We start from the raw sequence: 72,089 nt of genomic DNA, 5'->3' as shown, positions 1-72,089 counted from the left end.
CCCCGATATCAACTCCACCATCAGTCATCATACACCCTGGGGTGGTTCTGTTGTAGTAGTGTCCTTCATCTCCACGATTTCAACTCCACCATCAGTCATCATACACCCTGGGTGGTTCTGTTGTAGTAGTGTCCTTCATCTCCACGATATAAACTCCTCCATCAGTCATCATACACCCTGGGTTGGTTCTGTTGTAGTAGTGTCCTTCATCTCCACGATTTCAACTCCACCATCAGTCATCATACACCCTGGGGTGGTTCTGTTGTAGTAGTGTTCTTCATCTCCACGATTTCAACTCCACCATCAGTCATCATACACCCTGGGTGGTTCTGTTGTAGTAGTGTCCTTCATCTCCACGATTTCAACTCCACCATCAGTCATCATACACCCTGGGGTGGTTCTGTTGTAGTAGTGTCCTTCATCTCCACGATTTCAACTCCACCATCAGTCATCATACACCCTTGGGTGGTTCTGTTGGAGTAGTGTCCTTCATCTCCATGATCTCAACTCCCCCATCAGTCATCATACACCCTGAGGTGGTTCTGTTGTAATAGAGTTCTTCATCTCCACGATTTCAACACCACCATCAGTCATCATACTCCCTGGTTGGTTCTGTTGTAATAATGTCCTTCATCTCCATGATTTCAACTCCACCATGAGTCATCATACACCCTGGGTGGTTCTGTTGTAGTAGTGTCCTTCATCTCCACGATATCAACTTTCACATCAGTCATCATACACCCTGGGGTGTTTCTGTTGTAGTAGTGTCCTTTATCTCCATGATTTCAACTCCACCCTAGTCATCATGCACCCTGGGGAGTTCTGTTGTAGTATTGTCCTTCATCTCCACGATTTTAACTCCCCCATTAGCCATCATTCACCCTAGGGTGTTCTGTTGCAGTAGTTTCCTTCAACTCCACGATATCAACTCCACCAACAGTCATCATACACCTTGGGGTAGTTCTGTTGTTGTAGTGTCCTTCTTCTCCACGATATCCACTCCGCCATGAGTCATCATACACCCTCGGGTGGTTCTGTTGCAGTACTGTAATTCATCTCCACGATATAAATACTTCCATCAGTCATCATACACCCTGGGATGGTTCTGATGTAGTAGTGTCCCTCTTCTCCACCATTTCAACTCCACCATCAGTCATCATACACCCTGGTGTGGTTCTGTTGTAGTAGTGACCTTCATCTCCATGATATCAACTCCACCAACAGTCATCATACACCCTGGGGTGGTTCTGTTGTAGTAGTGTCCTTCCTCTCCATGATTTCAACTCCACCGTCAGTCATCATACACCCTGGATGGTTCTGTTGTAGTAGTGTCCTTCATCTCCATGATATCAACTCCAGCATCAGTTATCATACACCCTGGGGTGGTTCTGTTGGAGTACTGTCCTTCATCTCCATGATTTCAACTCCACCATGAGTCACCATACACCCTGGGGTGGTTCTGTAGTAGGAGTGTCCTTCATCTCCATGATTCCAACTCCACCATCAGTCATCATACACCCTGGGGTCGTTCTGTTGTAGTAGTGTCCTTCATCTCCACGATATCAACTCCACCATCAGTCATCATACACCCTGGGTGGTTCTGTTGTAGTAGTGTCCTTCATCTCCATGATTTCAACTCCACCATCAGTCATCATACACCCTGGGGTGGTTCTGTTGTAGTAGTGTCCTTCATCTCCACGATTTCAACTCCACCATCAGTCATCATACACCCTGGGGTGGTTCTGTTGTAGTAGTGTCCTTCATCTCCATGATTTCAACTCCACCATCAGTCATCATACACCCTGGGGTGGTTCTGTTGTAGTAGTGTCCTTCATCTCCACGATTTCAACTCCACCATCAGTCATCATACACCCTGGGGTGGTTCTGTTGTAGTAGTGTCCTTCATCTCCACGATATCAACTCCACCATCAGTCATCATACACCCTGGGGTGATTCTGTTGTAGTAGTGTCCTTCATCTCCATGATTTCAACTCCACCGTCAGTCATCATACACCCTTGGGTGGTACTGTTGTAGTAGTGTTCTTCATCTCCACGATTTCAACTCCAACATCAGTCATCATACACCCTGGGGTGGTTCTGTTGGAGTGGAGTCTTTCATCTCCATGATTTCAACTGCACCATCAGTCATCATACATCCTGGGGTGGTTCTCTTGCAGTAGTGTCCTTCATCTAGACGATATCAACTCCGCATCAGTCATCTTACACCCTTGGGTGGTTCTGTTGTAGTAGTGTTCTTCATCTCCACGATATCAACTCCACCATCTGTCATCATACACCCTGCATGGTTTTGTTGTAGTAATGTCCTTCATCTCCACGATTTCAACTCCATCATCAGTCATCATACAACCTGGGTGGTTCTGTTGTAGTAGTGTCCTTCATCTCCACCATGTCAACTCCACCATCAGTCATCATACACCCTGGGGTGTTTCTGTTGTAGTAGTCTCCTTCATCTCCACTATTTCAACTCTACCGTCAGTCAGCACACACCCTGGGTGCTTCTGTTGTAGTAGTGTCCTTTATCTCCTCGATATCAATTCCTCAATCAGTCATCGTCCCCCTGGGGTGGTTCTGTTGGGGTAGTGTCCTTCTTCTCCACAGTTTCAACTCCACAATTAGTCATCATACACCCTGAGGTGGTTCTTTTGTAGTAGTGTCCTTCATCTCCATGATTTCAACTCCCACATCAGTCATCATACACCCTGGGGTGTTTCTGTTGTAATAGTGTTCTTCATCTCCACGATTTCAACACCATCATCAGTCATCATACACCCTGGGTGGTTCTGTTGTAGTAGTGTCCTTCATCTCCATGAAATCAACTTCCCATCAGTCATCATACTCCCTGGGGTGTTTCTGTTGGAGTATTGTCCTTCATCTCCATGATTTCAACTCCACCATAGTCATCATACATCCTGGGGTGGTTCTGTTGTTGTAGTGTCCTTCATGTCCATGATTTCAACTCCACCATCAGTCATCATACACCCTTGGGTGGTACTGTTGTAGTAGTGTTCTTCATCTCCACGATTTCCACTCCAACATCAGTCATCATACACCCTGGTTTGGTTTTGTTGGAGTGGTGTCCTTCATCTCCACGATATCAACTCCACTATCAGTCATCATACACCCTGGGTGGTTCTGTTGTAGTAGTGTCCTTCATCTCCACCATATCAACTCCACCAACAGTCATCATACACATTGGGGTGGTTCTGTTATAGTACTGTCCTTCTTCTCCACCATCAGTCATCATACACCCTGGGGTGGTTCTGTTGTAGTAGTGTCCTTCATCTCCACCATCAGTCATCATACACCCTGGGGTGCTTCTGTTGTAGTAGTGTCCTTCACCTCCATTATTTCAACCCCCCCATCACTCATCATACACCTCTGAGTGGCTCTGTTGTAGTAGTGTCCTTCATCTCCATGATATCAACTCCACCAACAGTCATCATACACATTGGGGTGGTTCTGTTGTAGTCCTGTCCTTCTTCTCCACCATCAGTCATCATACACCCTGGGTGGTTCTGTTGGAGTAGTGTCCTTCATCTCCACGATATCAACTCCACCATCAGTCATCATACACCCTGGGGTGGTTCTGTGGAGTAGTGTTCTTCATCTCCACGATATCAACTCCACCATCAGTCATCATCACCCTGCATGGTTCTGTTGTAGTAATGTCCTTCATCTCCACGATTTCAACTCCACCATCAGTCATCTTACAACCTGTGTGGTTCTGTTGTAGTAGTCTTCTTCATCTCCACCATGTCAACTCCACCATCAGTCATCATACACCCTGGGGTGTTTCTGTTGTAGTAGTTTCCTTCATCTCCACGATATCAACTCCACCAACAGTCATCATACACATTGGGGTGGTTCTGTTGTAGTACTGACCTTCATCTCCACCATCAGTCATCATACACCCTGGGTGGTTCTGTTGTGGTAGTGTCCTTCATCTCCACCATCACTCATCATACACCCTGGGGTGGTTCTGTTGTAGTAGTGTCCTTCAACTCCATTATTTCAACCCCCCCATCACTCATCATACACCTCTGGGTGGTTCTGTTGTAGTAGTGTTCTTCATCTCCATGATTTCAACTCCACCATCAGTCATCATACACCCTGGGTGGTTCTGTTGTAGTAATGTCCTTCATCTCCACGATTTCAACTCCACCATCAGTCATCATACACCCTGGTTGGTTCTGTTGTAGTAGTGTCCTTCATCTCCACGATATCAACTCCACCATCAGTCATCATACACCCTGGGGTGGTTCTGTTGGAGTGGAGTCTTTCATCTCCATGATTTCAACTGCACCATCAGTCATCATACATCCTGGGGTGGTTCTCTTGCAGTAGTGTCCTTCATCTCGACGATATCAACTCCGCATCAGTCATCATACACCCTTGGGTGGTTCTGTTGTAGTAGCGTTCTTCATCTCCACGATATCAACTCCACCATCTGTCATCATACACCCTGCATGGTTTTGTTGTAGTAATGTCCTTCATCTCCACGATTTCAACTCCATCATCAGTCATCATACAACCTGGGTGGTTCTGTTGTAGTAGTGTCCTTCATCTCCACCATGTCAACTCCACCATCAGTCATCATACACCCTGGGGTGTTTCTGTTGTAGTAGTCTCCTTCATCTCCACTATTTCAACTCTACCGTCAGTCAGCACACACCCTGGGTGCTTCTGTTGTAGTAGTGTCCTTTATCTCCTCGATATCAATTCCTCAATCAGTCATCGTCACCCTGGGGTGGTTCTGTTGGGGTAGTGTCCTTCTTCTCCACAGTTTCAACTCCACAATCAGTCATCATACACCCTGAGGTGGTTCTTTTGTAGTAGTGTCCTTCATCTCCATGATTTCAACTCCCACATCAGTCATCATACACCCTGGGGTGTTTCTGTTGTAATAGTGTTCTTCATCTCCACGATTTCAACACCATCATCAGTCATCATACACCCTGGGTGGTTCTGTTGTAGTAGTGTCCTTCATCTCCATGAAATCAACTTCCCATCAGTCATCATACACCCTGGGGTGTTTCTGTTGGAGTATTGTCCTTCATCTCCATGATTTCAACTCCACCATAGTCATCATACACCCTGGGGTGGTTCTGTTGTTGTAGTGTCCTTCATCTCCATGATTTCAACTCCCCCATTAGTCATCATTCACCCTGGGGTGTTTCTGTTGTAGTAGTTTCCTTCATCTCCATGATATCAACTCCACCAACAGTCATCATACACCTTGGCGTGTTTCTGTTGTAGTAGTGTCCTTCATCTCCACCATCAGTCATCATACACCCTGGGGTGGTTCTGTTGTTGTACTGTCCTTTATCTCCACGGTTTCAACTCCACCATCAGTCATCATACACCCTGGGTTGGTTCTGTTGTAGTAGTGTCCTTCATCTCCATGATATTAATTCCTCCATCTGTCATCATACACCCTGGGGTGGTACTGTTGTAATAGTGTCCTTCATCTCCATGATTTCAACTCCATCATCAGTCATCATACACCCTGGGGTGGTTCTGTTGTAGTAGTGTCCTTCATCACCAGGATTTCAACTCCACCATCAGTCTTCATACACCCTGGTGTGGTTCTGTTGTAGTAGTGTCCTTTATCTACATGATATCAACTCCACCATCAGTCATCATACACCCTGGGGTGGTTCTGTTGTAGTAGTGTCTTTCATCTCCACGATTTCAACTCGACCATCAGTCATCATACGACCCTGGGGTGGTTCTGTTGTAGTAGTGTCCGTCTTCTCCACGATATCAACTCCACCATCAGTCATCATACACCCTGCTGTGATTCTGTTGTAGTAGTGTCCTTCATCTCCATGATTTCAACTCCACCTTCGGTCATCATACACCCTTGGTGGTTCTGTTGTAGTAGTGTCTTTCATCTCCCCGGTTTCAACTCCACCATCTGTCATCATACACCCTGGGGTGGTTCTGTTGGTAGTAGTGTCCTTCATCTCTATGATATCAACCCCACCATCAGTCATCATACACCCTGTGTTGTTTCTCTTGTTGTAGTGTCTTTCCTCTCCAGGATTTCAACTCCGCGATCAGTCATCATACACCCTGGAGTGGTTCTGATGTAGTAGTGTCCTTCTTCTCCACAATATCTACTTGAAAGTCAGTGATCATACACCCTGGGGTGGTTCTGTTGTAGTAGTGTCCTTCATATCCAAGTTTTCAACTACACAATCAGTCATCATACACGCTGGATTCTTTATGTTGTATTTGTGTCCTTCATCTCCACAATATCAACTCCAGAAACAGTCATCATACAACCCGGGGTGGTTCCTTTGTAGTAGTGTCCTTCATCTACACGGATTGAACTCCACCGTCATTCATCATACACCCTGGGTTGGTTCTGTTGTTGTACTGTCCTTCATCTCCATGGTTTGAACTCACCATCCGTCATCATACACCCTGGGGTGATTCTGTTGTAGTAGTGTCCTTCTTCTCCACGATATCAAACCACCATCAGTCATCATACACCCTGGGGTGGTTCTGTTGTAGTAGTGTCCTTCATCTCCATGATGTCAACACCACCAACAGTCATCATACACCCTGGGGTTGTTCTGTTGTAGTAGTGTCCTTCTTCTCCACGATATCAACTCCAACTTCAGTAATCATCCACCCTTGGTTGGTTCTGTTGTAATAGTGTCCTTCATCTCCATGATTTCAACTCCGCCATCAGTCATCATACACCCTGGGATGGTTCTGTTTTAGTAGTGTCCTTCACCTCCACGATTTTAACTCCACCATCAGTTATCATACACTTTGGGGTGGTTCTGTTGTAGTATTGACCTTCATCTCTACGATATCAACTCCACCATCAGTCATCATACAGCCTGGGGTCGTTCTGCTGTTATAGTGTCCTTCATCTCCACGATATTAATTCCTCCATCAGTCATCCTACACCCTGTGGTGGTTCTGATATAGTAGTGTCCTTCATCTCCACGATTTCAACTCCAGGAACAGTCATCATACACCCTGAGGTGGTTCTGTTGTAGTAGTGTCCTTATCTTCACGATATCAATTCCTCCATCAGTCATCATACACCCTGGGGTGGTTCTGTTGGAGTAGTGTCCTTCATGTCCATGATTTCAACTCCACCATCAGTCATCATACACCCTGGGTGGATCTGTTGAACTAATGTCCTTCATCTCCACATTATTAACTCCACCATGAGTCATCATACACCCTGGGGTGATTCTGTTGTTGTAGTGTCCTTCATGTCCATGATTTCAACTCCACTATCAGTCATTATACACCCTGGGTGGTCCTGTTTTACTAGTATCCTTCATCTCCTCGATATCAACTCCACCATCAGTCATCATACACCCTGGGGTGATTCTGTTGTTGTAGTGTCCTTCATGTCCATGATTTCAACTCCACCATCAGTCATCATACACCCAGGTGTGGTTCTGTTGTAGTGGTGTCCTTCATATCCACGATATCAACTCCACTGTCGGTCATCATACACCCTGGGTTGGTTCTGTTGTAGTAGTGTCATTCATCTCCACGATATCAACTCTACCAACAGTCATCATACACCTTGGGGTGGTTCTGTTGTAGTACTCTCCTTCATCTCCACCATCAGTCATCATACACCCTGGGGTGGTTCTGTTGTAGTAGTGTCCTTCATCTCCACCATCAGTCATCATCCACCCCGGGGTGGTTCTGTTGTAGTAGTGTCCTTCTTCTCCATGATATCAACTCCACCATCAGTCATCATACTACCCTGGGGTGGTTCTGTTGTAGTAGTGTCCTTAATATCCTTGATTTCAACTCCACCATCAGTCATCATACACCCTGGGGTGGTTTTTTGTTAGTAGTGACCTTCATCTCCTCGATATCCAATCTACCATGAGTCATCATACACCCTGGGGTGGTTCTGTTGCAGTACTGTCCTTCATCTCCACGATATAAATACTTCCATCAGTCATCATACACCCTGGGGTGGTTCTGATGTAGTAGTGTCCTTCATCTCCCCGATTTCAACTCCACCATCAGTCATCATACAACCTGGGGTGGTTCTGTTGTAGTAGTGACCTTCATCTCCATGATATCAACTCCACCAACAGGCATCATACACCCTGTGGTGGTTCTGTTGTAGTACTGTCCTTTATCTCCATGATATCAATTCTGCCATCAGTCATCATACACCCTGGTGTGGTTCTGATGTAGTAGTGTCCTTCATCTCCACGATTTCAACTCCACCATCAGTCATCATACACCCTGCATGGTTCTATTGTAGTAGTGTCCTTCATGTCCACAATATCAACTCCAGCATCAGTCATCATACACCCTGGGGTGGTTCTGTTGGAGTAGTGTCTTTCATCTCCATGATTTCAACTGCACCATCAGTCATCATGCACCCTGGTGTGGTTCTGTTGTAGTAGTGTCTTTCATCTCCACGATATCAACTCCACCATCAGTCATTATACACCCTTGAGTGGTTCTGTTGTAGTAGTGTCCTTCATATCCAAGATATCAACTCCACTATCAGTCATCATACACCCTGGTTTGGTTTTGTTGTTGTACTTTCTTTCATCTCCAGGATTTCAACTCCGCCATCAGTCATCATACACCCTGGAGTGTTTCTGTTGTAGTAGTGTCCTTCATCTCCACGATATCAACACCACCAACAGTCATCATACAGCCTGGGGTTGTTATGTTGTAGTACTGTCCTTCTTCTCCATGATATCAACTCCAACATCAGTAATCATACACACTTGGGTGGTTCTGTTGAAATAGTGTCCTTCATCTCCATGATTTCAATTCCACCATCAGTCATCATACACCCTTGGATGGTTCTGTTTTAGTAGTGTCCTTCATCTCCACGATATCAACTCCACCATCAGTCATCATACTCCCGGGTGTGGTTCTGTTGTAGTAGTGTCCTTCATCTCCAATATTTGAACTCCACCATCAGTCATCATACACCGTGGTGAGGTCCTTCTGTAGTAGTGTCCTTCATCTCCTTGATTTCAACTCCCCCATCAGTCATCATACACCCTGGGGTGGTTCTATTGTAGTATTGTTTTTCATCTCCGCGATTTCAACACCACCATCAGTCATCATACACCCTGGGTGGTTCTGATGTAATAATGTCCGTCATCTCCACCATTTCAATTCCACCATCAGTCATCATACACCCTGGGTGGTTCTGTTGTAGTAGTGTCCTTCATCTCCACGATATCAACTCCACCATCAGTCATCATACACACTTGCGTGGTTCTGTTGTAGTAATGTCCTTCATCTCCATGACTTCACCCCCCCAACAGTTATCATACACCCTGGGGTGGTTCTGTTGTAGTAGTGTACTTCATTTCCACAATTTCAACTCCACCATCAGTCATCATACACCCTGGGTGGTTGTGTTGTAGTAATGTCCTTCATCTCCACGATTTAAACCCCACCATCACTCATCATACACCCTGGGATGGTTCTGTTGTAGTAATGTCCTTCATCTCCATTACTTCAACCCCCCCATCAGTTATCAGACACCCTGGTCTGGTTCTGTTGTAGTAGTATACTTCATTTCCACGATTTCAACTCCACCATCAGTCATCATGCACCCTGGGTGGCTGTGTTGTAGTAATGTCCTTCATCTCCACGATTTAAACTCCACCATCAGTCATCATACACCCTGAGTGGTTCTGTTGTAGTAGTGTCTTTCATCTCCACGAGTTCAACTAAACCATCCGTCTTCATTTACCCTGGGGTGGTTCTGTTGGAGTAGTGTCCTTGATCTCCTTGATGTCAACTCCACCCTCAGTCATCATACATCCTGGGGTGGTTCTTTTGCAGTAGTGTCCATCATCTCCACGATATCAACTCCCCATCAGTCATCATACACCCTGGGGTGGTTCTGTTTTTAGTAGTGTTCTTCATCTCCACGATTTCAACTCCACCATCACTCATCATACAGCCTGCGTGGTTCTGTTGTAGTAATGTCCTTCATCTCCACGATTTCAACTCCACCATCAGTCATCATACACCCTGGGTGGTTCTGTTGTAGTAGTGTCCTTCATCTCCACCATATCAACTCCAATATCAGTCATCATACACCCTAGGGTGGTTCTATTGCAGTAGTGTCCTTCATCTCCATGATCTCAACTCCCCCATCAGTCATCATACACCCTGGGGTGGTTCTGTTGTAGTAGAGTTGTTCATCTCCACGATTTCAACACCACCATCAGTCATCATACACCCTGGTTGGTTCTGTTGTAATGATGTCCCTCATGCCCACGATTTCAACTCCACCATGAGTCATCATACACCCTGGGTGGTTCTGTTGTAGTAGTGTCCTTCATCTTCACGATATCAACTTCCACATCAGTCATCATACACCCTGGGGTGTTTCTGTTGTAGTAGTGTCCTTCATCTCCATGATTTCAACACCACCATAGTCATCATACACCCTGGGGTGGTTCTGTTGTAGTAGTGTCCTTCATCTCCACGATTGCAACTCCGCCATTTGCCATCATTCACCCTGGGGTGTTTCTGTTGCAGTAGTTTCCTTAATCTCCACGATATCAACTCCACCAACAGTCATCATACACCTTGGGGTAATTCTGTTGTTGTACTGTCCTTCATCTCCACGATATACACTCCACCATGAGTCATCATACACCCTCGGGTGGTTCTGTTGCAGTACTGTCCTTCATCTCCACGATATAAATACTTCCATCAGTCATCATACACCCTGGGATGGTTCTGATGTAGTAGTGTCCTTCATCTCCAAGATATCAACTCCACCATCAGTCATCATACACATTGGGGTGGTTCTGTTGTAGTAGTGACCTTCATCTCGATGATATCAACTCCAGCATCAGTCATCATACACCCTGGGGTGGTTCTGTTGGAGTACTGTCCTTCATCTCCATGATTTCAACTCCACCATCAGTCATCATACACCCTGGGGTGGTTCTGTAGTAGGAGTGCCCTTCATCTCCATGATTCCAACTCCCCCATCAGTCATCATACACCCTGGGGTGGTTCTGTTGGAGTAGTGTCCTTCATCTCCACAATATCAACTCCTCCATCAGTCATCATACACCCTGGGGTGGTTCTGTCATAGTAGTGTCCATCTTCTCCACGATATCAACTGCACCATCAGTCATCATACACCCTAGGGTTGTTCTGTCATAGTAGTGTCCTTCATCTCCACGATATCAACTCCACCATCAGTCATCATACACTCTGGGATGGTTCTGTTGTAGTAGTGTCCTTAATCTCCATGATTTCAAATCCACCATCAGTCATCATACACCCTCGGGTGGTTTTTTGGTAGTAGTGACCTTCATCTCCTCGATATCCACTCCACCATGAGTCATCATACACCCTGGGGTGGTTCTGTTGCAGTACTGTCCTTCATCTCCACGATTTCAACTCCAACATCAGTCATCATACACCCTGGGGTGGTTCTGTTGTAGTAGTGACCTTCATCTCCGTGATATCAACTGCACCAACAGGCATCATACACCCTGGAGTGGTTCTTTTGTAGTAGTGTCCTTCATCTCTACGATTTCCACTCCACCATCAGTCATCATATACCCTGGGCGGTTCTGTTGTAGTAGTGTCCTTTATCTCCATGATATTAATTCTTCCATCAGTCATCATACACCCTGGGTGGTTCTGATGTAGTAGTGTCCTTCATCTCCACGATTTCAACTCCACCATCAGTCATACACCCGGGGGTGGTTCTGTTGTAGTAGTGACATTCATTTCCATGATATCAACTCCACCAACAGGCATCATACACCTGGGGTTGGTTCTGTTGTAGTAGTGTCCTTCCTCTCCATGATTTCAACTCCAGCGTCAGTCATCATACACCCTGGATGGTTCTCTTGTAGTTGTGTACTTCATCTCCACAATATCAACTCCAGCATCAGTCATCATACACCCTGGGGTGGTTCTGTTGGAGTAGTGTCCTTCATCTCCATGATTTCAACTGCACCATCAGTCATCATACACACTGGTGTGGTTCTGTTGTAGTAGTGTCTTGCATCTCCACGATATCAACTCCACCATCAGTCATTATACACCCTTGAGCGGTACTGTTGTAGTAGTGTCCTTCATATCCAAGATATCAACTCCACTATCAGTCATCATACACCCTGGGTTGGTTCTTTTGTTGTACTTTCTTACATCTCCAGGATTTCAACTCCGCCATCAGTCATCATACACCCTGGAGTGGTTCTGTTGTAGTAGTGTCCTTCATCTCCACGATATCAATACCACCAACAGTCATCATACACCCTGGGGTTGTTATGATGTAGTACTGTCCTTCTTCTCCACGATATCAACTCCAACATCAGTAATCATACACACTTGGGTGGTTCTGTTTTAGTAGTGTGTTTCATCTCCACGATTTCAACTCCACCATGAGTCATCATACACCTGGGTGGTTCTGTTGTAGTAGTGTCCTTCATCTCCCCGATTTCAACTCCTCCATTAGCCATCATTCACCCTGGGGTGTTTCTGTTGCAGTAGTTTCCTTCATCTCCACGATATCAACTCCACCAACAGTCATCATACACCTTGGGGTAGTTCTGTTGTTGTAGTGTCCTTCATCTCCACGATATCCACTCCACCATGAGTCATCATACACCCTCGGGTGGTTCTGTTGCAGTACTGTCCTTCACATCCACGATATAAATACTTCCATCAGTCATCATACACCCTTGGATGGTTCTGATGTAGTAGTGTCCTTCATCTCCACGATTTCAACTCCACCATCAGTCATCATACACCTTGGGGTGGTTCTGTTGTAGTAGTGACCTTCATCTCCATGATATCAACTCCACCAACAGGCATCATACACCCTGGGTGGTTCTGTTGTTGTAGTGTAATTCCTCTCCATGATTTCAACTCCACCGTCAGTCATCATACACCCTGGATGGTTCTGTTGTAGTAGTGTCCTTCATTTCCATGATATCAACTCCAGCATCAGTCATCATACACCCTGGGGTGGTTCTGTTGGAGTACTGTCCTTCATCTCCATGATTTCAACTCCACCATCAGTCATCATACACCCTGCGGTGGTTCTGTAGTAGGAGTGTCCTTCATCTCCATGATTCCAACTCGCCCATCAGTCATCATACACCCAGGGGTGGTTCTGTTGGAGTAGTGTCCTTCATCTCCACGATATCCACTCCACCATGAGTCATAATACACCCTCGGGTGGTTCTGTTGCAGTACTGTCCTTCATCTCCACGATATAAATACTTCCATCCGTCATCATACACCCTGGGATTGTTCTGATGTAGTAGTGTCCTTCATCTCCACGATTTCCACTCCACCATCCGTCATCATACAACCTGGGGTGGTTCTGTTGGAGTAGTGTTCTTCTTCTCCACGATTTCAACTCCAACATCAGTCATCATACACCCTGGGTGGTTGTGTTGTAGTAATGTCCTTCATCTCCACGATTTCAACTCCTCCATCAGTCATCATACACCCTGCTTGGTTCTGTTGTAGTAGTGTCCTTCATCTCCATCATACCAACTCCACCATCAGTCATCATACACCCTAGGGTGGTCCTATTGCAGTAGTGTCCTTCATCTCCATGATCTCAACTCCCCCATCAGTCATCATACACCCTGAGATGGTTCTGTTGTAGTAGAGTTCTTCATCTACACGATTTCAACACCACCATCAGTCATCATACACCCTGGGTGGTTCTGTTGTAATAATGTCCTTCATCTCCACGATTTCAACTCCACCATGAGTCATCATACACCCTGGGTGGTTCTGTTGTAGTAGTGTCCTTCATCTCCACGATTTCAACTCCCCCATTAGTCATCATTCACCCTGGGGTGTTTCTGTTGTAGTAGTTTCCTTCATCTCCACGATATCAACTCCACCAACAGTCATCATACACCTTGGCGTGTTTCTGTTGTTGTAGTGTCCTTCATCTCCACGATATCCACTCCACCATGAGTCATCATACACCCTCGGGTGGTTCTGTTGCAGTACTGTCCTTCATATCCACGATATAAATACTTCCGTCAGTCATCATACACCCTTGGATGGTTCTGATGTAGTAGTGTCCTTCATCTCCACGATTTCAACTCCACCATCAGTCATCATACACCTTGGGGTGGTTCTGTTGTAGTAGTGACCTTCATCTCCATGATATCAACTCCACCAACAGGCATCATACACCCTGGGTGGTTCTGTTGTAGTAGTGTAATTCCTCTCCATGATTTCAACTCCACCGTCAGTCATCATACACCCTGGATGGTTCTGTTGTAGTAGTGTCCTTCATTTCCATGATATCAACTCCAGCATCAGTCATCATACACCCTGGGGTGATTCTGTTGGAGTACTGTCCTTCATCTCCATGATTTCAACTCCACCATCAGTCATCATACACCCTGCGGTGGTTCTGTAGTAGGAGTGTCCTTCATCTCCATGATTCCAACTCGCCCATCAGTCATCATACACCCAGGGGTGGTTCTGTTGGAGTAGTGTCCTTCATCTCCACGATATCCACTCCACCATGAGTCATAATACACCCTCGGGTGGTTCTGTTGCAGTACTGTCCTTCATCTCCACGATATAAATACTTCCATCCGTCATCATACACCCTGGGATTGTTCTGATGTAGTAGTGTCCTTCATCTCCACGATTTCCACTCCACCATCCGTCATCATACAACCTGGGGTGGTTCTGTTGGAGTAGTGTTCTTCTTCTCCACGATTTCAACTCCAACATCAGTCATCATACACCCTGGGTGGTTGTGTTGTAGTAATGTCCTTCATCTCCACGATTTCAACTCCTCCATCAGTCATCATACACCCTGCTTGGTTCTGTTGTAGTAGTGTCCTTCATCTCCATCATACCAACTCCACCATCAGTCATCATACACCCTAGGGTGGTCCTATTGCAGTAGTGTCCTTCATCTCCATGATCTCAACTCCCCCATCAGTCATCATACACCCTGAGATGGTTCTGTTGTAGTAGAGTTCTTCATCTACACGATTTCAACACCACCATCAGTCATCATACACCCTGGGTGGTTCTGTTGTAATAATGTCCTTCATCTCCACGATTTCAACTCCACCATGAGTCATCATACACCCTGGTTGGTTCTGTTGTAGTACTGTCTTTCATCTCCACGATATCAACTTCCCCATCAGTCATCATACACCCTGGTGTGTTTCTGTTGGAGTAGTGTCCTTCATCTCCATGATTTCAACTCCACCATAGTCATCATACACCCTGGGGTCGTTCTGTTGTAGTAGTGTCCTTCATCTCCACGATTTCAACTCCCCCATTAGTCATCATTCACCCTGGGGTGTTTCTGTTGCAGTAGTTTCCTTCATCTCCACGATATCAACTCCACCATCAGACATCATACACATTGGGTTGGTTCTGTTGTAGTAGCGCCCTTCATCTCCATGATTTCCACTCCACCATCAGTCATCATACACCCTGGGGTGGTTTTGTTGTAGTATTGTTTTTCATCTCCACGAATTCAACACCACCATCAGTCATCATACACCCTGGGTGGTTGTGTTGTAGTAATGTCCTTCATCTCCACGATTTAAACTCCACCATCAGTCATCATACACCCTGGGTGGTTCTGTTGCAGTAGTGTCCTTCAGCTGCACGATATCAACTCCAACAATAGTCATCATACACCCAGGGCTGGTTCTGTTGTAGTAGTGTCCTTCATCTCCACGATATCAACTCCACCATCAGTCATCATACAACCTGGGGTGGTTCTGTTGTAGTAATGTCCTTCATCTCCATTACTTCAACCCCCCCATCAGTTATCATACACCTTGGGGTGGTTCTGTTGTAGTCGTGTACTTCATTTCCACGATTTCACCTCCACCATCAGTTACCATACACCCTGGGTGGTTGTGTTGTAGTAATGTCCTTCATCTCCACGATTTAAACTCCACCATCAGTCATCATACACCCTGGGATCGTTCTGTTGTAGTAATGTCCTTCATCTCCATTACTTCAAACCCCCCATCAGTTATCATACACCCTGGGGTGGTTCTGTTGTAGTAGTGTACTTCATTTCCACGATTTCAACTCCACCATCAGTCATCATACACCCTGGGTGGTTGTGTTGTAGTAATGTCCTTCATCTCCACGTTTAAAACTCCACCATCAGTCATCATACACCCTGGGTGGTTGTGTTGTAGTAATGTCCTTCATCTCCACGATTTCAACTCCACCATCAGTCATCATACAACCTGTGTTGTTCTGTTGTAGTAGTGTCCTTCATCTCCATCATACCAACTCCACCATCAGTCATCATACACCCTAGGGTGGTTCTTTTGCAGTAGTGTCCATCATCTCCACGATATCAACTCCCCATCACTCATCATACACCCTGGGGTGGTTCTCTTGTAGTAGTGTTCTTCATCTCCACGATTTCAACTCCACCAGCACTCATCATACAGCCTGCGTGGTTCTGTTGTAGAAATGTCATTCATCTCCACGATTTCAACACCACCATCAGTCATCATACACCTTGGGGTGGTTCTGTTGTAGTAGTGACCTTCATCTCCATGATATCAACTCCCCCAACAGGCATCATACACCCTGAGGTGGTTCTGTTGTAGTAGTGTCCTTCCTCTCCATGATTTCAACTCCACCGTCAGTCATCATACACCCTGGATGGTTCTGTTGTAGTAGTGTCCTTCATCTCCATGATATCAACTCCAGCATCAGTCATCATATACCCCGGGGTGGTTTTGTTGGAGTAGTGTCCTTCATCTCCACGATATCCACTCCACCATGAGTCATCATACACCCTGCGGTGGTTCTGTTGTTGTAGTGTAATTCCTCTCCATGATTTCAACTCCACCGTCAGTCATCATACACCCTGGATGGTTCTGTTGTAGTAGTGTCCTTCATTTCCATGATATCAACTCCAGCATCAGTCATCATACACCCTGGGGTGGTTCTGTTGGAGTACTGTCCTTCATCTCCATGATTTCAACTCCACCATCAGTCATCATACACCCTGCGGTGGTTCTGTAGTAGGAGTGTCCTTCATCTCCATGATTCCAACTCGCCCATCAGTCATCATACACCCAGGGGTGGTTCTGTTGGAGTAGTGTCCTTCATCTCCACGATATCCACTCCACCATGAGTCATAATACATCCTCGGGTGGTTCTGTTGCAGTACTGTCCTTCATCTCCACGATATAAATACTTCCATCCGTCATCATACACCCTGGGATTGTTCTGATGTAGTAGTGTCCTTCATCTCCACGATTTCCACTCCACCATCCGTCATCATACAACCTGGGGTGGTTCTGTTGGAGTAGTGTTCTTCTTCTCCACGATTTCAACTCCAACATCAGTCATCATACACCCTGGGTGGTTGTGTTGTAGTAATGTCCTTCATCTCCACGATTTCAACTCCTCCATCAGTCATCATACACCCTGCTTGGTTCTGTTGTAGTAGTGTCCTTCATCTCCATCATACCAACTCCACCATCAGTCATCATACACCCTAGGGTGGTCCTATTGCAGTAGTGTCCTTCATCTCCATGATCTCAACTCCCCCATCAGTCATCATACACCCTGAGATGGTTCTGTTGTAGTAGAGTTCTTCATCTACACGATTTCAACACCACCATCAGTCATCATACACCCTGGGTGGTTCTGTTGTAATAATGTCCTTCATCTCCACGATTTCAACTCCACCATCAGTCATCATACACCCTGGGTGGTTCTGTTGTAGTAGTGTCCTTCATCTCCCCGTTTTCAACTCCCCCATTAGTCATCATTCACCCTGGGGTGTTTCTGTTGTAGTAGTTTCCTTCATCTCCACGATATCAACTCCACCAACAGTCATCATACACCTTGGGGTGGTTCTGTTGTAGTAGTGTCCTTCATCTCCACGATATCAACCCCACCATGAGTCATCATACACCCTCGGGTGGTTCTGTTGCAGTACTGTCCTTCATATCCACGATATAAATACTTCCGTCAGTCATCATACACCCTTGGATGGTTCTGATGTAGTAGTGTCCTTCATCTCCACGATTTCAACTCCACCATCAGTCATCATACACCTTGGGGTGGTTCTGTTGTAGTAGTGACCTTCATCTCCATGATATCAACTCCACCAACAGGCATCATACACCCTGGGTGGTTCTGTTGTAGTAGTGTAATTCCTCTCCATGATTTCAACTCCACCGTCAGTCATCATACACCCTGGATGGTTCTGTTGTAGTAGTGTCCTTCATTTCCATGATATCAACTCCAGCATCAGTCATCATACACCCTGGGGTGATTCTGTTGGAGTACTGTCCTTCATCTCCATGATTTCAACTCCACCATCAGTCATCATACACCCTGCGGTGGTTCTGTAGTAGGAGTGTCCTTCATCTCCATGATTCCAACTCGCCCATCAGTCATCATACACCCAGGGGTGGTTCTGTTGGAGTAGTGTCCTTCATCTCCACGATATCCACTCCACCATGAGTCATAATACACCCTCGGGTGGTTCTGTTGCAGTACTGTCCTTCATCTCCACGATATAAATACTTCCATCCGTCATCATACACCCTGGGATTGTTCTGATGTAGTAGTGTCCTTCATCTCCACGATTTCCACTCCACCATCCGTCATCATACAACCTGGGGTGGTTCTGTTGGAGTAGTGTTCTTCTTCTCCACGATTTCAACTCCAACATCAGTCATCATACACCCTGGGTGGTTGTGTTGTAGTAATGTCCTTCATCTCCACGATTTCAACTCCTCCATCAGTCATCATACACCCTGCTTGGTTCTGTTGTAGTAGTGTCCTTCATCTCCATCATACCAACTCCACCATCAGTCATCATACACCCTAGGGTGGTCCTATTGCAGTAGTGTCCTTCATCTCCATGATCTCAACTCCCCCATCAGTCATCATACACCCTGAGATGGTTCTGTTGTAGTAGAGTTCTTCATCTACACGATTTCAACACCACCATCAGTCATCATACACCCTGGGTGGTTCTGTTGTAATAATGTCCTTCATCTCCACGATTTCAACTCCACCATGAGTCATCATACACCCTGGTTGGTTCTGTTGTAGTACTGTCTTTCATCTCCACGATATCAACTTCCCCATCAGTCATCATACACCCTGGTGTGTTTCTGTTGGAGTAGTGTCCTTCATCTCCATGATTTCAACTCCACCATAGTCATCATACACCCTGGGGTCGTTCTGTTGTAGTAGTGTCCTTCATCTCCACGATTTCAACTCCCCCATTAGTCATCATTCACCCTGGGGTGTTTCTGTTGTAGTAGTTTCCTTCATCTCCACGATATCAACTCCACCATCAGTCATCATACACCCTGGGTTGGTTCTGTTGTAGTAGCGCCCTTCATCTCCATGATTTCCACTCCACCATCAGTCATCATACACCCTGGGGTGGTTTTGTTGTAGTATTGTTTTTCATCTCCACGAATTCAACACCACCATCAGTCATCATACACCCTGGGTGGTTGTGTTGTAGTAATGTCCTTCATCTCCACGATTTAAACTCCACCATCAGTCATCATACACCCTGGGTGGTTCTGTTGCAGTAGTGTCCTTCAGCTGCACGATATCAACTCCAACAATAGTCATCATACACCCAGGGCTGGTTCTGTTGTAGTAGTGTCCTTCATCTCCACGATATCAACTCCACCATCAGTCATCATACAACCTGGGGTGGTTCTGTTGTAGTAATGTCCTTCATCTCCATTACTTCAACCCCCCCATCAGTTATCATACACCTTGGGGTGGTTCTGTTGTAGTCGTGTACTTCATTTCCACGATTTCACCTCCACCATCAGTTACCATACACCCTGGGTGGTTGTGTTGTAGTAATGTCCTTCATCTCCACGATTTAAACTCCACCATCAGTCATCATACACCCTGGGATCGTTCTGTTGTAGTAATGTCCTTCATCTCCATTACTTCAAACCCCCCATCAGTTATCATACACCCTGGGGTGGTTCTGTTGTAGTAGTGTACTTCATTTCCACGATTTCAACTCCACCATCAGTCATCATACACCCTGGGTGGTTGTGTTGTAGTAATGTCCTTCATCTCCACGTTTAAAACTCCACCATCAGTCATCATACACCCTGGGTGGTTGTGTTGTAGTAATGTCCTTCATCTCCACGATTTCAACTCCACCATCAGTCATCATACAACCTGTGTTGTTCTGTTGTAGTAGTGTCCTTCATCTCCATCATACCAACTCCACCATCAGTCATCATACACCCTAGGGTGGTTCTTTTGCAGTAGTGTCCATCATCTCCACGATATCAACTCCCCATCACTCATCATACACCCTGGGGTGGTTCTCTTGTAGTAGTGTTCTTCATCTCCACGATTTCAACTCCACCAGCACTCATCATACAGCCTGCGTGGTTCTGTTGTAGAAATGTCATTCATCTCCACGATTTCAACTCCACCATCAGTCATCATACACCTTGGGGTGGTTCTGTTGTAGTAGTGACCTTCATCTCCATGATATCAACTCCCCCAACAGGCATCATACACCCTGAGGTGGTTCTGTTGTAGTAGTGTCCTTCCTCTCCATGATTTCAACTCCACCGTCAGTCATCATACACCCTGGATGGTTCTGTTGTAGTAGTGTCCTTCATCTCCATGATATCAACTCCAGCATCAGTCATCATATACCCCGGGGTGGTTTTGTTGGAGTAGTGTCCTTCATCTCCACGATATCCACTCCACCATGAGTCATCATACACCCTCGGGTGGTTCTGTTGCAGTACTGTCCTTCATCTCCGCGATATAAATACTTCCATCAGTCATCATACACCCTGGGATGGTTCTGATGTAGTAGTGTCCTTCATCTCCACGATTTCCACTCCACCATCCGTCATCATACAACCTGGGGTGGTTCTGTTGAGTAGTGTTCTTCATCTCCACGATTTCAACTCCACCATCAGTCATCATACACCCTGGGTGGTTGTGTTGTAGTAATGTCCTTCATCTCCACGATTTCAACTCCACCATCAGTCATCATACAACCTGTGTTGTTCTGTTGTAGTAGTGTCCTTCATCTCCATCATACCAACTCCACCATCAGTCATCATACACCCTAGGGTGGTTCTATTGCAGTAGTGTCTTTCATCTCCATGATCTCAACTCCCCCATCAGTCATCATACACCCTGAGGTGGTTCTGTTGTAATAGAGTTCTTCATCTCCACGATTTCAACACCACCATCAGTCATCATACTCCCTGGTTGGTTCTGTTGTAATAATGTCCTTCATCTCCATGATTTCAACTCCACCATGAGTCATCATACACCCTGGGTGGTTCTGTTGTAGTAGTGTCCTTCATCTCCACGATATCAACTTTCACATCAGTCATCATACACCCTGGGGTGTTTCTGTTGTAGTAGTGTCCTTTATCTCCATGATTTCAACTCCACCCTAGTCATCATGCACCCTGGGGAGTTCTGTTGTAGTATTGTCCTTCATCTCCACGATTTTAACTCCCCCATTAGCCATCATTCACCCTAGGGTGTTTCTGTTGCAGTAGTTTCCTTCAACTCCACGATATCAACTCCACCAACAGTCATCATACACCTTGGGGTAGTTCTGTTGTTGTAGTGTCCTTCTTCTCCACGATATCCACTCCGCCATGAGTCATCATACACCCTCGGGTGGTTCTGTTGCAGTACTGTAATTCATCTCCACGATATAAATACTTCCATCAGTCATCATACACCCTGGGATGGTTCTGATGTAGTAGTGTCCTTCATCACGATTTCAACTCCACCATCAGTCATCATACACCTTGGTGTGGTTCTGTTGTAGTAGTGACCTTCATCTCCATGATATCAACTCCACCAACAGGCATCATACACCCTGGGGTGGTTCTGTTGTAGTAGTGTCCTTCCTCTCCATGATTTCAACTCCACCGTCAGTCATCATACACCCTGGATGGTTCTGTTGTAGTAGTGTCCTTCATCTCCATGATATCAACTCCAGCATCAGTTATCATACACCCTGGGGTGGTTCTGTTGGAGTACTGTCCTTCATCTCCATGATTTCAACTCCACCATGAGTCACCATACACCCTGGGGTGGTTCTGTAGTAGGAGTGTCCTTCATCTCCATGATTCCAACTCCCCCATCAGTCATCATATACCCTGGTGTGGATCTGTTGGAGTAGTGTCCTTCATCTCCACGATATCCACTCCACCATGAGTCATCATACACCCTCGGGTGGTTCTGTTGCAGTACTGTCCTTCATCTCCACGATATAAATACTTCCATCAGTCATCATATACCCTGGGATGGTTCTGATGTAGTAGTGTCCTTCATCTCCACGATTTCCACTCCACCATCCGTCATCATACAACCTAGGGTGGTTCTGTTGGAGAAGTGTTCATCATCTCCACGATTTCAACTCCACCATCAGTCATCTCCACGATTTCAACTCCAACAACAGTCATCATACACCTTGGGGTAGTTCTGTTGTTGTAGTGTCCTTCATCTCCACGATATCCACTCCACCATGAGTCATCATACACCCTCGGGAGGTTCTGTTGCAGTAGTGTCCTTCATCTCCATGATATCAACTCCAGCATCAGGCATCATACACAATGCGGTGGTTCTGTTGTAGTAGTGTCCTTCCTCTCCAAGATTTCAACTCCACCGTCAGTCATCATACACCCTTGGGTGGTACTGTTGTAGTAGTGTTCTTCATCTCCACGATTTCAACTCCAACATCAGTCATCATACACCCTGGTGTGGTTCTGTTGGAGTGGTGTCCTTCATCTCCACGATATCAACTCCACTATCAGTCATCATACACCCTGGGGTGGTTCTGTTGTAGTAGTTTCCTTCATCTCCACGATATCAACTCCACCAACAGTCATCATACACATTGGGGTGGTTCTGTTGTAGTACTGTCCTTCTTCTCCACCATCAGTCATCATACACCCTGGGGTGGTTCTGTTGTAGTAGTGTCCTTCATCTCCACCATCAGTCATCATACACCCTGGGGTGCTTCTGTTGTAGTAGTGTCTTTCACCTCCATTATTTCAACCCCCCAATCACTCATCATACACCTCTGAGTGGTTCTGTTGTAGTAGTGTCCTTCATCTCCACGATATCAACTCCACCAACAGTCATCATACACATTGGGGTGGTTCTGTTGTAGTCCTGTCCTTCTTCTCCACCATCAGTCATCATACACCCTGGGTGGTTCTGTTGGAGTAGTGTCCTTCATCTCCACGATATCAACTCCACCATCAGTCATCATACACCCTGGGATGGTTCTGCGCAGTAGTGTTCTTCATCTCCACGATATCAACTCCACCATCAGTCATCATACACCCTGCATGGTTCTGTTGTAGTAATGTCCTTCATCTCCACGATTTCAACTCCACCATCAGTCATCTTACAACCTGTGTGGTTCTGTTGTAGTAGTCTTCTTCATCTCCACCATGTCAACTCCACCATCAGTCATCATACACCCTGGGGTGTTTCTGTTGTAGTAGTTTCCTTCATCTCCACGATATCAACTCCACCAACAGTCATCATACACATTGGGGTGGTTCTGTTGTAGTACTGACCTTCATCTCCACCATCAGTCATCATACACCCTGGGTGGTTCTGTTGTAGTAGTGTCCTTCATCTCCACCATCACTCATCATACACCCTGGGGTGGTTCTGTTGTAGTAGTGTCCTTCAACTCCATTATTTCAACCCCCCCATCACTCATCATACACCTCTGGGTGGTTCTGTTGTAGTAGTGTTCTTCATCTCCATGATTTCATTTCCACCATCAGTCATCATACACCCTGGGTGGTTCTGTTGTAGTAATGTCCTTCATCTCCACGATTTCAACTCGACCATCAGTCATCATACACCCTGGTTGGTTCTGTTGTAGTAGTGTCCTTCATCTCCACGATATCAACTCCACCATCAGTCATCATACACCCTGGGGTGGTTCTGTTGGAGTGGAGTCTTTCATCTCCATGATTTCAACTGCACCATCAGTCATCATACATCCTGGGGTGGTTCTCTTGCAGTAGTGTCCTTCATCTAGACGATATCAACTCCGCATCAGTCATCTTACACCCTTGGGTGGTTCTGTTGTAGTAGTGTTCTTCATCTCCACGATATCAACTCCACCATCTGTCATCATACACCCTGCATGGTTTTGTTGTAGTAATGTCCTTCATCTCCACGATTTCAACTCCATCATCAGTCATCATACAACCTGGGTGGTTCTGTTGTAGTAGTGTCCTTCATCTCCACCATGTCAACTCCACCATCAGTCATCATACACCCTGGGGTGTTTCTGTTGTAGTAGTCTCCTTCATCTCCACTATTTCAACTCTACCGTCAGTCAGCACACACCCTGGGTGCTTCTGTTGTAGTAGTGTCCTTTATCTCCTCGATATCAATTCCTCAATCAGTCATCGTCCCCCTGGGGTGGTTCTGTTGGGGTAGTGTCCTTCTTCTCCACAGTTTCAACTCCACAATTAGTCATCATACACCCTGAGGTGGTTCTTTTGTAGTAGTGTCCTTCATCTCCATGATTTCAACTCCCACATCAGTCATCATACACCCTGGGGTGTTTCTGTTGTAATAGTGTTCTTCATCTCCACGATTTCAACACCATCATCAGTCATCATACACCCTGGGTGGTTCTGTTGTAGTAGTGTCCTTCATCTCCATGAAATCAACTTCCCATCAGTCATCATACTCCCTGGGGTGTTTCTGTTGGAGTATTGTCCTTCATCTCCATGATTTCAACTCTACCATAGTCATCATACACCCTGGGGTGGTTCTGTTGTTGTAGTGTCCTTCATGTCCATGATTTCAACTCCACCATCAGTCATCATACACCCTTGGGTGGTACTGTTGTAGTAGTGTTCTTCATCTCCACGATTTCCACTCCAACATCAGTCATCATACACCCTGGTTTGGTTTTGTTGGAGTGGTGTCCTTCATCTCCACGATATCAACTCCACTATCAGTCATCATACACCCTGGGTGGTTCTGTTGTAGTAGTGTCCTTCATCTCCACCATATCAACTCCACCAACAGTCATCATACACATTGGGGTGGTTCTGTTATAGTACTGTCCTTCTTCTCCACCATCAGTCATCATACACCCTGGGGTGGTTCTGTTGTAGTAGTGTCCTTCATCTCCACCATCAGTCATCATACACCCTGGGGTGCTTCTGTTGTAGTAGTGTCCTTCACCTCCATTATTTCAACCCCCCCATCACTCATCATACACCTCTGAGTGGCTCTGTTGTAGTAGTGTCCTTCATCTCCATGATATCAACTCCACCAACAGTCATCATACACATTGGGGTGGTTCTGTTGTAGTCCTGTCCTTCTTCTCCACCATCAGTCATCATACACCCTGGGTGGTTCTGTTGGAGTAGTGTCCTTCATCTCAACGATATCAACTCCACCATCAGTCATCATACACCCTGGGGTGGTTCTGTGGAGTAGTGTTCTTCATCTCCACGATATCAACTCCACCATCAGTCATCATCACCCTGCATGGTTCTGTTGTAGTAATGTCCTTCATCTCCACGATTTCAACTCCACCATCAGTCATCTTACAACCTGTGTGGTTCTGTTGTAGTAGTCTTCTTCATCTCCACCATGTCAACTCCACCATCAGTCATCATACACCCTGGGGTGTTTCTGTTGTAGTAGTTTCCTTCATCTCCACGATATCAACTCCACCAACAGTCATCATACACCTTGGGGTGGTTCTGTTGTAGTAGTGTCCTTCATCTCCACCATCAGTCATCATACACCCTGGGGTGGTTCTGTTGTTGTAGTGTCCTTCATCTCCACCATAAGTCATCATACACCCTGGGGTGGTTCTGTTGTAGTAGTGTCCTTCAACTCCATTATTTCAACCCCCCCATCACTCATCATATACCTCTGGGTGGTTCTGTTGTAGTAGTGTTCTTCATCTCCATGATTTCATCTCCACCATCAGTCATCATACACCCTGGGTGGTTCTGTTGTAGTAATGTCCTTCATCTCCACGATTTCAACTCCACCATCAGTCATCATACACCCTGGTTGGTTCTGTTGTAGTAGTGTCCTTCATCTCCACGATATCAACTCCACCATCAGTCATCATACACCCTGGGGTGGTTCTGTTGGAGTGGAGTCTTTCATCTCCATGATTTCAACTGCACCATCAGTCATCATACATCCTGGGGTGGTTCTCTTGCAGTAGTGTCCTTCATCTCGACGATATCAACTCCGCATCAGTCATCATACACCCTTGGGTGGTTCTGTTGTAGTAGCGTTCTTCATCTCCACGATATCAACTCCACCATCTGTCATCATACACCCTGCATGGTTTTGTTGTAGTAATGTCCTTCATCTCCACGATTTCAACTCCACCATCAGTCATCATACAACCTGGGTGGTTCTGTTGTAGTAGTGTCCTTCATCTCCACCATGTCAACTCCACCATCAGTCATCATACACCCTGGGGTGTTTCTGTTGTAGTAGTCTCCTTCATCTCCACTATTTCAACTCTACCGTCAGTCAGCACACACCCTGGGTGCTTCTGTTGTAGTAGTGTCCTTTATCTCCTCGATATCAATTCCTCAATCAGTCATCGTCACCCTGGGGTGGTTCTGTTGGGGTAGTGTCCTTCTTCTCCACAGTTTCAACTCCACAATCAGTCATCATACACCCTGAGGTGGTTCTTTTGTAGTAGTGTCCTTCATCTCCATGATTTCAACTCCCACATCAGTCATCATACACCCTGGGGTGTTTCTGTTGTAATAGTGTTCTTCATCTCCACGATTTCAACACCATCATCAGTCATCATACACCCTGGGTGGTTCTGTTGTAGTAGTGTCCTTCATCTCCATGAAATCAACTTCCCATCAGTCATCATACACCCTGGGGTGTTTCTGTTGGAGTATTGTCCTTCATCTCCATGATTTCAACTCCACCATAGTCATCATACACCCTGGGGTGGTTCTGTTGTTGTAGTGTCCTTCATTTCCATGATTTCAACTCCCCCATTAGTCATCATTCACCCTGGGGTGTTTCTGTTGTAGTAGTTTCCTTCATCTCCATGATATCAACTCCACCAACAGTCATCATACACCTTGGCGTGGTACTGTTGTAGTAGTGTCCTTCATCTCCACCATCAGTCATCATACACCCTGGGGTGATTCTGTTGTTGTAGTGTTCTTCATCTCCAGGATTTCAACTCCACCATCAGTCATCATACACCCTAGGTGGTTCTGTTGTAGTAGTGTCCTTCATCTCCATGATATTAATTCCTCCATCTGTCATCATACACCCTGGGGTGGTACTGTTCTAATAGTGTCTTTCATCTCCATAATTTCAACTCCATCATCAGTCATCATACACCCTGGGGTGGTTCTGTTTTAGTAGTGTCCGTCACCTCCATGATTTCAACTCCACCATCAGTCTTGATAAAACCTGGTGTGGTTCTTTTGTAGTAGTGTCTTTCATCTCCACGATTTCAACTCCCCCATTAGTCATCATACACCCTGGAGTGGTTCTGTTGTTGTAGTGTGTTTCATCTCCAGGATTTCAACTCCGCAGTCAGTCATCATACACCCCAGGGTTTTTCTGTTGTAGTAGTGTCCTTCTTTTCCACGATATAAACTCCACCATGAGTCATCATACACCCTGGTATGGTTCTGTTGTAGTAGTGTCCTTCATGTCCATCATTTCAACTGCACATTCAGTCATCATACACCCTTGTGGGGTTCTATTGTAGTAGTGTCTTTCATCACCACAATTTCAACTCCACCATCAGTCATTATACACCCTAGAGTGGTTCTGTGGTAGTAGTGTCCTTCATCTCTATGATATCAACCCCACCATCAGTCATCATACACCCTGTGTTGTTTCTCTTGTTGTAGTGTCTTTCCTCTCCAGGATTTCAACTCCGCGATCAGTCATCATACACCCTGGAGTGGTTCTGATGTAGTAGTGTCCTTCTTCTCCACAATATCTACTTGAAAATCAGTGATCATACACCCTGGGGTGGTTCTGTTGTAGTAGTGTCCTTCATATCCAAGTTTTCAACTACACAATCAGTCATCATACACGCTGGATTCTTTATGTTGTATTTGTGTCCTTCATCTCCACAATATCAACTCCAGAAACAGTCATCATACAACCCGGGGTGGTTCCTTTGTAGTAGTGTCCTTCATCTACACGGATTGAACTCCACCGTCATTCATCATACACCCTGGGTTGGTTCTGTTGTTGTACTGTCCTTCATCTCCATGGTTTGAACTCACCATCCGTCATCATACACCCTGGGGTGATTCTGTTGTAGTAGTGTCCTTCTTCTCCACGATATCAAACCACCATCAGTCATCATACACCCTGGGGTGGTTCTGTTGTAGTAGTGTCCTTCATCTCCATGATGTCAACACCACCAACAGTCATCATACACCCTGGGGTTGTTCTGTTGTAGTAGTGTCCTTCTTCTCCACGATATCAACTCCAACTTCAGTAATCATCCACCCTTGGTTGGTTCTGTTGTAATAGTGTCCTTCATCTCCATGATTTCAACTCCGCCATCAGTCATCATACACCCTGGGATGGTTCTGTTTTAGTAGTGTCCTTCACCTCCACGATTTTAACTCCACCATCAGTTATCATACACTTTGGGGTGGTTCTGTTGTAGTATTGACCTTCATCTCTACGATATCAACTCCACCATCAGTCATCATACAGCCTGGGGTCGTTCTGCTGTTATAGTGTCCTTCATCTCCACGATATTAATTCCTCCATCAGTCATCCTACACCCTGTGGTGGTTCTGATATAGTAGTGTCCTTCATCTCCACGATTTCAACTCCAGGAACAGTCATCATACACCCTGAGGTGGTTCTGTTGTAGTAGTGTCCTTATCTTCACGATATCAATTCCTCCATCAGTCATCATACACCCTGGGGTGGTTCTGATGTAGTAGTATCCTTAATCTCCACGATTTCAACTCCACCATCAGTCATCATACACCCTGGTGTTTTTCTGTGGTAGTAGTGATCTTCATCTCCAAGATATCAACTCCACCATCAGTCATCATACACCCTAGAGTGGTTCATTTGTAGTAGTGTCCTTCTTCTCCAGGATATTAACTTGAAAAACAGTCATCATACACCCTGGGGTGGTTCTGTTGTGGTAGTGTCCTTCATCTCCATGATTTCAACTCCACGATCAGTCATAATACACCCTGGGTTGGTTTTGTTGTAGTAATGTCCTTTATCTCCACGATTTCAACTCCACCATCAGTCATCATACAACCTGGTGTTGTTCTGTTGTAGTAGCGTCCTTCTTCTCCATGATATCAACTCCACTATCATTCATCATACACTCTGGAATGGTTTTGTTGTAGTAGTGCCCTTCATCTCCATGATATCAACTACACTATCAGTCATCATACACCCTGGACTGGTTCTGTTGTAGTAGTGTCCTTCATCTCCACGATATCAACTGAACCAACAGTCATCATACACCCTGGGGTGGTTCTGTTGGAGTAGTGTCCTTCATCTCCATGAATTCAACTCCACCATCACTCATCATACACCCTGTGGTGGTTCTGTTGTAGTAGTGTCCTTCATCTCCACGATATCAAGTCCACCATCAGTCATCATACACCCTTGGGTGGTTCTGATGTAGTAGTTTCCTTCTCCACGATATCAACTCCACCATCAGTCTTCATACACACTGGGTTGGTTCTGTTGTAGTAGTGTCCTTCATCTCCACGATATCAAGTCCACCATCAGTCATCATACACCCTTGGGTGGTTCTGATGTAGTAGTTTCCTTCTCCACGATATCAACTCCACCATCAGTCTTCATATACCCTGGGGTGGTTCTGTTGTAGTAGTGTCCTTCATCTGCATGATTTCAATTCCACCATCAGTCATCATACACCCTGGATTGGTTCTGTTGCAGTAGGGTCTTTCATCTCCACGATTTCAAATCCACCATCAGTCATCATACACCCTGGAGTGGTTCTGTTGTAGTAGTGTCCTTCATCTCCACGATATCTACTCTACCATCAGTCATCATACACCGTGTGGTGGTTCTGTTGGAGTAGTGTCCTTCATCTCCATGATTTCAACTCCACCATCAGTCATCATACACCCTGGGGTGGTTCTGTTGTAGTAGTGCTCTTCATCTCCACGATTTCAACTCCCCCATTAGTCATCATTCACCCTGGGGTGTTTCTGTTGTAGTAGTTTCCTTCATCTCCACGATATCAACTCCACCATCTGTCATCACACACCCTGGTTGGTTCTGTTGTAGTAGTGTTCTTCATCTCCACGATTTCAACTCCACCATCAGTCATCATACACCCTGGGGTGGTTCTGTTGTAGTAGTGTTCTTCATCTCCACGATTTCAACTCCACCATCAGTCATCATACATCCTGAGCTTCTTCTGTTGTAGTAGTGTCCTTCATCTCTTTGATGTTAACTCCACCATCAGTCATCATACACCCTGGGGTTGTTCTGTTGTAGTAGTGTCATTCATCTCTATGGTGTGTGTTGCACCATCAGTCATATAATGTTGGGCTGTTTTGTTGTAGAAATCTGTAAATCTACAGTCGCAGAAAAACTTTCAGTGTCTTTGAGTGACAGTGAGTTCTAGTTTGTAAAGTGAACAAAATGTTACATTTCTCTACATTTCTTTATACCTAGAAAAATTCTTTATACCGAGAAAAATATAAGTCACTTTCTTGTAGGAGCTCATAAAAGAATAGAATGAAACACTTCTTTAAGCAGATGGAGATAATAGATAAACAAGAGACTGATGGGATGAATAACATTTTCTGGGGCCTGCATTGTTGAGCAAACTCCTTAAAATAAGCAGGACTCTTTTTCATAGGCCTATCTCACACCCGCCAGTTGGCACTTCCTATAAGTGACCAATAGATCTGTTTACAAGGTCCTTTTTTTCTTTTCTTTTTTTTTTCTTTCTTTTATGGCTGTAACAGTTACATGTAAATTGTGATTTATGGTTTAACTCCCATCCTGTTTTTTCCTAACATCATGTGATTATTTCCAATAAAAACTGACACTCTGAACAGTCTAGTGCTCTCTCCCCTGAGGTTACCTCTGGGGTATAGAAGTCTTGTATAAGACTTTCTTCTTTTTCTTTTCTGTCTTTTTTTTTACCCAATAAAACTTTGCCTCACATTCCATGAATAGATGGTCTTACTTGTGTAACAATGGACCCCATAGTAACTTTTGTTTATAGACTTTCCGTCTGGGGGAGAAAAGTGTTGATATAGATGTGGGAAAATGAGTGACTACTAAAGGAAAATGAGTCTCTACTAAAATCAAGTTTGCAGTAGAGTACCTGAGGAGCAAGGATGAGTGATTGGAAATGCATACAAGGGGTGTGGTCAGAAGACTAGCACCCTCATCAGGGCAAATATCTTAATCATCAGGGTACATTGTGAGTTTATTATTTAGTTACTTATTTATTTATTCATCTGTGTGTTTATATGTGTATAGTATGTATACACGAGTATGTATGTTCATGTTTTTGTGGGTGCATATACATGTGTGTATATGCATGTGGTGACCAGGAGGCAATATCAGGTGTCTTCCTCAATCACTGCCCACCTTAGTGTTGAAACCAGGACCCATGCTTGTGTAGTAGACCTTCACCAACTAGCCATCTACCCAGCTCCATATTATGATTTCATTATGAATTTATTATGTTATATAAGAAAGGATGAAGTAGCAGAACTGAGGATGCTAATCAGCAAATATAAAGATAGGGAAATTATCATGGTGGATTCAATGTAAGCATAGTGCAAAAAAATGTTTTCTGAGGGTCAAGAAAACTGAGTAGCATCATCTATTTCACGTCTAATCAATTCGGGTATTAAGTAGTGCAAAATGCAATCTTGTTTGATCATGTTGTACTCTGAGCTCTTCCACATCCTGATAAAGTTACCCAGGGGTGCCTCTCTATATCTTTGGAGCTCAATTCAGATCCCCAGGTCCCTAATTAGCACTGAGGTCTGCTATGCATGAGCTACAATTACCAGTCAGAGAGGATCTTAGCTCTGATCTGTATCAGCAATATTCTCAATGATGGTGAGCCTCAATCCAGTTAGTGCCTGGGATAGGGAAGTATCACAAAGGATGTGTTTCCAGACACAGAATTCTTTCCTCTATAGATTTTCAGAGAGATGGCATTTCCACAAATTCCTTGTTTATATGTACTCTCATGATCATCAAGATTTCTCATTGATGCATTCATTTTGGATACTTGGAGTGGGGCAAGGCTGAGGGCAACTACAACTGGTAGCAATGGCAGGAGAAGCAGCCACTCTACTTTTTGAAGGTACTAGAATGAAGGGCTTCTTTGCCTCTTTGACAAGGTGCATAGTAAGGCCCTGCTGGCTCTCTCAGCTGTTCCTTGGGCTGTAGGCTGGTTTCACTGGACCTGGTGTGCTGATCACTTCTCCTGGGCTTCCCCTGTTCCTTGGACTGTAGGCTAGTTTCACTGGACCTGGTGTGATGTTCACTCCTTCTGGGCTCCTCCTGCTCCCTAGGCTGCAGGCTGGTTTCACTGGACCTGGTGTGCTGTACACTTCTGCTGGGCTTACCCTGCTCCTTGTGCTACAGGCTGATTTCACTAAATCTAGTGTGCTGTCTACTCCTCCTAGGCTTATTCTGCTCCTTGGATTTCAGGCTGGCTCTGCATGGCATGGAACACTTTTTGTTGTCCCATTTGTGAACAACCAAGCACAACACCTAAGCTACTGATTCTCAGGGACACCAGCGAGTTCTGCTGTTAGGCATGAGCACCTGAAAGTAGGAGACAGCCAAAGTCATACAGGATTGACCTGACCTCAACAGGTGGGAAATAGTGGTATATCCTATGAGAGCAAGGCTGACTCTAGATTTTCTTCCCAGCTCAGAGGGCAGTACACTAATTAACATCATTTGTGTTAGTCATCAGGTTAATCCCCAGCACATGTTGCAGTATATGGGAAGCAGGAGCTTGGATCCACCTTAAAACAAGGCTTTTATTATTTTTTTTTTAATAAGTCAAGCACATGTGTTAGCAATATGTGCTATATGTTGCCTATCACACCTCTTGGTATTTTCTGCCACTGCTTTTACAATTGTGTTGGAACTTGTGGATTCCTGAGTCTTCCAGGGCTGATAGTGTTTCCCTCAAGACAGACACACACAAGAGACAGAGAGAGGGACAGAAAGAGAGAGTATGGGCACACCAGGCCCTCTTGTGACTACAAACTCCAGACTCATGCACCAGTTTGTGCATCTGCCTTTAAATGGGTACTGGGGAATTGGTCCTAGGTCAACCAAGTTTCCCAAGCAAATATCTTTAGCCACTGAGGAATTTCCCTAGTGGACTCTACCTTATGCTTGAAAAAAGGAACTATTCCTGAACCTGTAGCTCATAAATTTAGCTAGACTAACTGGCCAGTGCTTGGATCCCAGGTGCACATAGCTGTACCTGTCTCCTTCGTGGGTTATTGTCAAACTCAAGTCCTCCTGCTTGATGAGGTGAGCACTATATTGACTGAGCCATACCTCAAGCACTGATTGTCCATTCTTAAAGGAATGGATCAATCCCTTCACATCTGCATTAGTCGGTTTTTCATCATTGTGATAAATGCCTGAAAGAAATTATTTAACAGCAGAAGGATCTATTTTGGCTCATGGTTGCAGAGGTTTCAGCCCATAGTCTGTTTTCTCTGTTGTACCTGGGTTTGTGATAAGGCAGAACAATGTAGCAGAGGACATAATGGAGCAGAAAAACTTACGAATTGGCATATAGAAAGTAGGAGGGGGCCAGGCACAAGGTCTTTCTTTTCAGAATTTGCCACCTAGTGGGCCCACTTCCTCTAACTAGGCCCTGTTTCCCAAATTTCTACCACTTCCCAGAATGAAGTACATTGTGAACGCTTGAAAAGATTAGCCCAGTGGTTTGGCATCTGGATCCCAAGCATTACTCCAGAAGTCTATCAGCTGGCAACCAAACCTTTAACACATAAGCCTTCAGGGAACAGTTCAGACTCAAACCACAATAGCATCTATGAAGCACTGTAAGTCCACCTGCCCTAGTACACATGATATCCCCCTAACGTAACCCTGAGTCCTGCTTACAGCCTCTATGCTCCATAGCACACATAATGTTTCCACCTAAGGTAGCCCTGAATCCTTTCTACAACCTCTATGCACTGCCATCTTCTTCCCTACCACTCTGCTAACCCTCCCCAGGACACAGTGCAGATGCTTAAGATACATATCTAAGACAACTAGCATGGAGTCTTGCTCAGAGAAGGAAGCAAGTCTAACAATGTACTTCATGTTGACAGATTTGACTGTACTCACAGTTGTGCATAGCACCCAGGTGCTGTACTATTCACTGCCTCCCAAAGCTATTCTGGATAAAGTCAAATTTCACTGGCTGTCATACATCATTGCTTGCATAGTGTCAGCTGTTTATACTTTGGTTTCTTAGTCTTCCCTAACAAAAGAAGGTTGGAAACTTTTATAGGGGAGCAAACACAAACATATCCACCTATAGTTTCCTAAATGATACTAAATATACCCCTTTCTAATTCTCCTTCAAATAATTTAAGCTCTGTTGGAATGAACACATATGTGAATATAATGGTGTTCATGTCTTCAGTGTAATCTACATTCTTGTGAAAGCTACTTAAGATGAAGAGATAAGAATACACAGGATCTCAACTCAGAAGCACATTCTTTCTCTAAGAGTAGTGATATAAGTACTCACAAATCTTCCATGGTTCCTTCCTTCAATCATGCAGGAAGAAGTGGACTTAGCTCTCAGAATTTCGGTTTTATTCAGCATCACCTGCAGTCCATTTTTCACTGGATGAGCAATGCTTCTCTGGGCCACTTTCACCAAGGACACGGAAAAGAATCATATGTGTTCATGTGCATGTTCCTGAGAGATGTATGAGAAACAGTTCTTATGATTTCTTTGACAACTCTGTGTTGCTGCTCAAAGAAAGAACTTTGAAATAAAATCAACTGGTCTAAAAAGATGGCTCAGTGGTTAAAATTATTTGCTGGGCACACCTGACTACTATAGTTCAGATCCCAAGAATTCACATGAAGCCAGATAAATAATACCATATGTGTGTAATCCTATACCATGCACATGGCAATGGAAGGAAGAGGCAGGGGAGTCCATATCCTTGCATACAAGCAGGTCCAGCATTTGAAACATCAAACAACAGAGATCCATCTCAAACAAGGTGAAAAGTAAGTACTGCAGAACTTTTCTGAAAAGATTGCTCCAACACCAGCATGAGTGAAAGTAGAGAAGCGTATTTCCCAGGGACTGAAGTCGATATCACTCCTCAAAGTAACTTCAGAGCCAAACTGAAATTTTCCTTTCATTTTATAGTGTTTACAACAGAGAGGAAGGATGAGCAAGCAAGTGGGAAGCTGTTTTACTGAAACTGGACATGACAGTTTGTGCAAGCTATATGCTTCAAAACAATTGTTCAAAATATACATATGAATCAACACGCATATAAATCATGTAGTTGGGTCACCCTAGCCATGAGCTGTATTTTACTCTATTTTAATCTAAACTGTCCTTCCCTTGGGTCGCCCCCCACACACACCCCTAGACAGTTCTTTCTTTGAGATTCCTTCATTGACAGGTAAGTTCAGCTCCTCAGCAGTTAACTCTGACAGAGACTTAGTGCAACAGTCCAGCTTTCAGCTTCTTTCCCACTAAATTTTCCTGCTCTTCCCAGCCTTTGTTTTGTTTTGTTTTAATTCTAGTAGAGTTTTAGAATTTTCTCCGGGCTACAGGGAAGCAAGCTGTATGATCCTACCAGTTTAAAACTTAAAAAAAATTTTTTCATCATTTTTATTTATTTATTTGAGAGAGATAGACAGAGAAAGAGGCAGATAGAAAGAAAGAGAGAGAATGGGCATGCCAGGGTCTCCAGCCACTGCAAACGAGCTCCAGATGCAAGCGACCCCTTGTGCATCTGGCTAACGTGGGTCCTGGGGAATTGAGCCTTGAACTGGGGTCCTTAGGCTTCACAGGCAAGCACTTAACTGCTAAGCCATCTCTCCAGCCCAGTTTAAAACTTTTTAAGAATAGGAGAATCTTGCATTTTTCCTTGTCTATGATTTTAGTTACTTTCAGTGTTTCCTCTGGGGGCCATTCAGCATTAAAAGTTGGTCATAAAGTCTAGAACAGTGGGCTTGGTGGAGGACTTCTCCCACAATGAATTTTCCACTGTGTTAGTGTTGCAGAACACATACAAAAAGAGTCATAAAGACAAAGCCTTCCTAACTTGCACTGCTCAGAACCAAAATCACTCTGCAGCTTTAGGGCTGTGAGCCACATACATTCTCATATACACACATTCATTTCCAGTGCACTTTTCATGCAGACTCCAGACAACCATCTCCCCCTTGCTCATTCATTCATTCATTCAGAAGCTATACATTCCCATTCTAAATCCTATTCTATTTACAACTCCGGAGATCAAAACCAAACCTTGAAATTACTTCAAGTATAATTCCAAACCTTGAACTTACTTCAAGTACAATTCCAAACCTCAAAATCACTTCAAGTATCAAAGGAGACCAATGAAACTCTAGTAGCAGGTCAGAGCTTCAGATGCAATTTCCTACGGGTAATCAATCAGTCCATGCTTGCTCTTCCAAACCTGGATATTACATCAAGTATAATTCCAAACCTAGAAAGCAATTGAAACTGCCTTTGAGTATAAGACCAAACCTCAAAGTGACTTTGAGTATAATTTCAGACCTCACACTGAGAATTTTCCAAACCAAAACCTGACTAGTCTCAATTCTAATTTTCATTTTTCAATTTCCAACTTCCTCAGGGAGTTCTTACTTGGTCCGGACATTTGGCTCTGTGTTTCAATCTCCCACTCAGGAACTCAGGTCCTGGGACTTGCAGTCTCCTTGGGCCACCTGGAAGGGGACCCCACAATCGTGTTGGAGGTGCATACTTCCCAGTTCTAAGGACCGGACTGGGAAGCCCAAAAGTGTCATCTGTTCCTGATTGACAGGGGACGTGGCAAAGGAAATGTTGTGGAACTTTTCTAAAAAAAACCATTCCAATGCCAGCATGAGTGAAAGTAGAGCAGTTTATTTCGCGGGGACTGAAGTTGGGATCACTCCCCAAAGTACCTTTGGTGACTTTAACTTTGGTGTTAAACTGAGATTTTACTTGATTTTATAGTGCTCACAGCAAAGGGGGTGAGCAAACAAGCGGGCATCTGGTTTACTAAAGCAGGATGTGACAGCTTGTGCAGTCTATATACTTCAAAACAATTTTTCAAAACATACATATGAATCAACATACATATGAACCAGGTAGTTGGGTCACCCTAACCATGATCTGTATTTTACTCTATTTTAGTCTAATTTGCCCTTCCCACTTGTTATACCTCTGGGTCCCCCCTAGACAGTTCTCTTTTTGGGATTCCATTAGCTACTGACAGATAAGTTCAGCTTCTCAGCAGTTAACTGAAACAGTGACTTATTGCATCAGTCAAGCTTTCCATTACATGAAGACAGATAAGTTGAGGTGGTCCTCTGACGCTCACATGTGTGCTGTGGCACACCTACACCATACATACAACACATATATGTACATATATACACACTCAAAAGCAATGGAAGCAGCCATGAAGTTCCAAACCCATGCAAAATTACTGAATAAATTTGGGAATAAAGATATGTTTGGAACAAAAAATACTTCATCCAGTTCAATAATGTTCATTCTGAAACACTTGACTGAGTGAAAATGGGAATACACTTATATATTTTATTTTAGTTTTCTACTTGGCCAACAAATTTTTTCTTCCTTCTCACATTACTTTATAAGAAGTTGTGAGTTATAAATTTTTAGGATATGAAAGATTTCTCAGTCTTTCCTTCTCAGAATCTCTTCCAAATGGGAATGGAGAGAATGCTTTTTAGCTTGGGAATTTTTCTCTCCTGTTATTTCTATTTTGTTTTAAAATAAGTCTTTCATAATTTACCCTTAAGACACGCATATTAAATTCAACCACATATTTGTCATTCTGTGATAATTTGGATTCTTTGGTTGTATAATTTCAAATTCAATTTAGTTTCATTAACTGCATATATTGTTCTTTTGTTTTTATTTAATTTGCTTTTACTGTAGTACTGGGCATCAAACCTGGAGCCACAAGTGTATAGGCAAGCACTTTTCCACTGAGCTATTACTAGCTCCAGAGTGCCAGGCAGATCCTGGGTTTCACCCTAAGTTGTGTTGGGGGGGTCCGATTTCTAGCCTAAAGGCATATAGAGAGGCTTTGAGCGCTGCCTGGGTCCCTGCTGGGTGCTGTCCTGTCCATGTGTGCTTGCATGTGGTGGTGGCTGACAATAGTTTCTCTGTTTGGATCTGTGAAAAAGAGTCAGCCTCTTTCATGGTTATGGAACTTCCTCTGGATCTGTAAGATTCAAATGAACACCTTTCTTCCCTGAACTGTGTCTGGTTTAGATGTTAATCCTGCTAACATGGAGCTGAGTACAACAGAGGCATTGCCTGTGTTCTGAATTCCTGGAAAGCAAACCATAGGCCCTAGCTTTCTGTCTATTTATCTATAGATGCAGATTATGTGTGTGTGTGTGTGTGTGTGTGTGTGTGTGTGTGTGTGTGTCTATACATATGTATATATATTGTATGCATGCATATATAGGTGATAGATACAGAAAAGTAGAAGGATATGTAATAGATAGAAAGATCTTAGGAAATGCATTCAGGGTAAGCTAAAAAGAATTTTGGACTTACATTAAAAACCATTCTTCCCTCTTATGGACTTTGTTGCTGGAAACCTATTACTATAGAAATTAGATATACAATGTACTGAGTACATGGTATTGCATTGGGAGTTTAATTCAGTTGTTCTTGGTGAGATTATCATTCTAGCCTGACCTATTATCTCTGGAATAAGTTTTTAAAAGTTTTAATTTGAAAAGGGCTAACAAATAAAAGGTATCCTTTCAATAAATCTCATTGGTTTTAGTACTTGAAACTAATTTAATTAACATTTAAGCTTATAGGCACTTAGCACACAGTTCTGAGATGAAAGGGAAATTCTGAAAGGGGTGCAAGAAGACATTTACTGTTCTCTTTTGGGAGAGAAGCAAACTTCTGTGATCTACACTTACCTATAAAAAGTTCACAAGCTCCTGCCATGCTGTTTTAATAAGCTATGTTCCTTCTCAGAATGGAATATTACTCAAAAAGTAAATGATCCTAGCAAGGCAGGATGAGATGCAGAGGATATTGAACTTCATGTAGTTTATTGAAATATCAGTCTGTGACTGTTATGGACTAAAAGATTTCAACTGTGTGATATTCTTGAAATGGTAAACCATGGAGTCAACAACAGATCCTTTGCTGTGGTGAGAGAGAGAGGAACCAAACCAGGTCCGCAGGTTTTTTTTTTTTTTTTAAAGACATAAAAGAACTTTAAAGACAAATCTATTACAAAAAATCCTTCTCCCGATACTGAGGAGATGGCTCAGTGAGTAAGAGTTCTTGGCATATAAGCATAAGATTCTGTGAGAGAGCCTGAGTTTAATCCCTAGCGCCTGTGTAAACACCTGGGCATGGTCACACACACCTGTGTCCCCAGTCCTGTAGAGAGCAGAGACTGGGGCTCCATGGTCAGACAGTCTGACCACAACAGCAACTGCAGGTTCAATAAGGGGCTCTTTCTCAAGGAAACAGCAAGGGAGCACAATAGAAGAGGTCACAGGCATTCTACTCTGGCCTCCTCCTGTGTGCACATAGGACACATAATCTGTACACAGGCTGCACATAACATACATAAGTAAAAATGAACAAATAAGCCCTCTTCTCAAACAGTAAGAACTTCACTCACAGCATTGGTTATTAAAAATCAATTGGACTTTCTCTGTGGTATTCATTAAGACACTACTCATAGTATTTTCCTGTTTATTTTTTTAACTACAATATTAGGTAAGCAAACAGAAGACAATGCCCCGGTGTAAGGTAACAGAACACATTTGTATACTTAACACAGTCCTGGAGGACAGATCTGGAACTGGTCTAGAACAGTAGGAAGAAAGGGCTTTGTACAGGAAGCCTTAACTGTGTGCAGCTTTATTTGACCCCTGCTCTGATTGCTGAGATGATCTTTAGTAATTAGTAGCTTGTTTTGGAAATAAATGTTTTGCCTCCTTGGGTTCATCCTTAGTTTGACTGTCCATCATTTCTCACATGGTGATAAGCCTGCTTCAAGCAATTGTTGGACAATCTATTTCCACTGAAGTATAACAACTCATCCGATGTACAGAGCGGAATTTAGTGAAAGCAGGAAGCCCTTCTGGACCTGAGAACCAGGAGTGTGCATCATGATGAACAAAGCCACTTTGCTGAGAAAATTCAGCCATGGCCACAAAGACTGGTGCTGCCTGACTTGGCTAAGCATTGAGAACCCCTGTGGGGAATTCTGTGCATCTGCTAATTTCTGAGCAATCTCATGCAGGTGAAATACTGCATGATGCACACAATTCCCAAGCAATTGATATAATGAAGTTGAAAGAAAAATGACCTATAACATTGCTCAGCCTGTTTTCTCACTTTAGTATTCAAACTACATTAAAATGTATGAACTACAATATAAGCCTGTATGTAATAAAGTATTTAGCCAACAGTCTACTTCTCTCAGGAAATAAGAAGGAAGCTCCTATTAGACTTTTACAATGCCTGTACATTATTGAGTTCAGCGAACTTATTTTAAATTATCCTAACAAAAACTATGGTTTAGAGAAAATATATTGAATCTGCAATGATATAAATCAATAGATTTTGGACATAGACATCACATAAGGTGATAGCTTCAGCAACAGAAAGCAGAAGAGTTCAGGAAATGAAGAAAGTAGGAAGTGGATGAGAAGGAAGGAAGAGGAAGTAAGAATGTCAGGACACTGGATAATGCCAGAAATCTGATACCGTTCCACATATTTTTCTGCAAAGTTATGGCTGGATGAGTGCAAAATCCGTGCTCTAAGTTATAATTCTGACTGGGCAGAGGTCCATTTTTTCTCACAAGTGTGGTTACAAAGGGAAGACATCATGTCCCATGGAGTTCTGATACATTACTTTTCAAGTGCTTGTAAAGGTAGACTTACTCTCTCAGGATGGAATCAGCAGGGGCCTCTCATCCCATGGGTCCAAAAGAAGATACAAACTCAATAATATTAATGCACTTAAATAGCCCTTAATTCAGTCTCAAAATATTTACCAAACACAAGGAGTATGTCATATAGCATTTTGAGAAGTTCAAGAACAGCAAAGATCAAAAGAGATTCTGTTTTCTATCCTGTGTTCTTTCTAAACTAAGGCAGTGATTTATTGCTGAGCAGTGTGAGGATTAAATAAGGATATTAATACACTATTTTTAGTCCTTGCCATGAACTCATCATCCAACAACATAAACATCACACACACACCCACACCCACACACAGATTATAGGTTGGAAAAGTATCCACAAAAATATTCATGAGAAACGCTAAGACCCTAGCCTGTGATACTGCTGGGAAGTGGTAGAAACTTTAAGATATGGAGATTGGATAGAAGCTGGTCATGTGGCAACATGCTCTTGAAGAGGTTATGAGGTGCCCTGCCAATGTGTTTTCTCTCTCAGGAAACTAGGTGTAGGAGCTCAGATATGTCTTGAATCTCTGTGCCTTGAATTTCAAGGAAGAGAAAAGGGGACCCTGCCTAGCACAGCAGCAGGGGGCAGCGGTGCTACATGGGAATTATCTCCTCTTCCCAGTCTCCTTACTGTGGACAGATGACCTTTGATATAAAAATCTCAAAGTAGCATGTCAATTTCTACTAACTTATTGTGATGGGGAAAAAAAAATCTGCTGAAGCTCTGAGCAGAAAAATGCAGGTCCTGTGCTCAAGGGTCTGTATTTGCCACCAGACAGCAAAAGGATGCACTTCAGGTGAAACTTGTCATTTTACTTTGCTCAGTCCTTGCTGTAACAGACTCAGGAACCTCCCAGATCCAGTGTTTTTTTGGCAGAGCTCCTGATTTTCAGGGCATTAAAAAAACAAAGCAAAACAAATGTAAATGAAAAAAATGAAACATACAAAATGAATAAATTCAGAATCACAAGGAGAGAAAAAGAAAGCCCAGGTGATGTTTGATGATTCATGGGCAGACAATGAGATTCAGAGAGACAAACTTGAGATTTTACAAAACCACAAGCAACCACCAAAGGATTCCCAGGATTCATAAAATGTGCTGATGTTAACTTGGGTTAGTTAACTTCACTCTAGCAATGAAAAAAGTGCACTTTGGCACAGCTGGAGAGATGGCTTAGTAGTTAAGGCACTTGCCTAGGAAGCCCAAGGATCCAGGTGCAATGCCCCAGTACCCATGTAAGCCAGGTGCTCATGGTGACACATGCATTTGGAGTATGTTTGCAGTGGCTAGAGGCCCTGGTGCAGCCATTCTCTCCCTCCCTCCCTCTCTCTCTCACTCTCTCCCCCTCAAATAATAAATAAATAAATAAAATATTTTTAAATGTACTTTGTTTTCAATTAGGGAAAAGGCTGCTCAGCTGGGTCTGAGCACAGCTGCCTCAAACCTGCAGAAGGGGCTCCTGTTGTTCTCTATTCACCCCCTCAATAAAGCATAGCCTGCTGTTGAAGTTGTATATTCCGTCTCTTTATTTCTACATTACCCTAGTTGGTCTTACTCCTGACTCTGGTCCAAAAACCCTGTTTTCTATATGTCCTCACACTGCTCAGGCAGGTGTTTTCCTAACCTGAATTTTAACTTGTTTGCAGATTATGAAATATTAGAAGTCATAGAATTATGAAATAGCTGGAAAACTACAAGCTTCCTGAAGAAAATCAGTAGAATCCATGAAGAGGCCTCCCATGTTCTTCCTATGATGGGCTCAGAGCCAGGCTTTCTTCAGAACAGAGGTGGGAGAGTTCCTTACAAAATAAAGATGATCAATAGACATCGCATCCCCCAGGAGGCACAAGAGAAGAAAAAAAACCTGTCAGACCTGTTCCAACAGAGCTCCTAGCCCACCTGAATCCATGACCATGAAAAGACAAAGCTTGGGCATTTATCCTAGCCATAACTGTAGGGGAATTCCACAATGCATGACCCATATACCTCAACAAGGAGGGACCGAAGGGAGGGTGTAGGTCACGGATGATCCTGATAATGGAACCAAACTGACTGTATTTGCTGAATACAAAACTAATTAATAAAAAATTAAAAAAAAACACAAAGATTTTGGAAGTAGGATAATTGTCCAAGAAGTATTATTCCCAGGTCATCAACAGAAAAATTGTTTGGAGAAGAATAAACTGTCATGTACATACTTATATTTATATATTTATGATTTTATGTAAGCAAATTAAATAATTAGTGAATAAATATACCCAACATATGTTACACAATTTTTATGCATTTTATGTTTATGCATGTATATATACACACATCAAAATAAAATAGCTACATATTGTACAAACATAAAATTTGGGCATCACAGGTTATGAGTCCTTGAAAAATACAACTTCTTGATTTCAGGCCAAATTAATGAAATCATGGCAGGTGTTTAGAGACTGATAAATACTTACAACCTGATGACACCTGCGAGGCCAGCTCCCAGCTCAAGAAACAAGACAGGACCAGCCTCTAAATGTCTGCCAAAACTCCTTTCTGTGTATCCCCATGGAAGGCATTGCTGTCTTGAATTCTAGGAGCACGGATCAATGTTACATCTCTGTGTTTTATATAAAGAAAACAATGCCATTTGCATGGTATTTTCTCTGATTTCTTGGCCATTCTGAGATCTGCAAAAATATACATACAGTGTGCATTCTTCTGACTTCTTTTGAAAAACACTGTGCAAAACTTAACAGTGTATTATTCATCCCAGATGCCATGGAATATTATTTTGCATGATGATACCCAAGTTAGGAATACATTCTACTCTTAGTGGTAATTTTCATTTTCTCCATTTGATGCTTGTTTGTCTGCTCAGGCTCTCATTATTCCAGGTTCTGACAAGCACAGATATGAAGCTTACAACTTTCTGAGGTAGAACCATGCAAATTACAGTGATTTGGGTTAAAGATAATTCTGGGAGAGCAGGAAGTAGTGCATCATGGTATCTCTAAGAGAGGTGTTTTAACTGAGATGTAGAGGAAGACCATGTATCAAGAAAGTCAGATGAAATAGATCATTATGAAAACAACTGGCCCTGGTTGGGAAGAAACCCATGCTGTCTGAAGAACAAGAAGATATTGTGACTGTATTGGCATGAGAAGGGAGGAGACATGAGATGAAGAGGTCAGTGGGAAGCCCCTGCTCTGAGCAGGACAATGACAAGACCAAAAGCTGTGTCCTTTCTGCCCTATTTACTGTCTTTATCACCAAGTGTAAATAAATCATAAGCAGGGATGTCAGAGAACACACGGATTTTATTGAGTAAAGGAGATGGGAATTTAACATAACTAATTTCAAGAATTCTTGTTTCTACTTTATCAGGATCATCAAACAGATTAAATCCACCCGAGAAATGCTGGAAAATGTTAAACTCCTATCTTCTTTCATAGCATTTTTACTCAAATGTTTTCATAGAACCTAAAGTTGAACTCATTGGAATTTTGGTAAGTAAGACATGCATAGATTAAGCTCTGGAATTACTTGCATTTGGAGGAGAAAGAAAAGAGTCACAAATGATTGGTTTCAGTTGAAAGTCATTGTTTTCAAGCTGTGTATTTCAAGATGGGCTGTGAAAATTCATTTTATAAGAAATAGCTACTAGTATCCTACAGACAGAGTAGAAACATTTATACTTTTCCACCGAATTCCAAGAATGATTTTATAGCCAGGTGTGATGACATATGCCTATAATCTTGGGATTTCAGATGCTGAGGCAAGTGGATAATGAGTTTAAGGCAAACCTATTTTGCATAGTCAGTTCTAGGCAAACCAGGGTGATATAATGAGATGCTGCCTCAAAAATAAACCAACTTTGTAGGAGGCACTCTTTCTCTGAACATCTGCTTCTGTTACTGTGAATTTCTTATAACACTTGAATTTGCTGCTTCCAATTTTCCATTCTTGTCTTTACCAGCATGTCACATTAGGATTCCATGTTCATTCTTCATGTGTGACAGCCTAAAGCTTACAAAAAGGATTCTTTCCTTGGATGCTGTTTGATGAATTACTAAGGAGAAAATAAAGGGAAAACAACCGTCTATTTTGTATTAGGTGAGGAAGTTGCTTTCAATTGGTGATGTTATTAGTTATATGAGACAGAAATTGGCTAGGCAGCTTAGGTGTTATGGACCCCAAAATCAATAGCTTTCTCATGACAAAATGCAGAAATTGTCCTTGAGCCTGTAGTAGAAAATGCAGGTCATTATTCCTCACTACAGGTCAGAAACAGCAGAAAGATCTGGCATTTCCTTGTCTCTGCCACCTTAGGGTTTCCTTCCATTCCTTCCTAGAGAATTAAGATTGCTCTTTTCCAGAGACCTTGGCTGTGACTGCAAACACCTGATGCTAGGACTACACTGGCTATACCAGATATCTATACATGGACTCAAAAAATCCACAACCTAAGCCTCAAAGTGGGTTTTCTAAATTGCCCCCTTCCTGCCCTGTGCAAGACCTCTGCTGTATTCTCTTATGGGGTGTCTCAAACACCCTTTTGCCACCCTGGGAAAGAGCTTGGCTTTGCTACCTTTTCTTATATTCTGAGCTTAATCCCTCCTCTCTTCAAGCTTTCTGTCCTAAAACTCTAAGCTATAAAAGAATCTCTTGGAACCTCATCTTCTGGTCTATAAATTACATTTGTTAAATTCATAAGACAAGAATCTGGGAATACCTCAATTTATCACTGTGCATTGGCAGAAAACCCTAAAATTCCTGTCAGTGATGTGATACTCTCTCATTTAAAAATAACATGCAGCTGGATTATACACTAATTTACCCATTTATACCAGAAGGGGAGAATTTAAGTCAGAAATTCTAAGGGTCCTGAAGCCCATTGCTCCAAGGTCGCCTCTACTCACCCACCCCCACAGGCCACATCCTGCTTTACCGCCTTTACCCTGTTTGTTAACTTGTTTTTCAGCCAGCAGTCTTTCCCAGGTATAATAGCATTCTGCTTCTCTAATTTTGCTCAATGCAAAGAAAAGCACTCTGCATGACTCAGGTTATGTTGGCTAGGGTTTCAAGCCTACAATAAGGTAAAGAATCCAGGGTGTTCATATCAAAAAGTCCTATATAAGCCCTGAGCAACTGAAGCTCAGAAGGCCAGGCTTTGGAAATTATTCTCCTAGCCCTCACACCAGATTGTAATAAATCTTTCTGGATTCTCTACTATGCCTTTTGGTACATGATTGTCAGCCTTCCCACCTGCCCCACCCCTCTAATTGGTAACAATACAGCCATTCAACACATATTGTTCATGAACTTAAAGGGCTAGCTAGACACTGAGATAGACATGAAACTAGAGAAACAATGGAAACAATTCCAGTGCTTACTCTTAGAAGATTCAAATGAGTGAGATCAAGAGGATCATACATTTACAACTGTTACAGAGGATAGAACAGAGAGTCATTTCTAAATATATGTGACGTGCCTTCTTTGAGGTATCATAGCTTTACTTGAAAAACAACCTACTTCATAACCTGAAGTTTGATCTGATAATTTAGGAATGTATATAGTATTTTATTTCAAATTACTTATTTTATCTTTATAGTTATTTTAATCCTAGGTATTAAACATATAAAAAGAATTTTGAAGAATTTTCAAAGGTAGATAAAAGGTAGTTTCCATCTAAACTATGGCTCAGAATGGTATCATGCACAATTAATGAGCATAATAACATATAGAAACAGCAAAACAAAGACATGCATCTGGAGATATTAACAAGGAAACTGAGTGTGTGGGTCTAGGAGAGTGTGTGCTCTGTGTTGTAATGTTATTTTACTTTATATTTTCTAAATAAAATGTATGTAGGGGATTCCTGTGGAAAGGGTAAAGGAAATGGTTCACCTATATAAATATAACTAGAAAAATATACAAGGCAATTTCTGTGCCTTACATTTGGCCACAAAGTATAATGACTTATGAGAGAAGGAAACCTAATGATCTGAACACCAAAGTGGCCCTATGTGCCTCTGAGAGCTTCCAGGTGACAGAAAGGAACAGGGAGTTCAGGGAGAGAACATCTGACTGTGTAACATTAGGAGAAAGAGCAGAGGCCAAGTGTAGAAAACTGGAGAACAGAGAGTACCACCATAGTGTGTCTGGTGACTTGTGAGGGATGTGAATGCTCCAGCAATATATTCACCAGAATGCAGAACTGTCCATGCTTCAGTAAGTGAAGCAGGGTATTTAAGGAACCACATGATGCACTTAGAGGGAACAGGGGACTCTGCCCCATCAAGCAAATAGAGAACACAAGGTGAAATAGGCTCCTAGCCTTACTGGAAAATAATTAGCTCTAAGTCATTTAATTTATTTAGGCCCAGTTCTGCTGAATTAAATACAAAAACATTTTATCCAAAATATCAAACTGTCTCTGAATGATTTTAAAAAATATGTGTAAGATTATGGGCTGGAGAGATGGCTTAGTGGTTAAGTGCTTGCCTGTGAAGCCTAAGTCCCTGGTTCGAGGCTCGGTTCCCCAGGTCCCACGTTAGCCAGATGCACAAGGGGGCGCACACGTCTGGAGTTTGTTTGCAGAGGCTGGAAGCCCTGGCGCGCCCATTCTGTCTCTCTCCATCTATCTGTCTTTCTCTCTGTGTCTGTCATTCTCAAATAAATAAATAAAATATTTTAAAAAAATATGTGTAAGATTAAAACACCTGTGGCATCTTAGAAATTAGTTTTGTAGTATCTTTTATTTAATCATAAATTACCAAGCATGTAAGAAAAATATCCATGGGAAGAAATGTCAGTCAATTAAAAACTCACCTAACAGCAGTAGTCATGACCCTTAGGAGTGTAATGTCTGCTGCTGTCTAGCTAAAAGTATATACTGTATTCACCAAACTGCCCAGTAAGCACTTCTCTTGATGTTCATACCCATATAATTAATGCTACTCTCACTTTTGGTTACAGAACCTTCTCTTTTCAGATGGAAGTGACTCAGAAGGCACCATGGTGCTGAGAAGAAGTGACAGAGGAGTGCTCAGCACTGAAATATCTTAATCACACCTTCCATGGCTCAGGGTCCATTGCGGTAGAGGTGCCAGAAAGAATGTAAGAGCCAAAGGAAGGGTAGGACTCCTTGCAACATGCTCCTCCAGACACAAGATGGCCTGGATATCTATGACCTCTCTGTGTCTGACACTACCTACACAAGACCATCATAATAGGAGGAAGAGATCATGACATCAAAATACAAGAGAGACTGATTGAGAAGGGAAGGGATATGATGGAAAGTGGAGTTTCAAAGGTGAAAGTTGGGGGAGGGAGGAAATTACCATGGGATATTGTTTACAATTATGGAAGTTATCAATAAAAAAGAAATTTTTTATTAAAATCTCACTTAAATATAAACATACTGCACATATTCAAGATATTTATAAAATAATAAAGTACATTAGAATTTATGAAATGTTTTAGAAGTGATCTAATAAGTTTAAAAGCCAAGAGTAGCTCAGAAGTAGTGCATGAGGATCAGAAATCTATAAAAATGGCACAAGATGAAATTGCATGGATGGCAGCTACTATGTGTGACATGAACATCTACAGTGTCCAGTATGTCCAGTATTGCTCTATTGCTCTTTAATTCATTACATAGAAGAAAAATAGCCTAATAAATGTATAACTTGGACTTTAAAAATAAAAAAGTAGAGAAGGAACAATATCTGAAAAGATAATCTAATGAAACTGTAAATTTACAGATCCAAGAAACAAACAAACAAGAAACAAATAGTTTTTAAGCCATAGATATATAGGCATGTTTGTAGCTCTACATAAAGCAAAAGGCACTTATAAACTTATAAATACTGAGTGGATGAATGTTGAGAAGACTTTGCTTGAGCAAGGTTAACTCCATTTGGTAGAGGAAAGTAACATAGAGAAATGGCTTAGCAGTTAAAATGTTTGCCTGCAAAGCCTAAGGACTTAGGTTCAATTCTATCTTATGGGAAAAGAACTAAAAGGCAGCACAAAAGGACATGTATATTAATAGGTTACTTTATTCAACAAAAGAGATCTAATAAAAGCCACAAAACATCCAGCTCAACAAACAAGAACAAAAACCTGTTAGCTATAAGACATGTTTCAAATGACTCAAAGTCCAGTACCTGTAGATTTCAGAAGAAAAAAAGTTTTCAGAAATTTTATCAAAAGTAACAGATAGATCAGTGATAACTAACTCCTCTAGAGGCCTGAAACTAAAAGTAATGAAAATTTAACAAAATAGATTGAATATGAATACAATTTCTTCTCATTAAAAAATCTCTAAAACTCTCAAGTTAGAATTAAACTTTCTTCAGCTTTCTGTTCCTTGCCTGGCATAGAACAACTACTTTCCATCATCCTTGCCAGATATTTCCACATTGAGGAATGGCAGAGAGAAACCTGACTTGAAGCACCTCACGTTCTTATTGAAAATCCGTATCAGCATAAGTTAAAGTCAATATGCAAGATCTACTTATCAGTAATAATATGAGCTACTCAGCCTTTGCACTTACTTGGACACAAAGAATCCTCAACAACTCAGAATAGAAAGACATTATTTAGGAATAATGTACATTCAAGATAAATCAAAGGAAAATTCCTCCAAAGTTATTAAAGAAAGTGAAGATAAGAATTTAGAAATACAGGGCTGGAGAGATGGCTTAGCAGTTAAGCGCTTGCCTGTGAAGCCTAAGGACCCCGGTTAGAGGCTCGGTTCCCCAGGTCCCACGTTAGCCAGATGCACAAGGGGGCGCATGTGTCTGGAGTTTGTTTGCAGAGGCTGGAAGCCCTGGCGCGCCCATTCTCTCTCTCCCCCTCTATCTGTCTTTCTCTCTGTGTCTGTCGCTCTCAAATAAATAAATAAAAAAAAATTAAAAAAAAAAGAATTTAGAAATACAAAGTCAAGATTATCAGAACTATCTAGCAAGCAAATCAGGTCCAAAGGTGGCTGTGAAGTTACTGGGTAAGTCTTCCAGTAAGGTTCAGGTAAACCCACCTGAAAGGAAACCTCAATGAGGACCAGGTTCACAGAGGCAGTCTCCAGTGATAACAAAGCTTCTAAATGTATTAATAAAAATCTGGACACCATGAAGAGACAAAAAGAATCTACATAAAAGAAATTATGTCTAAAAATGTTAGTACATGAAATCCCTAAGAAAAGCTACAACAGTTAACAGAGTGTTTTATACAGTCTTCGTGAAGTAGAGAGATAAGGGTCAAGTTCAAGTAGTTAAACAGAGTTCACAATCAATAACAATAGAACATTGTAACACTACTAAAAGTAAATCTAATGAAGTTTAAAAAAATCAAAAATATGTGAAAAGGAAAGTAGTGGAAATAAAGTCTGACTAAGGATGGTGGAAAGCCAGTTCCTAATGAAGTAATAAATTCCAAAGCAAAGAGCAAAGTAGAGCTTCAGACAGTTCTCAGAGCATCCTAAGATCAGAGAACTGTTTTCAGAAAATAATTGGAAAAGAAGAAACCAAACATCATGCCTGAAAATTCTGAGGTTAAAAGATCAAAAGTGGCTATGATAGTAGTATCTAAAACAGATGAGCTGAAGAAGTCAGCTAGCACAAAATTCTCCAGAATCCCATAGCCACCAGTTCCTGAACAAAGTGTAGATGAGTTGGAGCATGTAGGAAATAACAAACATGGTAGCATTCTCAAGCTTTGTAAAGAAATTGCTGGTGAAATTGAGTCAGATACTGTCGAGGTAAAAAAGGAATTGTTACAAATGGAAAGTGTGAAGGAGAAGAGGCCTACAGAAATAAAATGGGAAGAGATTGATGTTCAATGACAAGTACTTCATCAAAAGGAAATAAATCAGGATGTGCAGTGTAGTTGTTTCTTCCCCAGTAGGAAAACAAAACCTATGAAATGTATTCTAAATGGAATAAATAGTTTAGTGAAGAAGAACTCCACCTGGACTAAAATTAAACTCTCCAATTTTTTAAAAAGCTTTTTATTTATTTATTTGAGAGTGACAGAGAGAGAAAGAGGCAGATAGAGAGAGAGAATGGGCATGCCAGGGCTTCCAGCACTGAAAATGAACTCCAGATGTGTGTGCCCCCTTGTGCGTCTGGCTAACATGGGTCCTGGGGTATTGAGCCTCCAACCGGGGTCCTTAGGCTTCACAGGCAATTGCTTAACTGCTAAGCCATCTTTCCAGCCCAAACTCTCCAAATTTAACTCAAAATAAGTTAGGCTCTCAAGTCTCTCCTAAATTGAGCTTCATAAGAACTGGATTTTCACTGCCAGTTTTAGAGATGCCTCATCCAGTATCTGAAAGTACACTATTGGAGACAAAGCCACATGACAAAAACATAACTTGCCAACAGGAATAAAAAGAAAAAGTTAAGTTTCAAGGAGTTAAAATTAATTATGTTATAGTCGAAAATAGTAAAACCACAAAAAAATACAAAATTTGTTATTTGGATAATCATATAAGACCCCCTTCAGGCCCCCATTGAATAGCCAGATGAAACTATTTGAATCAGCACCAAACAAGAATTTCAGGGACTTCCTGGTAAGATGGCAGCATAGACGTCATGCCAAACCAGCCTAGGGAGAGCAAAACCACAGCAAAATCCACTCTTCTTCCAAAAAGTTAAGGTGGATTCCGGTTAAGATGGTGGCGTAGGTACCACGCCAAAGCAGCCTAGGGGGGAAAAAGACCAAAAAAACTCAGCAAAATATACACTTTTACTAAAAAGTGAGGTGTATAGGAAATTGAAGCGGCAGCGGAGAAGTAGAAGAGATCCAGAGCATCCAGAGCCTGCACAGGCTAGCAAAAGCGGCTCCATCAGCTTGGCCAACTGTGGCAGCTGTGGCGCACCAGAAAGCCGCCAGGCTCGGCTTCAGCCACAGGAAAAGCCAGGTGAGGGAGCTTCCCCTCACACCACGCTCTCCGCAACTCAGGACATGTGAAGGGAGAGCGGCAGTGAGCAACGGAGGAGCAGACCGTGAGGTAGAAGAACATGTGGAGCAGCGAGAGAACCAGAGCAGCTGAGGCTCCCTCCCCTCCCCCACCGCCTGAGCCCAGTTCCGGCAAACAGAGCAGCGGTCCCAGGACCTGGCCATGCCAACTTGAGCCGACAGTGGGACCCAAGCAGGAGCAGAGTTCGGCAGCAACATCAGTGGCTCCGACACTGGTAACAGTGGCCCCAGCAGTAGCAGCTCCAGTCGTAGCAGCAGTGGCAGACCCAGCAGCAGCACACCCAGGAGCAGCAGCAGTGGCAGACCCAGCAGCAGCAGACACAGGAGCGGCAGCAGCGGCAGACCCAGGAGCAGCAGCTTTTGTGGGAGCAGTGGCAGTGGACACAGCAGCAGCAGCTTCAGCAGCAGTGGTGGCTCCAGCAGTGGCAGCTACAGCAGCAGCAGAGGCAGCAGCAGTGGTGGACCCAGCAGCAGCAGCTTCAGCAGCAGTGGTGACAGACCCAGCAGTGGCAGCAGTTCCAGCAGTGGGGGTGCTGATCTGCAGGGCCACACTTGCCAGGCTCGGTTTGCCCCGCAGGAAAAGCGAGTGCCCAGCTCCAGAAATCAAAACAGCAGCCCGACGACCCAGGCAGCAACTTGACTGAGACCAAAATCATCCAAGGTAACTGGGATTACACCAGGGAAGGGTCTCACTTGGTCCAAGCTGACTTGGATCCCTCAACAGACCAGAAATCTTAACCTCTTTGTTGATAGAGGATCTGGTCGTTATAATAACTATTCTTGCATACATACTCGGGGCTGTTTTTGATTGAATGGGTACAGTGTTTAGTAAAACTTTAGAATCTACCTGTATTTTATTCCACTCAGCCTGCTTGAATACTCCTATAGCAGGGAAACTCAACCCCTAAGAACATCTGAGAGTCTTAAGAGCCACACCTAACACCTTAAGCTCCTACCCTGAAAATATATTACATCAAATCAATTGATACAGCTAAGATTACCCAGCTAGCATTAACTTAATCCAAGATGCAAAAATATATACATTATAACACAAGAAACACTAAAAAGCAAGACGATATAAATCCACCTAAAAGTATTAATGCATCAGAAATGTCCTCCAGCGAGAACAAGTTAGAGGAAATGCCTGACAAATAGTTCAAAAGAATGATTATAAATATGTTCAAAGAGGTCAAAGAACAAATCAAAAGAAACAAAGAAGAAATCAAAGAGGAAATCAAAGAGGAAATCAAAGGGATCAAAGAAGATGCAGGACACCAATTTAATGAAATAAAGAAGGCAATACAAGACATAAATAAGGAAATAGAAATAATAAAGAAAAACCAGTCAGAATTACTAGCAATGAAGAACACAGTTAACGAAATAAAAAACTCTGTAGAAAATCTCACCAGTAGGATGGATGAGGGAGAGGACAGAATATCTAAGCTAGAAGACCAGGTGGCAGATCTAATACAGTCCAACAAAGAGAAAGACAACCTTATAGAAAAGTATGAGTGGGAATTTCAAGATATTCGGGACACTATGAAAAGATCCAATATAAGAATTCAGGGCATAGTAGAAGGAGAAGAAATCCACTCCAAAGGCATAGTAGGTGTCTTCAACAAAATCATAGAAGAAAATTTCCCCCAAATTGGGAAAGAGCTGCCAATGCAGATACAGGAAGCCTTTAGAACCCCAGCCAGAGAAAACCCAGAAAGAACCTCTCCTCGCCATATTATAATCAAACTTCCAAACACACACCAAAGAAAAAATATTGAAAGCAGTTAGAGAGAAAAATCAAGTTACCTACAAAAGCAAGCCCATCAGGATTACAGCAGATTATTCAACACAAACTTTTAAAGCCAGAAGGGCTTGGAGTGATATATTCCAAGTTCTGAAAGATAACAACTGTCAACCAAGGTTACTTTATCCAAAAAGTGAAGGTGTATAGGTTATCATTGGCCACAGCAGAGAACCAGGTGAGGCCAAGATCTACCAGAAAGGAGGAAACTGGCCAGAATACTGTGGAGGCTCTAGCAGCCCCAAATCGATGCAGACCTGCAAGCCTACCTGGCCCAGTGCCGCCAAGCTGTAGGAGCAGAGACCAAACAAGGGTATTTTCCAACCTCAGCAGCCTTCTTGCAAAGTCAAGAAACTTAAAAAGGAGACTGCAGAGGCCCACTGAAGGCATAAAGGTAGAACAAACTGAACAGCTCCAGTACAACTCCAGGCTTCTTGCACTTTCCCAACCTCACGTCAGAATCGCGAACCTCTGGAGAACTTCTTCAGCCCCTGGTGGCAGGGCATCCAGCACAGCTGAACAGAGCACCAAATCTACACATATCTACATATTGCTCAGTAGAATTTTACAATTTGTGAGTAAATTGTTCCAAGCAGCCCACTAGAATACTTGAAGAGCAGGCAAACTCAACACCTAGGGTTACTTCTGAAGTTAAATTGGAGTACAAGAGCTACACTTGGCACCTTAAACTTCTACCATGAAGGTATATATAAGGTTGGATTTCCAAGTCTAAGAGCACTGCACATAATTAAAAACCCAAGCATCAAATCAACTGAGTATGGAAAAATTGCTACATTATACTACAAGAAACACAAAGAATCAAGAAAATACAATCCCATTAAAAATTACCAATCCATCATAACTGGAGTCTAATATAATTAGGGAGAAAGGAGGAAACTGTCCAGAATCCTGTGGAGGCTCTAGCAGCCCCAAATCAATGCAGACCTGCAAGCCCACTTGGCCCAGTGCCATTAAGCTGCAGGAGCAGAGACCAATGGAGTCTAAACTAAAACAGTCCCCCCAATGGGAGTGTTTTAGATTAAATGCCTGACTAAGATTTAAAATAAAAAAATGACTTTGATCTATACTCAAAGAAATCAAAGCAAAAATCAAAGGAATCAAGGAAGAATAGAAATTCCTCAAGGCATCCCAAGTGAACACAGGAAACCAGCTTAATAAAATAAGGAGGTCATTATAAGACTTGACTAAGGAAATGGGAATACTGAAGAAAAGCCAGGCAACAATTCTAGCACTGAAAAACACAGTGTTAAAATAAATCTGTGGAAAGTCTCACCAGTATAATGGATGAAGGGGAGAACAGAATATCTAAACTAGAAGACTAGGTGGCAGACCTAATACACTCCAACAAAGACAAAGGCAATCTAATAGGGAAGTATTAATGAGAATTTCAAAATATTTGGACACTATGAAAAGATCAAACATAAGAATTCAGGGTATAGTAGATGGAAAAGAATTTTACTCCAAAGGCATTATATGCATTTTCAATAAAATGATAGAAGAAAAATCTACCCAAATTGGGGAAGAAATTCTAATACATATACAGGAAGCTGTCAGAATACCAAATATACAAAACCTGGAAAGAAACTCTGCATGCCATATTATAATTAAACTACTAAACACAGAAACTAAAGAAAACATGTTGAAAGTAGTTAGAGAGAAAAAGCAAGTCACCTATAAAGGCAAGCCCATCAGGAAAACAGCAGATTACTCAACACAAACATTAAAAAAACAGAAGGGGTTGGAATGATGTATTCCAAGTTCTGAAAGATAACAACTGTTAACCAAGATAACTTTATCCTGCAAAGCTATCTATACAAATTGATGGAGAAATAAGGACATTCCACAACAAAAGTAGGCTAAAATAATTTATGACAACTGAGACACCTCTACAGAAAATAGTTGAAGAAACCCTTCATGCTGAAGAAAAAGCAAAGCACACACATGAAGAAACAGGAAAAGGAAACCATACTTCAATAACAGTTAAAACAAGAGGATAAAGGGAAAACAGGAAGCACTACAAAACAAGAAGAATGGCAAGTATAAACACATACATTTCAATAATAATTCTTAATACCAATGATCTATTGGATATATTTTTGTTTTTTGTTTGACAACATTTTGTTAAGACTTTTTGCACCTATGTTCATGAGGGAGATTGGCCTGTAATTTTCTCTTTTTTAAAAAAAATTTTTTGGCTCTGTCTTTTTCTTGTTTTGGTATCAAGGTGATGCTGGCTTCATAGAAGGAGTTCCTTTTCTATTTTATGGAAAAGTTTGAGAAGCAGTCGTGTTAGTTCTTCCATGAAAGTCTGGTAAAATTCACCAGTGAATCCATCTGGCTCTGGATGTTTTTTAATTGCGCGACTTTTTATAGCTGCTTGGATCTCAATGCTTGTTATAAGTCTATTTAAATTGTTTATCTCATCTTGATTTAATTTTGGTTGGTCATATGAATCAAGGAAATCATTTATTTCTTTCATATTTTCAAACTTAGAGGTGTATATACTCTTAAAGTATGTTGTTATGGTTTCCTCAATTTCTTTGGTATCTGTTGTAATTGTGCCTTTTTCATCTCTGATTTTATTAATTTTTATTTCTTTTCTATTTCTTCTGGTCAGATTTGCTAAGTATTTATCAATCTTGTTTATCCTTTCAAAGAACCAATTCTCTGTTTCATTGATTCTTTGGATGGATTTTTGGCTCCTATTTCATTAATATCTGCCCTAATTTTTATTATTTTTTCCCATCTACTGATTTTTTGTTTACCTTGTTCCTCTTTTTCAAAGGCCTTAAGGTGAAGCATTATTATTATTATTTTTTGCCTGTAAACTCTCTAATTTCCTAATATAGGCACTTAGATCTGTCTTCATTGTATCCCAAAGGTTTTGGTATGTTGTATTCTCATTGCCATTTGAGTCTATGAATTTATTGATTTCCTTTTATTTTTCAATGACCCATTCAGTGAAACATAATAGAGGACCCAGATGTTAATCCAGTCAGCTACAGCAATCTTCTTTTTGACAAAATTAAAAAAAAAATCATTGCCATAAAGATAGCCTCTTCAGCAGTGGTGCTGGGAAAACTCGATGTCTATATGTAGAAGGATGAAAATAGATCCTTGTCTCTTTCCATGTATAATAACCAAGCCCAAATGGATCAGGGATCTCAATATCAGACCTGAAACTCTGAAACTGCTAGAGGAAAAATTAGAGGAAACCCTTCAACACTGTGAATACAGCAAAGAGACAACCTACAGAATGGGAGAAAATCTTTGCCAGCTATACATCTGACACAGGATTATTATCCAGAATATACAAGGAACCCAACAAAACTAAACAATAAGAAATCAAACAGCCCAATTAAAAAATGGGCTATGGAACTAAATAGAGAATTCTCAAAAGAAGAAATACAGATGGTATATAAGCATCTAAAGAAGTGTTTTACACCTCTAGTCATCAGGGAAATGCAAATTAAAACTACTTTGAGATTCCATCTCACCCCTGTCAGAATGGCTATCATCAAGAAAACAAATGACAATAAATGTTGGTGAGGATTCAGAAAAAAATGGGAGGAACCCTTATATACTCTTGGTGGGAATGTAAGCTGGTACAACCATTGTGGAAATCAGTGTGGTGTTTCCTGAGACAGCTAAAAATAGATTTGCCATATGACCCAGCTATAGCACTCCTACGGCATAAATCCTAAGGGCTCTTCTCACTACCTTAAATATACTTGCACCACAATGTTTATTGCTGCTTTATTCACAATAGCTAGGAAATGGAACCAGCCTAGATATCCCTCAACAGATGAATGGATCATAAAGATGTGGTATATTTACACAATGGAGTTCTATCCATAGGTGATGAAAAATGAAATTATGAAATTCACAAGAAAATGGATGAGTCTAAAAAGGATTATACTAAGTGAGGTACCCCAGGTGCAGAAAGCCAAACATCACAAGTTTTCCTCGTTACAAATGTTCAGACTTGTTTTTGAGTTGGAGTAAAAATCAGAAGCAGAGACCAGTAAGATGAAAAAGGGCTGCAAGGGATGGAGGAAAGGGGTGGAATTAAGGGAATGGTTCTGTATACATGTAAGTAGATGGACAGATTACTGTGGCTGGAATTGCCTAAGTGAGATCAGGGGAAGAAATTGAGTAAAAGGAGTATGGGGAGAGCAGTAATCAAAATTCAGGGTATTGTGAATAAGCCACATGATAACCTACTTTGATGGATAATGGCTTATCTAGAAGCCATAGACTGTTACTAGAAAAATTTCCGTGCCAGGGATGGGATACCTTCCAGTTCATTGTTTGCCTGGGAGTTCCCTGATGCCCCCAAAACATTACAGGCTATTGCCAAGGCTCTTGGTTTTCCACCAGGAATAGATGATAAGACCCTATTACTGAAGATTAGCATGCATGGGCTGCAAAGTCCCTGAGAAACAAAACTGGGGCTGAGCTGAAAACATTCTCTTGGTAGACCAGCTGACATAAAGCTGGAAAAAGCTGCGTTGCATGCAGGCTTATGGGAGACAGAAGCTATCAGTGGTGAGAACAGTGAACACTGCAAGCCTCAAGTTTGCCCAGACCAGCCAAATGAGCCAATGGATGCAATGTGGCATGTCTGTTGTGGAGGAAACAAACTGCTTTCTAATTGGACTGGAGACCCACTATATGGGAGGGAATACAAGCCTGGTACTAAAAATCTAACCAAAAGCCTATGGTGTGGATGGTCATGAGCATTAGGAGTGTAATGCCTGCTCTTGTCCAGCTAAATGCATATACTGTGCTCACCACACTGCCCTATAGCACTTCAGTTAATGTTTATATCCATATATTAATATTACTTTCACTTTTAGTTAGAGAAGCTTCTCTTTTCAGATGGCAGTGACCACTAGGATGACCCAAAAGGAACCATAGTGCTGAGGAGATGTGACAGAGGAATTTTCAGGACTGAAACATCTCGGTCACACCTTCTAAGGCTCAGGGTCCATTGAGGAAGGTGACAGAAACAATGCAAAAGCCAAAGGAAGGGGATGACTGCTTACAATGGAATTGACCAGACAGAAATTGGCCTTTGTTTCATGACCTTGTAGGGCCTAACGTTATCTTCACAAGACCCTCATAATAGGAGGAAAAGGAGATATTAAAATAAAGGAAAGACTAATGGAGAGAGGGAGGGGCTATAATGGAATATAGATTTGTGAAGGGGAAAGTGGGGGATGGGAGGAAATTATAATGGTTTATTGTCTGTAACTACAAAAATCTGTAAATAAAAGGGAAAAAAAACAAACAAAAAAAAAGAATTTCAGCTATTTGGAATCCAAATCTAAAAGCAGTCCAATAGAAATTATCATTGCTATTTCAACTTTGACCATTGAAGCAAAAATTATGCCAGAGAGAGAAAGAAAATTTTCAGATTCAACTCTCAAACAGCACAATATGCTTAACAAGAAAATATCTAAGAACAGTGAAATCAGGGACCCACCATCAGATTGTTCTCAGCTTAATTGTATTCACATTTGGAGATAACAATACCAATGGACTTTAAATTAAAAGATCACAGAAAGATGATGAAAAACAGCTGGTCATAGACTCAGGACAAAAAAGGTTTGGAGTGTCTTGTGATATGTGTGGAATGCTTTGTATATGGACAAAACCCACCACCTGCTTTTCCACAGCCAGTTTATAAGTACAGTAAAGAATATGGGCTGGAAAAAGAAAGGATTCTGGCTGAATATCCTCATGAAAAGAGTAAGGGAAAACCGTCAACATATTGGCATAGACAATGACTTTCTGAATATAACCCAAATTACTCAGGAAATAAAACCACTAGTCAATCATTGGGATCTGATAAAATTACAAAGCTTTTGTTCAGCAAAGGACACAGTGAGTAGAGCAAAGAGATGACCTACAGAAAGGGAGAAAATCTTTGCCAGCTATACATCTGACAAAGGATTAATATACAGAATATACAAAGAACTAAAAGAACAAAACAATAAGAAATCAAAGAAACCAAATCTGCCCAAGATGGTGACATACCAAATAAGCATCTTGAGGACCAGATAATGGGGGGGTGGGGTGAAAAGGGAGGGTAAGGGTGGAGGTGGGGGACACAAAACTGTACACAAATGGCAATGGCACCATAAAATTCTACATCTTAAAAGATAGACTAAATTATTGAAGATTCATCAGGTCCTTAGAGGGAACACATGAATCACAGGGCCTTGGAGAGGGTATGATGAAGACTAAACTTGATGTTATCCTATTTCTCTCTCTATTCCTCTTCTTTCTATCTCTTTTATATAACCAGCATGTGGTTAACACCCATAATGAGCTATTGATCAGTATCTTTTTCTTCCTTCTTTTCCTTGGTGCTGGCCTGTGACTTCCAGCACCAGCATGTGGGTAATATCCACAGTGAACTGTTGATCAGAGAGATCTATAAGGTTTCCTAAAATAAGACAGAATTGTCAGAGTAATTGATGACCCACCAAAGGTTAATGCTAAGACCCTACTTCCAAAGACATCATATGCTGTTGGGACAAAACATGAAGCAACCTGCCTGGAAACTAGAAGAGAGTCAAGTTTATTACATTTGAATGATGGTTTGTGCCTTGTATGATACAGGGTTTCTAAATTCAGAATACAAGTGGAAGACCGCTTGTAGTCAAATTGCCACTGAAAAGCTTTTTAAAACAGCTTTCAATACAGAGAACATTTTCTTATATATCACAGGGAAGTGGTAACTGTGTCCTGTATAGGATGAAAGTCACTAAGGGACACAAAGGGAAAACACTGTGAGATGACATGTGTTGAGAAAGTCCTTCTCCTCTCTTCACTTGCAAAGCCTTAGTTGGCACTGGTGCAGGATTCCCAGATGCCCCAGTCTGCATGCTGCAGGTATTTCCTTCTCATTCAATGTATGCTTTCTATAATTTCAGGGTGTGCTACTAGGCCACCTTGCTGTGAAGATTAAATGAAATCACAGAATGACACCTGGCTCATGGATTCTGCATTACTCCTTGTTGAAGATGCTTAACACATGTGGTCAGGAAAGATGGGTACAGTCATCTCAATTTCCAAAGTAAGGTAAGTGACCAGAGGGCTGCTGATTTTCAAAGGACTACCTGAAAGCCCCTTGACTTTTTTTTTTTAAAGAGGACAAGCATATTTTCTCTCTCATGGTATCTAATTCTGTGATTTTCTCATAAATTTTTACTTGGTACACAGTCTGTTGAATTGAATTTGACAATTATAAAATAATTACTTTGCAAGTACTTTGAGTTCTCCATTAGAATTCTCATCCAAGATTTTCATTATCAAATATCTGAGATTGAGACAGAAGCCCGTGTTTATTTGCAAATTGTTAACTTTTAAGATATAACATACTTAGTTTAATTTTAGATAATTATCCATTTAGTTTTATTGGCCCAGATTCCCTTAGCACAAAAGTACAAAATGCACCTGAGACAGACAATTTGAAAATGAGGGTTGTATAGCCATTTCCTCCATTCCTTCTGGGAGTAGAAAGAAAGCTCAGGAAACTTCTGGAAATCAACAAGGCCCTTTGACTTTTTCAAGAATATTGTCTTTTTAAAAGGTAGGCAAAGGGAGCAGATGGGAAGATTATCTGATTGTGTGGATTTGGTACACTATCAATGAAAAGGATATGACCACCAGGTGGCAAGGCACGTAGGCCTTATTGGTCAGACAGACATTTACCTGCAACAGAGGGAACCTGACCTCCCTGGCCATGAGAGTCCCTAGGTGTCAGGACATCCTCCAGGAGGAAGGGAGCAAAGGAACTGCTGGGAGAGTTAAATCTCATTGTTCAGGTTGTGTTGTTCAGCAGCTTTAAAGTTCAGCACCAACTTAGAGACTTTACAGTGATAGGGTTTGTCTTATCTATGGCTGGCAGACATTGGATACAACATTAAGAAAAGAAAAGCAGGCAGGTTTTTAATGACTAAAATTTGCTTCTCTGAGCTGAGTTTATTATAACAGTGTATGTAAAACTTTGAGTTTAGTGTTGGTGGGCTTTTTGAGCTCATGGGTCCCATTCTACATAACTAGCCCGCTGGCCAACATACAGAGAACTCTTTGGCTTGTTTCTATAACAGGGTAGAAAATTGTGTAAAAGAATCTTTAATGAGAGTGGTACTTTCTAGCATGAGAGATTGGGGGAAAGCTACGGTTTGTTTTATTCACTGCCTAATGGACCATAAGGAAAGGAATGCACTGTGGTGTAACTCATATTCCAGGGCTCAGGGTTACTTGCCTGCCTGGTATCTGAGTTACTTGGGACCTTCACACTCAGAGATGGACAAGACTATTCACTTGTTCTTCAGGAGTGTGCCAAGATGAATGTGCCATGCCATACTACTCAAACAGGGTTATTTTGAGAATAAAGGAAGGAATATTAATAATTAAGCTGGGGCACAAGAAATTGACTTGAGCAGTTTTGACAAACATGAAAGGCATGCTACTCTGCTCATACAGAACAGAAAACCAGCCTGTGGGGAGATGGCTTAACGGTTAAGACACTTGTCTGTGAAGCCTAAGGATCCAGGTTCAATTTCCCCAGAAGCCACATAAGCCAGATGCACATGGTGGCACATGTGTCTGAAGTTTTTTGTTTGTTTGTTTTGCAGTGGCTAGGGGCCCTGGTACACCCATTCTCTCTCTCTCTCCCCCTTCTCTCTCTCTTTCTTTTTCTAATAAATAGTAGATTAAAAATTTAAAAAAAAAAACAGCCTGGAGCCATATTTTCACAGTGAGGACTCTTGCTAGATAGCAACGTGGAAAGTGACCATCCTTAGTCGGTGATTGCCAGGATAAACTGAAGCAGGAAAGGTAATGGGCAGGAGTGACAGTAGAAACAAATTTTGAGTGGACAGAGTAAATAACATCATGGAATCCAGGTAGGAACCCCTTAGAAACATGTAAAAGTTTCCACAAGAAGAGAAGTTGTCTTCCACTAAGATCAGATCACAAAGCCAGCTTGAGAAGCTGGCCTGGTAAAATCTTGCCTGTCCCTTCCCACTGTCTCCTCCATACAACCCTGGAAAGGGCAAGGACTGCCAGGTATGCGTGAGGTATGAGGGTAGGTAGGATAAACAAGAATGGTCATTGCCATAAATATTTTAAAAAGTCATTGGCATGATTGAACACAAGTTTCTAATAGAGAATGTCGAGAAATAGAAGAACAAATACCTGTGGATATAGACTTCCATATTGTAGTCATCAGTGTGTGAAACATGAGACTATAGAGGGACTCCCACTGCCCATGAACAAAGCAAGAAAGTCAGTCACATCCACTTTAAAGTAATGATGCCCAAGGTAAATCAAAGCAATTATATGAAATAATTATGGACATAAAAGTTGGGAAGAAAACAAACACCTGTCTACTAAATCGTTCTCTCTATATATTATACAACTCTTGCTATATAGCCTCAGAATCTATGACAAAACTAACTCAAACTAAACAGTTTTAGAAAGATGCAAAACAAGGTATTATCACATAAAAATTAATAGCATATTTATATACACAAATAATAGCCACATAGAACACAAACTAGTCCACAAATCTCATTTATAACACCAACAAGAAAAAATCTTTAAGCTAACCATAAACAACCAAAACCCAAATTGCTTAATGCATAGCTTGAATGTATAACCACTCCAACAACTTTTTTCTTTCCTTCTTCTTTTCTTCCTTCCTTCCTTCCTCTTCTTTTTGGGGGAGTAGTTGATGATAACACTTGAGTTTTACCACTGAAAAACAATCCTGGCAGTTTGTTTCTTTACAGTTTTTTGTTCATTTGTTTTTTCTTGGTACAAGGTTGTGCTGACTTACTCAGGCTGGCTTTGAACCCACTCTAGTCTATGCAAGCACTGAACTTGTGATCATTCTACTTTAACTTTTTAAGTAATTGAGATTACAGAGGGAAGTCATCACATCTGGCTAAAAGTATTAATATTTACTTATAATTATATAATCTGATATTAAAATGTGTAAAATAAACATGGGAGCCAGGTGTGGTGGCACACAACTTTAATTCCAGTACTCAGGAGGCAGAGGTAGGAGGATCGCCATGAGTTTGAGGCCACCCTGAGAATACACAGTGACTTCCAGGTCAGCTTTGGCTAGAGTGAGATGCTACCTTAAAACACACAAAGAGAAACAGAAAAATAATCCTGGGAGAATAATGATCAGTAAAATGTATGCCCAAGAGGAGTAGTCACATGGGTACTCAGACACAGGAAGCAGAACTTCCAGGAGCTGACACAGAGAGAATGCCTAAAAGCAAAACACAAAAGAGAGGCAGTCATGCAGGTTTAAAAAGAAATGACATTATGATAAATTCTAGAATCTGGATATAGAATGAATAATAATTGTATAATTCTGCTTATAGGAGGTCCTAGAATAGAGACATTCAGAGAGGCAGAAAGTAGGCAGAAAGTTTGAGTTCCAGTGATGGTTATATAACAATGTAAACTGGAGTAGATACCTGAAGAGATGAAAATGCTACATATCATATTAGATGTGTTTTACCACAATAAAAATACAAAGACAGTATGTATAATGTGCTACCATTTTACAAGAGGAAAAGAGACAAAATGAGGATATGAAAACATGTGTATAAGTACACATACACAAACATATCTAGGAGAAGACTTTGTATAGTCATTAGTAATGAGTTTTGGGAGATAGAACTCATGTCTGCAAGTAGAAGAACCATGGAAAGTTAGTGAGTAATTCAGTCTGAGACTTAGGCTTTGAGAATCACACATGGAGGGGAGGACATGTCAGCTAGTAGAAGTGCCTGAGTTCATCTGAACTCAAAGAACTGGAGTCCCAATGACCCAGGAGAGCATGGGATCAAGAGTCAGTAGAGGCCATGAAGCTATAAAGGGCCATGAAGGAGAGATGAGAAGGGGCTTAAGGGAAGGATATAGCAGATATTTAGAGAGACAAAATACTGGAGGTAGAATAGACTAAGTATGGTCAAGGGAGGGGATAGAGGAGAGGAGAAGGTGAGAGGAGGGTTAATCAAAAGTAACGATGTGATGAATAAGTCGCATAGAAAACTACTTCTTTGCTATTAAAATATATGTAGATTTTAAAAAAAGAGCTGGGTGTGGTGGCCTTTAATCCCAGCACTTGGGAGGCAGAGGTAGGAGGATTGCCATGAGTTTGAGGCCACCCTGAGACTCCATAGTGAATTCCAGGTCAGCCTGGGCTAGCGTGAGACCCCTACCTCAAAAAACAAAACAAAACAAAACAAAACAAAACAAAACAAAAACAAAAACAAATAAAAAGAGAGGGCTTGGTCAGAAGTACCTTGTGAAAGTGGATAAAGTTGTGCCCAGAAGCCATAGATTGTTCACTGCCATACACTTTCCAGTGAGCTGTTGGTTAGGGAGGCTTCTGATGTCCCCCAAACAATACAGGCTATTACCAAGACTCTTGGTTGTCCACCAGAACTACATGGTAAAACCCTGAAGACGGCACATGCTTGGGCTGTGGGACACTGAGAAATCAAGCTGGAACTGAGCTGAAAGCTTCCTTCCTTTTGACAAGCTGTCATGTTACTAGAAAACGTTATGCATCCTGTTGAGGGAAAAAAGTCATTAATAGTTTTAACCAGCAGTAGACCCTGCTAGCTATATGGCTGCTCTGATTGGATCTGAGGTCTACTCCATGGGAAGGAACATATGTGAAGTATCAAAAACCTCATCAAAAGCTGGGCTGGAGAGATGATTTAGTGGTTAAGACACTTGTCTGTAAAGCATAAGGACCCAAGTTCAGTTTGCCAGTACCCATGTAAAGACAGATGCACAAGGTGGCACATGCATCTGGAGGTTGTTTGCAGTAGCTAGAAGCCCAGGTGTGCCCATTCTCTCTCTTTCACCATCTTAAATAAATAAATAAAATACTTAAAAGCCTATGGATGAGGAGGTGATAAGCCCTAGGTTGAAACTGTTACTATTGTTTGGCTAAATGTATGCTCACCAAATTTCCCTCTAAATATTTATGTTTATGTCCGTCCATATATTGTTACTTTCAATTTTGGTTAGAGAAGTTTCTCTTTTTGTATGGTGGTGACCACTGAAGAGAGCCTCAAAAGTCATCAAAAGGCTGAGAAGTGAAGGTGGAGTGTTCAGCACTGAAACAGCTGTATCACATCCTACAAGGCTCAGGGACAACTGCTGAAAAGGTGGTGGAGAGAAATAGCCAAAGGAAGAGGGGGACTGCTTACAAACATGAAATAGCCATTACATTCATGACCTCACAGTGACTGATGCTATCTACACATGACCTATATAATAAGAGGACAAATATAAATAAATAAAACCTGATAACATCAAAATAGAAAGGGGACAAGTTGGAAAGAGAAGAGATTCAGTGAGGTGGTGATAGGAAAGCAGGGGCAATAGAGGGAATTTTGATCAGGATACATTGTGTATATGAATGGAGGTTTTCAGTAAAAAAAAAAAAAAAAAAAAAAAAAAAAAAAAAAAAAGAAAAAAAGAGAAAGCAAGCCAGATTCAGTGGCACAGGCCTACCATTTCAGATACTTGTTAGGCTGAGGCAGAAGGATTTCAAGTTCAAGATCTGCCTACAGAGTGAGTTCAAGCCTAGCCTTGACAACTTATTGAGATCCTGCCTCAAAATTAAAAAATAAAAGATCCAGAGTTGGAGATGTAGCTCAGTGGTAGAGTACTTACCACCATACATGACTCAGGTTAAATCTTTATTTTTTATTTTTTCCTTCTCTTAATTTATTTATTCTTAATCTATTTTTACTAACAAATTCCATGTGTAAAAAATATCCCATGGTAATCCCCTCCCCCATTTTCCCCTTTGAAACTCTACTCTCCATCATATCCCCTCCCCTTCTCAATTAGTCTCTTTTATTTTGATGTCATCATCTTTTCCTCCTATTATGATGGTCTTGTATAGGTAGTGTCAATCACTGTGGGGTCATGGATATCCAGGCCATTTTGTGTCTGAAGGATCACATTTTGTAAGGAGCCCTAGCTTCCTCTGGTTCTTACATTTTTTCCACCACCTCTTCCACAATGGACCTTGAGCCTTTGAAGGTGTGATAGACATGTTGCAGTGCTGAGCACTCCTCTATCACTTCTTCCCAGCACCATGATGCCTTCTGAGTCATCCAAAGGTCACTGCCATCTGAAAAGAGAAGGTTCTCTAACCAAAAGTGAGAGTAGCATTAATATATGGGTATGAACAATAAGAGAAGTGCTTACTGGGCAGTTTGATGAGCATAGTATATACATTTAGCCAGACAGCAACAGACGTTATACCCCTAAGGCTCATCACTACCCCTGTTGTAGATTTTTCAGTATCAGGGATGTATTCCCTCCCATGGAGAGGGCCTCCAGTCCAATTAGAGGGCAGCTGGTTTCCACCATGACAGACTATTGCACCTGTTGGCTCATTTGGCCGGGTTGGCAAAATATAATGCTTGCATTGTCTACTATTGAGTATCTTCACTGGTGATTTCTCTCACTCCCATTGAACTGCATGAAGAATGGCTTCTTCCAGCTTTCTGTCAGCTGATTCAATACATGGAGGAGGTTATCAGTTCAGTTCCAAGAGGATTTCTCAGTGGCCTTGCAGCCCAAGTATATGGAGTCTTCAGCAATAGAATCTTACCATATATTCCTGATGGGAAACTAAGGGCCTTGGTAACAGCCTGTAATATTTTGGGGACATCAGGGACCTCCCTGGCCAACAACTCACTGGAAGGAATCCCATCCCTGGCACTGAAAATTTTCTAGCAATGATCTATGGCTCCTGAGTGTAACATTGTCCAAAAATGTGGGTTTCCATATGATTTATTTATATCCTCTTAGATTTTGATTAGTCCTCCCTCCACCGTTCCATAACTCAATCTCTTCCCCTAACCCCCCTTAGGCCTTTTCACCCCCCATTAAACTATTATTCTACTTACATATATATAATGCCATCCTATTAAGTAACCCCCCTCCATTTCTTTCTATTCCTTTTATATCTCCTTTCTAGCTTACTGGCCTCTGCTACTGAGATTTCTTCCTACTAACACAGAAACCCAATCATTTGTACCTAGGATCCACATATGAAAGAGAGCATGTGATGTTTGGCTTTCTGGGCCTGGGTTACCTCACTTAGTATAATCCTTTCCAGATCCATCCATTTTCCTGCAAATTTCATAACTCCTTTCTTTTTTTTTTTACTGCTGAGTAGAAATCCATTGTGTAATGTGCCATACCTTCATTAGCCACTCATCAGTTGAGGGACATCGAGGCTAGTGGCAATAAACATGGTTGAGAAAGTTTCTGTAAGGTAGTGAAATGAGTCCTTAGTATATATGCTTAGGAGTGCTATAACTGGGTCATATTTTAGCTGTCTTAGGAACCTCCACATTGATTTCTACAATGACTGGACCAAGGGTTCTTCTTTTTCTGCATCCTTGTCAGCATTTATGGTCATTTGTTTTCATGATGGTAGCCAATCTGACAGGAGTGAGATGGAATCTCAATGTAGTTTTAATCTGCATTTCCCTGACAACTAGGGATGTAGAACATTTTTTTAGATGTTTATATGCCATCTGTATTTCTTCTTTTGAGAACTCTCTATTTAGTTCCAAAGCCCATTTTTCATTAGGTTGTTAGACTTCTTATTATTTAATTATTTTATTATTATTTATTTATTTATTTATTTATTTGAGAGCAACAGACACAGAGAGAAAGATAGAGGGAGAGAGAGAGAATGGGCGCACCAGGGCTTCCAGCCTCTGCAAATGAACTCCAGACGTGTGCGCCCCCTTGTGCATCTGGCTAACGTGGGACCTGGGGAACCGAGCCTCGAACCGGGGTCCTTAGGCTTCACAGGCAAGCGCTTAACTGCTAAGCCATCTCTCCAGCCCATTATTTAATTTTTTGAGTTCTTTGTATATCCAAATGAATTTTTGGATTCGTTTTTTTCAATTTCCGTGAAGAATGTGATTGGAATTTTGATGGGGATTGCATTAAACATGTAGATTGCTTTTTATAAGATTGCCATTTTCACAATATTGATACTTCCGATCCAAGAACAAGGGCTGTCTTTCCATTCCCTAGTCTCTTCTGCAATTTCTCACTTGAGTGTTTTAAAGTTTTCACTGTAGAGATCCTTCACTTCCTTAGTATGGTTTATTCCAAGGTACTTTATTTATTTCTTGGAGGCAACAAATTGAAGGATCCTGCTTTTTAACCCACTCTGCAAACCTATGTCTTTTGGTTGGGGCATTGAGACCATTGATTTTAAGAGACATTATTGAAACGTGTGTATTTAGTTTTGCAATTTTTTTGTAGTTCTTCTGGTTTTACCTCTGCTCTGTTTTATTAACTAGTTTTTGAGTATTTTTTTTCCAAGTTCCTTAAATGTGCTTTTCTTTCTTTTCAGCATGGAGAATTCTTTCAAGTATTTTCTGTAGAGCTGGTTTTATCTTCAAATATTCCTTTAGCCTGCTTTTGTGGTGGAATGCCCTTATTTCTCCATCTATTTGAATTTTTGGTGGATTTATATTGTCTTGACTTTTGGTGTTTCTTCTGTTATAATGTATATATTTTTGCATCTTGGATTAATTTAATGCTTGGATTTTCTAATTTGTTGCAGTGTTATTAGATGTATCAATCAATGTGATGTTATATATCTTCAGGGTAAGAGCTTAAGGTGCTAGGTGTGGCTCCTAAGACTCTCAGAGTATCTACAACAGTGATAGGTATAGGTGCTCTTGTACCCCATGATTGATGGTAGCTTGATATTGGAGAGTGGGCTTATGTTTCGGTATGGTTCTGAGTTGACTCCCAGCTCCAGCTATGGGTCCCATACCACTGAGGGATCAGTTAGCCAAATCAAGAGCAGTTGGTTCCCCACCATGGCTGTGTGCCACTATTGCACTTGTGTGGGCATCACATCAGGTTATTTGTTGCTAATTAGGTTAGAAAATGAGTTGCTTGGACAAATATTGGTCATTTCCCCCAGTCGCCCATGTAGCACCTTCTGACACTAGACATGCTAACTGTCTGGGGACTGACTCTCTCCTGGCTTCCAGCCATGCCATTCCATTTTACATGTCATCTGTGTATGGAGTCTTCAGCAATAGGGTCTTACCACTGGCCTTTGGTGGTCATTAAGTACTCTGACAGAAGTCTGTCATTGTTTTGGGAAAGCTTGTAGGTTTCTCTGATCAAAAGCTCATTGTGCATGATAGCCCCAAGATGGTAGTGGGGGTTACAGGTCAGTGCCCACTAAGAAATTGAGGAAAAACATAACTAATATACAAGAGTTATAGGGGAGACAGAGAGGGGGAAGAGGGAGGGAAGGAAGATGTAGAAGATTTAGGTTAGACTTGATCCTACCCTCTCCAGTGTCTTGTGGTTCAGATGTTTCCTGTAAGGGTCTAGTGAAGGTTCAGCCATTTGGTCTGTCTTTTAGGAAGTAGAATTTTATGGTACCATTGCCGTTTGGGTCCAGATTACTGTTTTCCACCCTTTGATGCCCTCCTTGCCGTCCCCATCCATCCTGTGGTCTAGTCCATGAGGTGCTTGCTGTGTATGTAAGGTATCTTGGGTAGATTCAGGTTAGGTGTTGTAGATGAGTGAGACTATGTGTCGATTTTTTTTTTTTCTGTGATTAGGTAAGTTCACTGAGAATTTATCCACCTTGACCAAGTGGGATTTGTCCCAGGAACACAAGGGTGGTTCAACATATGAAAAATGGTCAATGTAATACACCACATAAACAAGCATAAACATAAAAACCACATGATCATTTTGATAGATGCAGAAAAGGCCTTTGACAAGATACAACATCACTTCATGATCAAAACATTGGAGAGAATCGGCATGGCCAGTTCACATCTTAACATAATAAAGGCAATATACAAAGCACCGAAGGCCCAAATAATACTTAATGGAGAGAGACTGGAGGAATTCCCATTGAGATCAGGAACAAGACAGGGATGTCGTCTCTCACCTCTGCTTTTCAATATAGTTCTGGAAGTCCTAGCTCAATTAAATAGACAGAAGAAGGAAATAAAAAGGATACAATTTGGAAAGGAAGAAGTTAAGTTAGCTCTATTCGCTGATGACATGATTGTATATGTAAGAGACCTGAGAGACTCCATCCCAAAACTCCTGAAGGTGATTAACTCCTATAGCAAAGTAGCAGGATACAAAATCAATGCACAAAAATTGGTAGCATTTCTGTATGCAAATGACAAAGATACAGAAAAAGAAATAAAGTGCACAGTCCCATTTTCAATAGCAACAACAACAACAACAACAAAATACCTTGGAATAATGTTAACCAAGGAAGTAAAAGATCTATACAATGAAAATATAAAAACTCTCAAAAAAGAAATTGAGGACTTAAGAAGATGGAAGGACCTCCCATGCTCCTGGATAGACAGAATTGACATTTTGAAGATGACAATCCTGCCAAAAGCAATATATAGATTTAATGCAATTCCAATTAAAATCCCTGCAGAGAGGAGCCGGGCTCTGGTCCCCGCCGCGCCCCGGAGCCTGCGGTCGGGCATGTAGCTCGCCCGCCGACCACGACCGCTTATCCTGCGCTGCTGCCGCCCGGATGGGACGCCCGCCGGAGAGCTATGCTTCTGTACTGAAATGACTCCTTTGCTTGTCAGCTAAAATTTCCAAGAAATATTGAATTGCTGAAGAGTTTGGGAAAGGACAAGCCAAAGTTCCCATTCCATGGATCCCTTGGGTGCACCTTCCCAGTTTGTGGATGTGTATATGTTGCCAAGCTGGGGTGACTCGTGTGAAGATGAATTAAGTTCTGATGCTACACCGGAAGCATTTCAGGAGGACAGTCTTAGATCACCATTTCTTTACAATAAGGACATCAATGGAAAATTGGTTCTCTGGAAAGGAGATGTGGCGTTACTGAACTGTACAGCCATTGTGAACACCAGCAATGAAAGTCTCACTGACAAGAATCCTGTGT

General features: G+C 42.1%; 1 pseudogene; it reads left to right on the top strand.

Annotated features, from left to right (window-relative positions):
- The first annotated feature begins 49,874 nt into the window (after window positions 1-49,874).
- Window positions 49,875-59,856, top strand: LOC101607876 (annotated as a pseudogene).
- The last annotated feature ends 12,233 nt before the right edge of the window (window positions 59,857-72,089 follow it).

Source organism: Jaculus jaculus, chromosome 8, assembly GCF_020740685.1.
Source record: "Jaculus jaculus isolate mJacJac1 chromosome 8, mJacJac1.mat.Y.cur, whole genome shotgun sequence".
Classification (NCBI taxonomy): domain Eukaryota; kingdom Metazoa; phylum Chordata; class Mammalia; order Rodentia; family Dipodidae; genus Jaculus; species Jaculus jaculus.
Note: the sequence above shows the minus strand (reverse complement) of the source record. Positions and strands in the feature narration are given on the sequence as shown.